This window comes from Palaemon carinicauda, chromosome 44 (assembly GCF_036898095.1).
Source record: "Palaemon carinicauda isolate YSFRI2023 chromosome 44, ASM3689809v2, whole genome shotgun sequence".
In the NCBI taxonomy this organism is placed as follows: Eukaryota; Metazoa; Arthropoda; class Malacostraca; order Decapoda; family Palaemonidae; genus Palaemon; species Palaemon carinicauda.
The window spans coordinates 54070278-54142366 of NC_090768.1; the positions used below are offsets into that span (position 1 = coordinate 54070278).

The 72089-nt window shown below is 39.7% G+C and overlaps 1 long non-coding RNA gene across 1 annotated transcript; it reads right to left on the minus strand.

The window, feature by feature from the left end:
- Positions 1-949: 949 nt before the first annotated feature.
- LOC137634241 (uncharacterized) lies at positions 950-38765 on the minus strand. The gene is made up of 8 exons (XR_011042490.1): positions 38617-38765; positions 32462-32627; positions 31147-31276; positions 18528-18686; positions 16651-16816; positions 15333-15462; positions 2911-3000; positions 950-1109 (listed from the first exon to the last, which is right to left on the minus strand). It is a non-coding gene; the product is annotated as an uncharacterized lncRNA (long non-coding RNA).
- Between the last annotated feature and the right edge of the window lie 33324 nt (positions 38766-72089).

A 72089-nucleotide genomic window follows, 5' to 3' on the forward strand; every position in this document is an offset into this window, starting at 1 on the left:
GCTAGGAGATTGGTATTTTCATGAACACAATGTAACTTGTGAGGAATAGTAATACTGTGGAAAACTGTTCATTTGGACATTCCATCTAATCAGGAATACTCCTAGCTTCTAAAAAAAGGACTAATTATGCTACTGTAGTTCATTTATAATACCCCAGACTGGAGCACAGAAAAATGCGATACCTTCATGGAACCTAGTGAGGGGTACTACCCCATATACTCACCCATTTGCAAAAACGTTAAAACTGTGCCATCGGAAACTGACCTCTCAGAACATTCATCCAATCTCAGAAGGTGTAGAACCACTAGATATAAACGATAGTCACAATGGCTGGAAATAAATGGAAATAAAAGATCTGGGCCCCCTAATTTAAACACATGAGATTGAATTTATTAATTTGGGCCCTAAATCTGGCACCAAAACATGGGAAACTATTAACCATCCAGCATGCAAGGAAGGATGAAAACCCTGTAGTAGCAGTTTTACCAATGTTAAGGGAATTGAGGTATAGTACAGTAATAGTAGAAGACTAAAAACGATCCTGCCAAGGGCTAAAAGGAAACAGCAAAGGACCACCGATACTATGAACCCCCAAAAGCGTTATTCAAATATATACAAGGTCTGTCCTTTAATTAATTATACAGCTACAAGACATATATTTTAGATTTAAGAATATATGTCTATAAACCAGAGTTTTTTGAGAGAAGCCACATGAACTTGGAAGTTGCATAAAACACTTCAATGACATACCATAATCGAGTTTTCCATCAAGTAACAATAAAATGATAGCAAATAGGCAAGTAACAATGAAATTATAGCAAATAAGCTTTTCTACCATTAATCTATCACGCATTGTTGGAATTTCATAAAATAATCCAAGACCTATGATGCATAATAATTTTCACTAATTCTAATACTGTTCAGTAATAAAACTTAAACTCACCAGGGGTTAGTCAAGTTTCCTCTTCGAAGGTTGTTGATGTAGATGTCTATCAAATTTTTATTTATTAAACTTGCCATTCACCCTCACTCCACTGTCTTATCCCCCTTGCTACGGTAATGCATGACATCTCTACATTCTATGGTAATTGCCGTTTTACCCATCTAACCTAGGGGGATGTAAATTAGCTCAATAATAAGACGACAACATTACAGGCTCCTAATTAACTTTCTTAATAATAATTCTATTTAATAACAAAAAAGCGTAATCACCATCTTGAAATGGATTTAATTTATATTTCTCCATACTCGAGAAATTGTTTTGAATAAACTGGACTAAAATTTTTCTTATCCCAATCAACTTCATCCCCTTGAACTAAAGTGGGACTAGTCAAGGGGAAACTAGGATTTATGGGTAGTAGGTTAGCCTGGGCACCAGCCACCCGTTGAGATACTACTGCTAGCGAGTTATGAGGTTATATGACTGGCCAAACAGTTCTACATTGATCCTTCTCTCCGGTTACAGTTCACTTTCCCTCTGCCTACACTTACACCAAATAGTTTGGAATATTCTTTATGGACTCTCGTCTGTCCTCATACACCAGACAACACCGAGATCACCAGACAACACCGAAATTACCAAACAATTCTTCTTCACTACACTAATTGTTCAATGGCTACTTTCCTCTTGGTAAGGGTAGAAGAAATTCTTTAGCTATGGTAAGCAGCTCTTCTAAGAGGACACACCAAAATCAAACTATTGTTCTCTAGTCTTAGGTAGTGCCATAGCCTCTGTACCATGGTCTTCCACTGTCTTGGGTTAGAGATCTTGCTTGAAGGTACACTTGGGTACACTATTCCATCTAATTTCTCGTCCTCTTGTTTTGTTAAAAGTTTTTAAAGTTTATACAGGAATTATTTATTTAAACGTTACTGTTCTTGAAACATGTTTTTTCCTTGTTTCCTCTCCTCACTGGGCTATTTTCTATGTGAGGACCCCGCCTTATAGCATGCTGCTTTTCCAACAAGGGTTGTAGTTTAGCAAGTAATAATAATAACAATAATAGTTTTTTCATGAACACTAAGTAACTTACGAGGAATCTAACAGTAGTGAAAAACTCTGGTCATTTAGACATTCAATCTTATCAGGAATACTCTCAACTTCTGAGAGAAGATGAATTGAACCAGTTCCTTTATAATACACAAGACTTAAGAACTAAAAAAGCAGAGATACCTTCATGTGAGTTCGTAAAAAGGTACAACACCACACGTTCATCCCCTTGCAAACAAGTCAACAGTCCTATCGGAAACTCTGAACTTTCAGAACATTCACCCAAGATCCCAAGTTACAGAACTACTAGATTTTAGATGCTAGTTTCCATAGCAGGAAATAAATGGCAGTAGAAGCTCTGGCCCCCAAATTCAAACACATGGGATTGAATTTATGAATTTTGGCCACAAGAAATGGCACAGAGTTATGGGAGATCATTCAGCCTCCAACATGCTAGTACAGATGAAAACCCTGCACCCAAGGGATGAAAAGACATTACAAAGGAGCAGTAACAGCATGAACCCCTATCGGGTTATTCAAATATATAAGATAGGGTCTGTACTATAGTCAATTATAGAGACAAGGCCTTTATTTATCTATTTTTTTTTTCTTTTAATAATAAATGCCAATAAGAGTTTTTGGTGAGAAGAAGTAATATGAAAATCAGGGAAGTTTCATAAAATACAACAATGACTACACCTAATTTTCCCATCAAGTAATAATAAAATGATAGCAAAGAATCTGTTCAAGCATTAACTTATTATGCATTATTGGAGTTTCATAAAATAATTCAAGACAATGCATAACTGATATTAATTTTAATACAAGTAACTAAACATATTTCAATGATCACCATGGTTTAATCTTTTTTCCCTCTCAGAAGGTTGTTCACACAGACTATTTTTTTCTTTCAAACTTACCAATCTCCATCACTCCACTGTTTCATTCGCCACAACAATAGTGCATGTCATCTCTGAATTCTATGGCAATTGCAGTTTTATCCATGCAACCTATGGAAATTAAATTATATCAATATTAAAATAACATTACAGGGTCCTCATTAACTTTCTTCGTAATAATTTATTTAATCCCATAACAAAACGGTAATCCTTACCTTGAAATAGGTTTAATTTCCCATCTTCCATACTCGACAAACTGCTTTTAAATAACTGAACAAAAGTCTTTTACCCCAATCAACTTCATCCTCTTGAACTAAATTGAGACTAGTCAATGGGTAACTAGGATACTAGTATTTTCATGAACACAAGGTAACTTATGAGGAATCTTAAAGGTACCTTCATGTGAATTTGTTAAGAGGTACTACACCACATATTCACTCCCCTTGTAGATAAGTTAAACAGTCCCATTGGAAACTCAACTTTCAGATCATTCACCCAAGATCTTAAGTTACAAAACCACTTGTAGGAGATGCTAGTCACCATAGCTGGGAATAAATGGCAATAGAAGCTGTGGCCCCTTAATTCAAACACACAGGATTGCATTTATCAATTTTTGTCACAATACCTGGCACTGTGGCGTGGGAGACCATTCAGCCTGTATGGTGCTAGTAGGAATGAAAACCCTGTTGTTGCAGTATTTTCAAGGAAGAGGGAATCAAAGCATAGTAGAACGCTAAAAAAAAATAAAAAAAAAAGAGAGAGAGAGAGAGAGAGAGAGAGAGAGAGAGAGAGAGAGAGAGAGAGAGAGAGAGAGAGAGCACCCAAAGGATGAAAGGATACTAGTTGAATCGATAGCATGAACCCCCCCAGCGTTACTCAAATTTATATGACAGGTTCTGTCCTAGACCATAGTAAAAAAGACAAAAGTCCTTTTGTTCACACCAAAGAATAGAACCCTTAGGAAATTCATCAGTTGGTTTGACCAGAGCTTCAAAAACTTTCTTATCACATTTTAATAAAAATTTGTATTTTTTTCTAACTATACAGACCAAAGTTCTTTCATATGAGAATTGATTTGAGCACAATTGTAATTCACAGTTAAAATGTACGAAAAGTTGGCAATAGATGGTAGTTAGCGGCTAGCAAGGGCAGGCTCTGCCTCCTTTACCAGTAGACTAAACAGTCACATTGATTGCATCTGGGACTTTAGGGGTAAGGTAAAGGTGGGAAGTTCAAAGGACTCGGGTTTGTAGTAAGGGAAAATACAAATAATTTTAAATTTTTCATTTGTTCTTATACAAATACAAACCACCTTCTTTCAACAAGACTCAAAGGTAGGTAGAAGTCCATATTAAACTAGCTGGTTATAATACTGGGATAGCTATGCTTAGACCGGATAAGGTGCGGAGCGTAGCCTCCTAGACATCTCAAGGATAAAGCAATTAAAGCTGTTATACTGTACAAGAAAATCTTGAAAACAAACAGTGAATCTTTTGGGGCAAAATCAAATTAACAAATGGGTTTTATCTGGACGTATTTCATCCTCCCCCTCGTAAAAGGATCATGGAATGAACACTTCATTTTAACAGGAATAGAAATGCTGCTAGCTATCAGTCAAGTTTTAACTATTGTCTATTCAGCAACAGTAAACATGGGGTTCCAACTGCTATACCTAAAAGGAAGGGAAAAAGAGGAAAGGGGTCAGGCCCATTCACTCATCTTAGGCTTACACTTTAAGTTTCATTTTAAAACGAGATACTTTTAGGTCCTGTAAAGAAGCCGAAGTCAGTACACTACTTGATGAGCAGCAATCCCTGATTCTAGTGAAAATTCATTCAGAGGATTGCGTGTGCATTCCCGCAATTAATGCACAGTAAAGGTTTTTAAAGGAAGTCTGACGAATCCATACTCTGTCTAAATTTTAAGCACTAGGTTTTTCTTGAAGGCTCGAGTAGCACCACCTATGATCTCGGTACTCATTGGTGTGCACCCTAGCTTGGTCTTATGCATTTGGGATTTAGGGCGTAAAGCTCAAATGTTAAAGAACAGGTTCTGTAACCTAGAGCCTTAGTCCCCTTATGGGTCACCAAACTAATACTCCAGGTCATTAGTTATATCACTAATCAAAGAAACTGTAAATTATGAAAATCTGAAATCAGTGATTAACACACTGAGTTTTGCTACAAAGTCGGGAACCAATGCTAGAAGGACCAGTCTCCAGTACTCAGAGTGAAAGAACAAATACTAAAAATTTTAAAACAAATTTTTATTTTTCCAAACTATACAAAACAGGTCATTTACAGTATATGGGTTACTCGTAGTCTTGTTTTCTCTACGACCAGACGATAAAAGAAAAAGGGTTTAATTGCATTCTTTAAGTTGCAAAGCCATCACTGTGTATGGTGTAAGACACCTGTACATGATGCTATCCACTCTCTCCTGGTCAAAGACTTGTGGGACAGAAGTATAGACTCCCAACTCAGACTGGGGTTCCATTATTGAAGTAGGGTAGAAGGTTTCTTACCCTCCTTTACCTCTAAAGGCTTGTGAAGGGACATCACCTGAACAGATCATCATTCTATGCTCTAATGACTGCAATTCATTCGAGATAAGATATCTTGTGCCTATTATTCATTCCCATTGAACCACTCTCTGGACCACCCATGGGACTTTTCCGGGAGGATATCTCTACCTGGTTGGATTGTGGACATATGATTTATCGTCATTGCAAGGGGGGGGGGTAGGGGGTATAATCTGAGATTTGTTGTAAACTCTATAATAGCAGCGCCTAGAGCTTTCTCTGGCTGAACGATAATCCTGACCGAATCATGGCCGGTTTCTGTTTTTGTCCTACTCTAATAGGCATGGAAGGAGAGTACAAATTAAAAAAAATGCATAGTTTTGGATAGCTTTGGGGGGACCCCTTTAGTTAAAAGGAAACCATGCTCGTGAAAATTTGTTGAGGATTGAAAACTCTCATCTTCCAACAAGGTTGCTTCATGACCAAGGAGAAAAGCTGTCTCAACTCAAGGGTCCCTCCACAATGTCTCTTTGAAAAAGCATGTTTATTCTTTACTATCATGGTTATTGTCCCAAGACCTTGCTCACGGCAAGAATCTTTATCAAGTACCAGCTCAAGATCTCCCACTGTATAGTCGACACTAATCTGAATACTATGGGCAACGTCTATTGTAAATAAAGTTTCAGGGAATTTACAACATGAAAAACTAAAGGGAGGCTCTTGCAAAATAGCAGGAGATTAGTCTCCAACTCCTGTTGGGATTAGACAGTAAAAATCTTGTTTCCTGTGACAAGAAAAAAAACTATCCCATGGGAGGAAATCTACTCCCTACAGAACTTGCATGGTAACTCTCTTAAACATCTTTCGTCTAGGCAAGTAGGACAAACAGGATTTGTATTTATGTCTGTCCAGCTCATAAGGATGCCATAAAGATTGCTATCCCCTTCTGGATAAAAATGTAAATACAGAGATTTCCTGGACATAAAGCACTCGGCTGTAACTCACAGATAATACAAGTCATGAGCCCTAAACACTAAATGGGTAAGATTTTAATGCAAGAGGCTCGATTGTAGAGCATAAACTCATCACTTCACAAACAGCAGAGTTGTGGGGCAGGTAATGCACGCAAGAGTCCTCTTGCTACATGAATATGGTTGCCTAGTAACCAAGCATGGTGCAATCAAACCAATTTTCTTTGACTGGCCGGTCATATAAAACACAACTAGGAGTAACCCTATGTAAAGGACTCTTTAGTTTGTAAAGTATCTGCATAGGAATAAAAACAAATTCTTTGCATGGCCTACACTAATACAAGCAGCATTAGCTTTCTAGGTGGCAGATTGATTTGGAGTTTTCAGGCATCAGGACATCCAAGGTCATTGATGCAAATATAATTTATTATAAATGGAGAACAGGTAATTAAATTCTCCATAACTGATAATAAAATATTGGGCCTCGCATTTGCTAAAATGTCAGCCCATAAAGGATGTCTACCATTCAAATCTCCTAGTAAGATAAAAGGTTGAGGGAGTTGTTAATTCACCTCTACTAAATTATCATACAACATGTCATCATTTGGAGGTACGTAAATAAAGCACTTTGTGTATTTTCTCCCTATATCTTTATGTATAATCACTGCCTGCAGAGGTGTATAGGAGACTTCCACTATGGCTCACTGCTTGTTGATCATATGGTGTCCTATAGCTAACATACTCTCAAGGACAAGGGGTATTAGCATCAAGCTTGCTCTCATATAGACATACAGTTATAGGGGTGTCCTCATGAATGAGGCATAAAAGTTCTTCATATTTTCCCCTTAAACCCTGACAATTCTATTGCAAAAATCAAGAAAAAACTTAAGGTTTATTTCTGGAAGACATCTTGGATGAGGTCTTCCCACTGGCAGTTTTTTATTTAACATTATTTCCTCCAGGCTTCTTTAAAGGGGTTCAAGATGCAAGCTTCCTCTTTTCTGTCCACACTACAATTTGTAACATTTGATTTATGACATTTACAGTTTACACAAATGGTCACTGCAAGGGAGCACTAACATTACAAACCCCCACAATGTTAACCATCAAATACATTGGTCCAAGGGAATTATTATTATTATTACCTGCTAAGCTACAACCCTAGTAGGAAAAGGAGGGTGCTCTAAGCCTAGGGGGCCCAACAGGGAAAATAGCCTAGTCAGGAAAGGACACAAGGAAAAAAATGTTTCAAGAAAAGTAACAGCATTGAAATAAATATTTCCTTTATAAACAATTGAAACTATTAACAAAACAAGGAGAGAAATTAGATAGAATAGTGCCCAAGCGTACCCTGAAGCAGGAGAACTCAAACCCAAGACAGTAGAAGACCATGGTACAGATGCTATGGCACAAACCAAGACTAGAGAACAATGGTTTGATTTTAGTGTCCTCCTAGAAGAGCTCATTAGATATGAAATGGTATCCACACACTTAAAGTTGCTCTTAGAGTGCTTAACATTCAAGCTACAACCACCACTTTCCTCTCAATCAAGTTGTCTAAATGAGTGGGTTAAGGTTACAGGAAAGAGGATTTTGCAGCAGAAGGGTCTAAAGTACAGTAAATAAAGAAATGCGAGGCTCTACCGGAGTATCTCTTAATCTGTAATTCACTGTTCACCATCAAGAACCCTTACTGAATATAATACTAGAAACACTATAGACAAAACTTTAACAAGTCTTAAGTTTGGGTTTGAAATAGACAGGTTACCTAAAAAGCTAAAGAAATAGAGAGCTTATGGAGCTCACCAGTATCAAATCAAGATTCATTAAGTGCTGGATTGGAGTTCCAGGCTGGGGTTTATCATCGTCATCATCCATGCTATTATGAACTAGCCTTTCCTATGGATTTCCCTCTTAAGTAAATAAAAGTTGACTTGTTGTGCTTTGAACTTTAATTTGGTTGGTAAGCATAGAATATTACTTGTCCATAAAAGGAACAGGGGTGCCTTCGCACTCCTCATATCAGTTATGCAAATCACAATAACGTACCCTACACTAGAGAGAGAATGTGGATCACAATTGCCTAGAAAAAACCCAAGAACATCTAAATGGCAGTTATTAACAAATTAAGAAGACATTTTTAAATGTTTAGCACTTTAAAAAACCTGAATTTTAACAATCTGAAGTTGACAGTCTGAAAAGAAAGTAAGTGTCACTTGAAAAGGCAGACCTGTTTCAATGTTTAGCACTAAGAAAAATGTTATTTTTATAATAAAATAAATTTTTGAATATACTTCCACGGTGATTATATAAGCTGCAACTCTGTTGCTCGACAGAAAACTCTACGTTAAAAATCCGCCAGCGATCGCAATGCAGGTAGGGGGTGTACTTCAACAGCGCCATCTGTCGTGCAGGTACTCGGTACTCAATGTAAACACAGAACTCAATTTTCTCCTCGGTCCACTGGGTCTCTATTGGGGAGGAAGGGAGGGTCCTTTAATATATAATCACCGGGTAAGTATATTCAAAAATTTATTTTATTATAAAAATAAAATTTTTCAATATTAAACTTAGGCGGTGATTATATAAGCTGATTCACACCCAGGGGGGTGGGTAGAGACCAGCAATAATTGTTTACAATATTATGAGCTAAGGATTTTTTATTTCATTTTAGCAGTTATTCAAAATAACAAACATAAAATAAATAAGTACCTGGTAAGGAAGTCGACTTGAACAATTACTCTGCCTTTTTAAGTACGTCTTCCTTACGGAGCCTCGCGATCCTCTTAGGATGCTGAGCGACCCCTAGGATCTGAAGTATCAAGGGTTGCAACCCATACAACAGGACCTCATCAAAACCTCTAATCTAGGCGCTTCTCAAGAAATGACTTTGACCACCCGCCAAATCAAGTAGGATGCGAAAGGCTTCTTAGCCTTCCGAACAACCCAAAAACAATATTAAAACATTTCAAGAGAAAGATTAAAAAGGTTAAGGAATTAGGGAATTGTAGTGGTTGAGCCCTCACCCACTACTGCACTCGTTGCTACGAATGGTCCCAGAGTGTAGCAGTTCTCGTAATGCTTTTCCAATAGGTTGCGTCCATTATACTTTGCAGAGATCTATTTTGTTTAAAGGCCACGGAAGTTGCGACAGCTCTAACTTCGTGTGTCCTTACCTTCAGCAAAGCTTGGACTTCCTCATTCAGCTGGGAATGAGCTTCTCGTATTAACAGTCTGATAAAATAGGATAAAGCATTCTTTGACATAGGCAAAGATGGTTTCTTAACATAACACCATAAAGCTTCAGACGGGCCTCGTAAAGGTTTAGTTCGTTTTAAATAGAACTTAAGAGCTCTTACAGGACATAAGACTCTTTCTAGTTCATTTCCAACCATACAATAAGTTTGGAATATCGAACGATATTGGCCAAGGCCGAGAAGGCAGCTCGTTTTTGGCTAGAAAACCAAGTTGTAGAACATGTAGCCGTTTCGGATGAGAATCCGATGTTCTTGCTGAAGGCATGAATCTCACTGACTCTTTTAGCTGTGGCTAAGCATACCAGGAAAAGAGTCTTTAAGGTGAGATCTTTCAGGGAGGCTGATTGTAGCGGTTCGAACCTGTCTGACATAAGGAATCTTAGTACCACGTCTAAATTCCAACCAGGTGTAACCCAACGACGCTCCTTCGCCGTCTCAAAAGACTTAAGGAGGTCCTGTAGATCTTTATTGTTGGAAAGATCTAAGCCTCTGTGACGGAAGACTGATGCCAACATGCTTCTGTAACCCTTGATAGTGGGAGCTGAAAGAGATCGTTCTTTCCTCAGATATAAGAGGAAGTCAGCTATTTGAGTTACAGAGGTACTGGTCGAGGATACGGATACTGACTTGCACCAGTTTCGGAAGATTTCCCACTTCGATTGGTAGACTCTAAGGGTGGATGTTCTCCTTGCTCTAGCAATCGCTCTGGCTGCCTCCTTCGAAAAGCCTCTAGCTCTCGAGAGTCTTTCGATAGTCTGAAGGCAGTCAGACGAAGAGCGTGGAGGCCTTGGTGTACCTTCTTTACGCGTGGCTGACGTAGAAGGTCCACCCTTAGGGGAAGTGTTCTGGGAACGTCTACTAGCCATCGAAGTACCTCGGTGAACCATTCTCTCGCGGGCCAGAGGGAAGCAACTAGAGTCAACCTTGTCCCTTCGTGAGAGGCGAACTTCTGCAGTACCTTGTTGACAATCTTGAACGGAGGGAATGCATATAGATCTAGATGTGACCAATCTAGTAGAAAGGCATTTATATGAACTGCTGCTGGGTCCGGGATTGGTGAGCAAAATATTGGGAGCCTCTTGGTCATCGAGGTTGCGAAGAGATCTATGGTTGGCTGGCCCCAGGTGGCCCAAAGTCTCTTGCATACATCCTTGTGGAGGGTCCATTCTGTTGGAATTATTTGTCACTTCCGACTGAGACAATCTGCCATGACATTCAAGTTGCCTTGGATGAACCTCGTTACTAGTGATATGTCTAGACCTTTTGACCAGGTGAGGAGGTCCCTTGCGATCTCGTACAACGTCAGAGAGTAGGTCCCTCCTTGCTTGGAGATGTACGCCAAAGCCGTGGTGTTGTCCGAGTTCACCTCCACCACTTTGCCTTGAAGGAGAGACCTAAAGCTTTTCCAGGTCAGACGTACTGCCAGTAGCTCCTTGCAGTTGAAATGCATTGTCCTTTGACTCGAGTTCCATAATCCCGAGCATTCCCGACCGTCTAAATGTCGCACCCCAGCCTACGTCCGATGCGTCCGAGAAGAGAACGTGGTTGGGAGTCTGAACAGTCAGGGGAAGACCCTCTCTAAGGTTGATATAGTCCTTTCACCAAGTCAGACAAGACTTCATCTCTCCGGAAACCGGGATCGAGACCGCTTCTAGCGTCTTGTCCTTTTTCCAGTGAAAAGCTAGATGGTATAGAGGAGGACGGAGGTGTAGTCTACCTAGTGACACAAATTGATCCACGGATGACAGTGTCCCTACCAGACTCATCCACAGCCTGACTGAGCAGCGTTCCTTCTTCAGCATCTTCTGGATGGATAGCAGGGCTGGGGGCTGATCGTCTTGTTCAGCAACGTCCTCATCAGAGGGTTCCTCATCCGAAACTGATGAGGAAACGGCAACGGAGTGGGCAACGTCTGACTCGCTGAATCCGGTCGCACTGGTGGATGCGTGACGGAGCCGGACGCAATATCATGGAACTGCTGCACAGTCTGTGAACTGTCAACAACTATGGGTGCGCGAGGAAGTACAGCGTCAACCCGAAACTGTCTAGACCGTCTGGGTTGTGCAGTCAACACCCTACCGGGTTGCTGAGGTTGACGCACTGCGTCACAACAAGTCACCTCTGCTGGTTGTTGAACGTCCTGAACGTCAACAACCACCTCCGAGCGTCGCTTAACGTCAACGTGCGACTGGCAACCCACACTGGGTCGCATCGGTGGAGGAACCACCTCAAATGGCAGACGCGAGAAGGTTACCTCAGCGTCAACAGGGCGCTCAACCGACCGGTTGGAAGGTTGTTGGCCAGAAGGAGGAACCACCTCAACTGGCAGACGCGAGTAGGTTACCTCAGCGTCAACAGGGCGCACAACCGACCGGTTGGAAGGTTGTTGGCCAGAGGGTTCTTCTCCGCATTTAAGTCCTCTATCAAGGACGCAAGCTTGGACTGCATGGCTTGCAGCAAAGCCCATTTAGGGTCTACTGGAGCAGGTGTGGCAACAGACGGGGTTAGCGACTGAGGCGGAACCGTTTACCATCCCTGAAAGCCTTGTTATGTGTGACATAATAGTACAGCAAAACTTCAAAGGCTTGACAAAAGCTGAGAAGTTGACCTGTAAACAACTGGAGCGTCTCCTGGCTAGGCGCCAGGGCGAGTCTACCAGAATTGAGAAGTCTATCTGGGCAGAGGCATGAACTCCCAAGCCGAGAACTTCTCTCGTGTCATATCAGACTCTCGCTCTATAAGCCAGTTTAAAAGAAGGGAAATCAAAGGCTGTATCCCTAAAAACTCCTCCTGGTGCAAAAACCAGTCGCCTAGCCAACGTAACGCTCTCTAGGAGAGCGAGAGAGCACTAGTTTAAAAAACAACGGCTTCGAAGTAGCTAGGCCTAGTGAAAGTTCTGACATTTAGGCGAACGAGGAGCAGCAGTTACAAGATCCGGATGAAGATCCTTAAAAAAAATCATCATGATTTAAATAAAGTCCATAGGAGGCTAAGCAGCTTAAGGCTCCTCTCCATCTGACAGAGTCCTCAAGGGAATATCAGTAGGAGGGAGAACAGCAACTTCCTCATCTACAGGAACCTTGTCCGATAAAAGCTAGGTTACCTCAGTGAGTCTCTCACTGGAGCATTAGTAGCAGACCAGAAGGCAACGTCATGTAACTGCTTGACAGTCTGTGAACTGTCAACAACTGAACTGTCAACCACAACAGGTGCGTGAGGACGTACAGTGTCCACTTGAGACTGCTTTGACTGTCTAGACTGAGTAGTCAAAACAACTCTAGAATGCGGAGGTTGACACACCGCGTCAAAACAAAACAACTTACACTGTTGTTGTACCTCGCGAACGTCAACGGAAGGTTCCGTGCGTTGCTGAACGTTAACATGCGGCTGGCAGGGTACACTGGAACGCATGGGTGGCGGGACTCTCTCAGCTGGAGTGCGGCAGAAGGTCGCCTCAGCGTCCACAGGACGCACAACCGTGGTTGGTTGTAGGCTAGAGGTTGGTGTCAACCTTCTCCGCACGAAAGTCCTGCATCAATGACGTTAACTGAGACTGCATGGTCTGCAGCAAAGACCCCTTAGGGTCTACAAGAGCAGGTGCGGCAACAGACGGTGTGACTGCCTGATGCGGTACCGCTTTGCCTCTCTTAGGAGGTGAGCAGTCGTCGGAAGACTGCAGCGAGTCCGAACTGACCCAGTGGCTACAACTGGGCCGTTGGACTAGCGCGGAAGGGACCGACTTGCGCCTAATAAGCCGCGAGACCTTGGTCCATGGTTTCTTACGAGAAACCTCTTCCGCAGACAAGAAATAAATGGGCTCTCTCGTCTTTGTGTGGGTGGGGCGATCTTGGGTAGATACGCCCGAAACCACGGAGGGAAAAAACGTCTGTTCGTTGATCAAGGCCTCTCGAACCCATAAGTCGTTCGACATTACTTCTCCCCTGGGCTTGGGAGCTTGCAAGAGGTCCCGGACTAGGTGAACGACAGGCACGAACAGACGAACCCTCGGACGCAACACTGTAACACTTTGCGCATATCACTTTATCGATTTTCTGTTTTGCACTTATTTCACTGAAATCGAAACTTTTACTGATTTCTACCTGAAACACGCAAATCTACCCTTCATTAAAAGGTAGTAATTGTGAAATCAGTCGTATAATGCAGCTCATTAATACTAGCAAAAAACAGAAAACATATATAAAGATAAAAAATTTAGTGGCTGGGAAAGAGACTAAACACTAGTTCAAATAAACTACGTTTACAATCTCTCACCGCACATAGCCTGGGGACAAGAATAAAACCCTAGAAACGTTTTACCTTCCTCCCCGTACAGAGACTAGGGACGAGAGTAACACGAGAACAACGTTACCCGCTTGAACGGAACGTTTTCTCTCCTCTCTCTCCCTCCGTCTCTATCTCTCTCTCTCTCTCTTTCTCTCTTGATTTCGCACCTGAGAGAAGAGCCCAATTATATATCGTCAAAAAAACATGTTATTTGACTAAAGGAAAAAAACTGAAAGGTTTTCCAAATAAAAAGTTCCTTTAATTCAGAATTTAAAACATTTAAGCTAAGAAAGAATGAACAAAACGTCAGAATCGATTTACTCTTACTGCAAAGTGAAACCGTGATACACTCTCTCTCTATCGTAACGATAGAGCGCATGTTGAACGTCCTGACCGTCAACAACTGCGTAGTCTAAAAAACTAAACGTTAGTTCATCTTTGAAAACAGTACGAAGACTATCAAAGAAATTCTTTCATAAAACATTAAATTTAAAAAGTTTTAAATTCTTTAAAGGCTAAATACGATATAACGGGCTCAACGTTGATTAACTTCGGTTCCAAGTTAGGACCGCCTACTATCAGGAAAGGTCGCATATAAACAAAACATAAAAATTTATTTTTATATGTTTATAATAAATGGAAAGTTAATCGAAGAGGCCTAATAAAGGCGGAGAGATATAAAATATATAGATTTATAACGTGTTAAGCAAAATTACTAAAAACCTAAACACACTTCCGTCTAAGGGAAGGGTCGGCCATTTAAAAGTGAAAGAGAGTCCATACTCTCTTTGTCACCATAATTACATCTATCCAAAACGAGTTCAAGTTTTGAGATGAAGATAAAACACCTGCACAGCGAAAGCTCAAAACTAGAATAGTGTACTTCACCAAGTAGTTGTGAAAACAAATCCAGTTAGTAACAGCGAATTAGTAGGTCTTGCCGGTAGCCCGACAGAGAGAAAATTGAGTTCTGTGTTTACATTGAGTACTGAGTACCTGCACGACAGATGGCACTGTTGAAGTACACCCCCTACCTGCATTGCGATCGCTGGCGGATTTTTAACGTAGAGTTTTCTGTCGAGCAACAGAGTTGCAGCTTATATAATCAGCGGCTAAGTTTAATATTGAAAAACCTGAATTTTAACAATCTAAAGTTGACAGAATGAAAAGAAAGTAAGTGTCGCTTGAAAAGGCCACCAGTGGTTGCTATTATCAGCTAGATTTCCACAACACTTTAAAGGAATAAAAGTGAGAAATTTTTTAGTTTCAAGGATAAATGTCAATAAAACCAGAGTTTTTGGAGAGAAGCAATATGAACATTGAGGAAGTTTCATAAAACACCGTAATGATCTACCAAATTTAATTTTTCCCATAAGAAATAAAATGATAAATAAGTATAGACCAACTCACCTGGGGTTAATCTTGCTTCCTCTTCAAAGGTTGATCATATTGGCATCTTCCTTGCTCGGACGCTCCACTATGGTAATGCATGTCATCTCTGTTCTGGTATATCAAGCCATTGCAGTTTTATACAAGTAACCTAGGGGGATGTTAATTAAGTTAGCAATATAACAACAACAATGATTCTTCACTAACTTTCTTCATAATTCTATTTAATCTGATAACAAAACTTGAGAGTAACCATCATAAAGTAGGTTTAATTTCTTACCCTCCATAATGAAAAATTTCTTTAAATAACAAGATATTTTTTTATAAGGACGGGACAAAAGTCTTTTACTCCCTATAAAATTCATCCTCTTCAACCAAATAATTAGTCAAGGGAAAGCTAGGATATTGGTATTTTCATGAACACAATTTAACTTGTGAAGAATAGTAATACTGTGGAAAACTATTCATTTGGACATTCCATCTAATCAGGAATACTCCTAGCTTCTAAAAAAAAAATGATTAATTATGCTACTGTAGTTCATTTATAATACCCCAGACTGGAGCACAGAAAAATGCGATACCTTCATGGAACCTAGTGAGGGGTACTACCCCATATACTCACCCATTTGCAAAAACGTTAAAACTGTCCCATCAGAAACTGACCTCTCAGAACATTCATCCAAACTCAAAAGGTGCAAAACCACTAGATGTAAACAATAGTCACAATGGCAATAGAAGATCTGGCCCCCTAATTCAAAAACATGAGATTGAATTTATTCATTTGGGCTCCTAAATCTGGCTGCAAGGAAGGGGAGACCATTTGCCATCCAGCATGCAAGGAAGCATGAAAACCTTGCAGGACCCTGCAGTTGCAGTTTTACAAATGAAAAAGGAATAGAGGTATAGAACAGTAATAGTAGAAGACTAAAAACGATCCTGACAAGGGCTAAAAGGAAACTGCAAAGGACCGCAGATACCATGAACCCCCAAAAGCGTTATTCAAATATATACAAGGTCTGTTCTTTAATCAATTATACAGATACAAGACATTTTAGATTTAAGAATATAAGTCTATAAAACCAGAGTTTTTTGAGAGAAGCCATATGAACTTCATGGAAGTTACATAAAACACAACAATGACATACCATACTTGAGTTTTCCATCAAGTAACAATAAAATGATAGCAAATAGGCAAGTAACAATGAAATTATAGCAAATAAGCTGTTCTACAATCAATCCATCATGCATTGTTGGAATTTCATAAAATAATGCAAGATTTATGATGCAAAATAATTCTTACTTATTCTAATAATGTACAGTGATAAAACTTGATGCTCACCTGGGATTAGTCGGGTTTCCTCTTCGAAGGTTGTTGATGTATATGTCTATCAAATTTTTATTTATTAAACTTGCCATTCACCCTCACTCCACTGTCTTATCCCCCTTGCTACGGTAATGCATGACATCTCTACATTCTATAGTAATTGCCGTTTTACCCATCTAACCTAAGGGGATGTAAATTACGTCAATAAGACGACAACATTACAAGCTCCTAATTAACTTTCTTAATAATAATTCTATTTAATCACAAAAAAGTGTAATCACCATCTTGAAATGGATTTAATTTCCATTTCTCCATACTCGAGAAATTGTTTTGAATAAACTGTACTAAAGTTTTTTTTATCCCGATCAACTTCATTCCCTTGAACTAAATTGGGACTAGTCAAGGGGAAACTAAGATTTATAGGTAGTAGGTTAGCCTGGGCACCAGCCACCCGATGAGATACTACCGCTAGCGAGTTATGAGGTTATATGACTGGCCAGACAGTTCTACATTGATCCTTCTCTCCGGTTACAGTTCACTTTCCCTCTGCCTACACTTACACCAAATAGTTTGGAATATTCTTTACGGACTCTCGTCTGTCCTCATACACCAAACAACACCGAGATTACCAAACAATTCTTCTTCACTACACTGTAATTGTTCAATGGCTACTTTCCTCTTGGTAAGGGTAGAAGAAATTCTTTAGCTATGGTAAGCAGCTCTTCTAAGAGGACACACCAAAATCAAACTGTTGTTCTCTAGTCTTAGGTAGTGCCATAGCCTCTGTACCATGGTCTTCCACTGTCTTTGGTTAGAGATCTTGCTTGAAGGTACACTTGGGTACACTATTCCATCTAATTTCTCGTCCTCTTGTCTTGTTAAAAGTTTTTAAAGTTTATACAGGAATTATTTATTTAAACGTTACTGTTCTTGAAACATGTTTTTTCCTTGTTTCCTTTCCTGACTGGGATATTTTCCATGTGAGGACCCTGCCTTATAGCATGCTGCTTTTCCAACAAGGGTTGTAGCTTAGCAAGTAATAATAATAACAATAATAGTTTTTTCATGAAAACTAAGAAACTTACGAGGAATCTAACAGTAGTGAAAAACTCTGGTCATTTAGACATTCAATCTTATCAGGAATACTCCCACCTTCTGAGAAAAAGTGAATTAAACCAGTTCCTTTATAATACACAGGACTTAAGAACTGAAAAAGCAGAGATACCTTCATGCGAGTTCGTAAAAAGGTACGACACCACACATTCATCCCCTTGCAAATAGGTTAACAGTCCTATCGGAAACTCTGAACTTTCAGAACATTCACCCAAGATCCAAAGTTACAGAACTACTAGATTTTAGATGCTAGTTTCCATAGCAGGAAATAAATGGAAATGGAAGCTCTGGTCCCCAAATTCAAACACAAGGGATTGAATTTATGAATTTTGGCCATAAGAAATGGCACAGAGATATGGGAGACCATTCAGCCTCCATCATGCTAGTATGGACGAAAACCCTGCACCCAAGGGATGAAAAGACATTACAAAGGAGCAGTGACAGCATGAACCCCTATCGGGTTATTCAAATATATAAGATAAGGTCTGTACTATAGCCAATTATAGAGACAAGGACTATTTATTATTTTTTTTTAATAATCAATGTCAATAAGAGTGTTTTTGGAGAGAAGAAGTAATATGAAAATCAGGGAAGTTTCAAAAAATACAACAATGACAACACCTAATTTTCCCATCAAGTAAAAATAAAATGATAGCAAAGAATCTGTTCATGTATTAAGATATTATGCATTATTGGAGTTTCATAAAATGATTCATGACAATGCATAATTTATATTAATTTTAATACTGTACAGTAACTAAACATATTTCAATAATCACCATGGTTTAATCTTGTTTCCTCTCTGAAGGTTGTTCACACAGACTATATTTTTTTTCTTTTAAACTTGCCAATCTCCATCACTCCACTGTTTCATCCGCCACTACAGTAGCGCATGTCATCTCCGAGTTCTATGGCAATTGCAGTTTTATCCATGCAACCTAGGGAAATTATGACAATATTAAAATAACATTACAGGGTCCTCATTAACTTTCTTCGTAATAATTTATTTAATCCCATCATAAAACAGTAATCCTTATCTTGAAATAGGTTTAATTTCCCATCTTCCATACTCGACAAACTGCTTTTAAATAACTGAACAAAAGTCTTTTACCCCAATCAACTTCATCCTCTTGAACTAAATTGAGACTAGTCAATGGGTAACTAGGATACTAGTATTTTCATGAACACAAGGTAACTTATGAGGAATCTTAAAGGTACCTTCATGTGAATTTGTTAAGAGGTACTACACCACATATTCACTCCCCTTGTAAATAAGTTAAACAGTCCCATTGGAAACTCAACTTACAGATCATTCACCCAAGATCTTAAGTTACAAAACCACTTGTAGGAGATGCTAGTCACCATAGCTGGGAATAAATGGCAATAGAAGCTGTGGCCCCTTAATTCAAACACACAGGATTGCATTTATCAATTTTGGTCAGAAGACCTGGCACTGTGGCGTGGGAGACCATTCAGCCCGTAAGGTGCTAGTAGGAATGAAAACCTTGTCGTTGCAGTATTTTCAGGGAAGAGGGAATCAAAGCATAGTAGAATGCTTAAAAAAAAAAAAAAAAAAAAAAAAAAAAAAAAAAATAAAATAAAATAAACCCAAAGGATGAAAGGATACTAGTTGAATTGATAGCATGAACCCCCACAGTGTTACTCAAATTTATATGACAGGTTCTGTCCTATACCATAGTAGAAAAATTAAAGTCCTATTGTTCAAACCAAAGAATTAAACCCTTAGGAAATTCATCCGTTGGTTTGACCAGAGCTTCAAAAACTTTCATATCACATTTTAATATCAATTTGTATTTTTTCCTAACTATACAGACCAAAGTTCTTTCATATGAGAATTGATTTGAGCACAATTGTAATTCACAGTTAAAATGTACGAAAAGTTGCCAATAGTTGGTAGTTAGCGGCCAGCAAGGGCAGGCTCTGCCTCCTTTACCAGTAGACTAAACAGTCCCATTGATTGCATCTGGGACTTTAGGGGTGAGGTAAAGGTGGGAAGTTCAAAGGACTCGGGTTTGTAGTTAGGGAAAATACAAATAATTTTAAATTTTTCATTTTTTCTTATACAAATACAAACCACCTTCTTTTAACAAGACTCAAAGGTAGGTAGAAGTCCATATTAAACTAGCTGGTTATAATACTGGGATAGCTATGCTTAGACCGGATAAGGTGCGGAGCGTAGCCTCCTAGACATCTCAAGGATAAAGCAATTAAAGCTGTTATACTGTACAAGAAAATCTTGAAAACAGTGAATCTGTTGGGGCAAAATCAAATTAACAAATGGGTTTTATCTGGACGTATTCATCCTCCCCCTCGTAAAAGGATCATGGAATGAACACTTCATTTTAACAGGAATAGAAATGCTGCTAGCTATCAGTCAAGTTTTAACTATCGTCTATTCAGCAACAGTAAACATGGGGTTCCAACTGCTATACCTAAAAGGAAGGGAAAAAGAGAGGAAAGGGGTCAGGCCATTCACTCATCTTAGGCTTACACTGTAAGCCTAAGACGTGATACTTTTAGGTCCTGTAAAGAAGCGGAACTCAGTACACTATTTGACGAGCAGCAATCCCAGATCCTAGTGAAAATTCATTCAGAGGATTGCGAGTGCATTCTTGCAAATAATCATAGTAAAGGTTGTTAAAGGAGACTATTCCATACTCCATCTAAAATTTGAGCCTCAGGTTTTTCTCAAAGGCTCGTGTAGCACCACCTATGATCTCGGTACTCATTGGTGTGCACCATAGCTTGGTCTTATGCGTTTGGGATTTAGGGCGTAAAGCTCAAATGTTAAAGAACAGCTTCTGTAGCCTAGAGCCTTAGTCCCCTTATGGGTCACCAAACTAATACTCCAGGTCATTAGTTATATCACTAATTAAAGAAACTGTAAATTATGAAAATCTGAAATCAGTGATTAACACACTGAGTTTTGCTACAAAGTCGGGAACCAATGCTAGAAGGACCAGTCTCCAGTACTCATTGGGAAAGAACAAATACTAAAAAATTTTTAAAAATTTTTATCTTTCCAAACTATACAAACCAGGTCATTTACAGTATATGGGTTACTCGTAGTCTTGTTTTCTCTACGACCAGACGATAAAAGAAAAACGGTTTAATTGCATTCTTGAAGTTGCAAAGCCATCACTGTGTATGGTGTAAGACACCTGCACATGATGCTATCCACTCTCTCCTGGTCAAAGACTTGTGGGACAGAAGTATAGACTCCCAACTCAGACTGGGGTTCCATATCGAAGTAGGGTAGAAGGTTTCTTACCCTCCTTTACCTCTAAAGGCTTGTGAAGGGATGTCACCTGAACAGATCATCATTCTATGCTCTAATGACTGCAATTCATTCGAGATAAGATATCTTGTGCCTATTATTCATTCCCATTGAACCACTCTCTGGACCACCCATGAGACTTTTCAGGGAGGATGTCTCTACCTGGTTGGATTGTGGACATATGATTTATCGTCATTGCAAGGGGGGGGGGAGGGTAGGGGGGTATAATCTGATATTTGTTGTAAACTCCATAATGGCAGCGCGTAGAGCTTTCTCTGGCTGAACGATAATCCTGACCGAATCATGGCCGGTTTCTGTTTTTGTCCTACTCTAATAGGCATGGAAGGAGAGTATAAATTAAAAAAAATGCATAGTTTTGGATAGCTTTGGGGGGACCCCTTTAGTTAAAAATTTGTTGAGGATTGCAAACTCTCATCTTCCAACAAGGTTGCTTCATGACCAAGGAGAAAAGCTGTCTCAACTCAAGGGTCCCTCCACAATGTCTCTTTGAAAAAGCATGTTTATTCTTCACTATCATGGTTATTGTCCCGAGACCTTGCTCAAGGCAAGAATCTTTATCAAGTACCAGCTCAAGATCTCCCACTGTATAGTCGACACTAATCTGAATATTATGGGCAACGTCTATTGTAAATAAAGTTTTAGGGATTTTACAACATGAAAAACTAAAGGGAGGCTCTTGCAAAATAGCAGGAGATTAGTCTCCAATTCCTGCTGGTTGAATTGAATATAGGATTTAGGCATTAAGCCAAGCACTGGGGCATCAAAGGCCATTCAGCGCTATATAATGAAAATCATTCAATCATATCTGTACACTCACACCATTTAGTATCATTTTAACCTTTAATACAAATCTTAACACTTTCATACAATAAAATCTAGATGTGAAATAAATAGGGATTAAAAGGGTAAAATAAATAAATAAATTAATAAAATCAATTATAGCTCATAATATAACCCAATACTTTGTACAAATTTTCTCAAGTTCAGGGTATTACAGTTTTCCCCCAGTATATCTCTTAAATGTTTGTCCTGGAGTAAATGTGTCCTCCTCTGAAGATTAAAAACAGGACAATCGACTAAAATGTGTTTAACATCCATTGTCACTTGACAGGTATTACAAAGAGGGGCCTGTCTCCCTTCCCCACTCTTCATTAAATAATTGTGCGTTGCATGTGTATGGCCAATACGCAGCCTAGTTAAAATAATGGTATCCCTTCTACTTGTAGAATTACAAGATGACCATTTATCCACCAATGGGTGGATTTGTTTCAATTTTGTATTGGTGGTCAGTTCAGACCATCGGGCTTGCCACTTATTTTTACAGTAAAGATGAATCTCACTTTTAAGATCTTTGTAAGGAATACTCAAGGGGGATGGATTACTTAGCCCTGAAGCTTCCTTTGCTGCCTTATCTACTTGTTCATTCCCATCCACCCCAACATGGGCAGGGACCCAACAGAAGTGAACACTGATACTCTTCCTAGACTGCAGAAGTACTAACCAGTCCTGCACCTCTTGTACTAGATGATGGCCTGGCATAATTTGTTTTAATGAGAGTAAAACACTATTGCAATCCGTAAAAATTGTATAAAAACTATTTTGGTTGCCATTTTTAAAAATATGTTGGACTGCGAGAATTATTGCGTACAGCTCAGCAGTAAAAATTGAACAAGAGGATGGGAGTTTCCTTCTAATAACAATATCCCCCACCACAGCTGCACTTCCAACTCCTGCAGCCGATTTGGAGCCATCTGTAAAAACATGTTTCCCATGATGTTGAGCAGCATGATTTAAAAACTCACTTTTCATTACCCTACTAGGTAAGGTATTTTTCCCTCCTGCCGTAAAACATACTTTAACAGGTGGATTACACCAAGGAGGAGACTTGGGATATCCTACCTCTGCTATCTGTGCTGTTAACAAGCCTACTTCTCTAGCATCGTTTTTCAGCTGTACTTCCAAAGGCTTAGGCACTCTAGATCTATTAGGAGCCCGATCTAAAGGCGCCCTAACATATTTACAGTTAGGATTGTTTCTCACAGCAAGGGACCTAGCTAAAAACCTCAAACTCAACTCCTCTCTGCGAATGGAAAGGGGAGGTATGCCAGAATCAACATAGAGACTGTCAATGGGAGATGTTCTGTAAGCACCTGTGCAGATGCGAAGCCCAGCATTGTGAACAATATCAAGTTTTCCAAGTAAAGTCTTTGTAGCTGACCCATATATTTGGCATGCATAGTCTAACTTGCTCAGACACAAAGATGTATAAATTCTAAGCAAAGTTGTTCTATCAGCACCCCAATCAAAATGCGATATCACTCTCAGAATGTTCAGTGACTTCTTAACCCTGATAGATAGGTCATTTATATGGGGACCAAATGTCATTTTCTTGTCGAAAATGACTCCAAGAAACTTGACACTATCCTCATATGGCAAAATACAATCATTTAAGAAAAGGGTGGGGATCTCTTCCCTTTTACGAGTACGAGTAAAGCGAATGGCTTTGGTCTTCTGAGGAGAAAACATGAATCCACGAGAATTTGCCCATGCGGAAGCAGCATTTATTGCAATTTGAAGATTTTGGCATGCTTGAAGTGCAGATGATCCACTACAATAAATTGCAAAGTCATCGACAAATAGTGATCCTTGTATGCCAGGAGGTATGTGACTAATGAGACTATTAATAGCTACAGCAAACAAGGTCACACTCAATACGCTGCCTTGGGGGACACCTTCTTCTTGCATGTAGGATGAAGATAGTTCTGACCCTACTCTCACTTTAATTGAGCGGTTTGATAAAAATTCTTCAATAAAAGAGAACATATGTCCTCCTATACCCCACGAGGCCAATTGCTTTAAAATACCACCCCTCCAGGTGGTGTCATATGCCTTTTCGAGGTCAAAAAAGACACCCACCACCTGGTTTTGGTTAGAAAAAGCATTTGAAATTTCCCTTGATAACATCAGCAAAGGGTCTAGAGTACTTCGGTTCTTCCTAAAACCAAACTGTCTGTTAGATAAAAGATTTTTTGATTCTAGATACCACACAAGTCTGTTGTTGATCATTCTCTCAAATAGTTTGCATATGCAACTGGTCAAGGATATGGGCCTATAACTAGATGGCAGTTCTGGGTCTTTACCAGACTTGTGGCCTGGAATTACAATTGAAGTATGCCAGGAATCAGATGTATGGGAAGCCCATAGACCATTAAAGGTTTCTAATAAAAATTCCTTGGTATCCACTGGAAGATGTGATATCATTTCATACCGGATGCCATCCTCACCTGGGGCAGTTAAAGAAGAGCTGGAGATAGCATTTTGCATCTCCTCCATACTAAAAGGCAGGTTAAAAGCTTCAGTATTTGAAGAAGCAGGAGGAACAACAGATGTTGATGCTCTAATTTGTTGAAATGCTGGGGAATAGTTGTCAGCACTTGATACATGAGCAAAGTGCTTAGCAAGAACCTCTGCTACATCTTTGGGGTCAGATATATATCTATTATTTTCCCTTAATATTGGTAGAGGCTTAGGGACGAATTTACCTTGAAGTTTTCTAATCTTGTCCCATATTTCCTTTGAAGGAGTTTTGGTATTAATATTAGATATATATTTCTTCCAAGATGCTCTCTTTGCTTTTTTCAAAATTCTTTTTTGTTTGGCACAGGCTCTGAGATATGCTATTCTATCTGCTAAATAGTTGGTCCTCAAGTATCTTCTGAAGCAAGTTCGGGTCACTTTTCTTGCGTTGGCACATTCTTTACTCCACCAAGGAACTACAGAGCGATGAGGTAAACCGCATGTTTTAGGTATAAACTTGCTAGCATTATCATCAATAATATTTTCAAGATGTTGATAGGCATGCACTGGAGATGTAAATTCATCATATTCTTTATCAGTGTGTGAACAGTTTTCATAAGCTGCCCAGTCTGCCTCATCTATCTTCCATTTTGATGGACACTGAGAAGGAAGATTATGGACATAATTTAACATTATTGGCCAATGGTCACTGCCATGTAGGTGTTCATTTACTGACCAAAGGTAGTCCAATCGAATGGATGAGGAACAGATTGACAAATCAATGGCTGATGTAGAGTTGTGGACTACATCATACCTAGTTGGAGAACCATCATTCATTAGTATGACATCATTGTTGTCGATTAATTCTTCAACAAGATTACCCCATCTATCGCACACATTTCCACCCCATAAAGTATGCTTTGCATTAAAATCACCCATTAAAATAAAAGGGGCAGGAAGCTGATTGATCAAGTCTTGAAGGTCAGAAAGTCTAAGCCTTCTTGGATTACCAGCATGATCTAAGAGGAAAAGTTCTAAGGATGGTTCAATATATAGCGAGCATAAAGTAATTTTTTTCCCGATATGAGTTCTAACTGCACATGCCTGTAGTGGTGTATTGAGTGGGATTGTTTCAAATTTTACAGATTTGTGAATAATAAAACCTGTACCACCTTGAGCTCTTGCAGCTTGCAAAGGAGGGGATCTACAAAAATGATAATTGAGTCCAGGATTAAATGGTTTGTCACTGATCTTGGTTTCCTGTAGACAAATTACCTTCGTGTCTGTGTCCCTGGTTAAAGTTTTTATTTGCTCAATGCTAGTACTTAGACCTCTGCAATTCCACTGGATGATAGACATTATCTTTTGTTATTATTTTTCTTTGTCTCATTTGTCTTTTGGGACTTTTCAGATGAAGCCATATAAGGCCTGGAGATGGAAGGCTTTACTAGGCCACCACTCTTCTTTTCTTTCTTTCTAGGATCTTTATAAGAGTCAACCTTAGGATCATGAGCAGTAGGGCACTTACCTGACTTAGATGAAGGTGAGGATGATGGGGACCTTTTCCTCTTTGGAAGATCTTGTTTTCCAATATCCATCAAATCAGGTAGAGATTCTGCCTGAGACAATACATTTAAGGTGGTGGAAGCCACATTGGTTTCCTTGGAGGATTGCGCTAGAACTTCAACAGTTCGAGCACTTAACCCAGAAGGCTGGGCTACTACCTCTAGGGGAGATGCTCCTATCAGTGACAATACTTTTGGTGTATTGGAAACCATATTGACCTCTTTGGAGGTTTGTGCTCTGGCTTTTATAGGCGGAGCACTTGACCCAGATGGCTGGGCTACTACCACTAAGGGAGATGCACCTGACGGGCCAGGTGCTGCCACTGGTCCCCCTGTGGTAGTAAGGGGTAGTGGATTATAATCTTTTGTTGGCATCTTGACTGCGTGAGCAAAATTAAGTTGCCGATTGAGTAGATGCTTTGCATAACCTACACTTATATGTTCAGCATTTGCTTTCAAGATTGCAGCTTCTTCTTTCTTGTATTCTCTACATCTTTTATCATTTGATTTATGATGATCTTTACAGTTTGCACAGGTTGTATCTCTGTTGCATTGGCCATGTTCTAACAAAGAACAGTTAATACAGATCTTCGTATTATTGCAGTACCGGGAAGGGTGACCGTACTTGAAACAATTAAAGCATTGTAAAGGCCTAGGTTTATATTCTCGAACACGTACTCTTTCATTCTCAATAATTATATGATCTGGTATAACAGGGGTTTCAAATGTTAAAACTACCATGCTTGTTTGAGGGATCTTACTTACTTTCCAAACATTAGCAGGGCACATGTCCAGAATTTCCGGTTCTGAGAATTCATATAGATCTCTATCAAAAACTACTCCTTTACCATAGCTGAAGCTCATGTGTGGTTTAATATCCTTAATAGGATCAATTTCTGCAATCTTCATGCCACAAAGCATGTGAGCTTGAGTATCTGATTTTGCATTAATCAAAACAGATTGCTTACCGTATCTACTAATATCCTTACTTTTAATTAAACCAACTTTTTTTTGTATAAATTTACTAATCTTATAATAGTTATAATTATCCATCTTCCCAGATGCAATTATCCATGTTGGGGGCTTGGGGGTTCTTACTTCTGGAAGTCTATGCTCTATTTCTTTTTCCATCCATTCTTCTGGTTTATATACCTCTAGGTGTCTTGGTGCTTTATCACATAGAGCCCCAGAAATCAAACAATTGTCAATTTTTATGCTCTCTAAATTTTTATTTGCTTCTAAAGCAATCTCAAAACTTGAAAATGATACCCAAGCTTCCCAAAAGCCTTTACTACCATTAAGCTCCATTAAAATTTCTTTGATTGCCCCAAATCTACAGAAGGCTTCATGAATTATGTCATAGCTACAACCAATTGGTATGTTTTTTAAGTGGAGAATTTTCAGATTTTTTGTTGGATCTGGTAATGAGCCAGAACCAGAGAGTAAAGTATCACTGTTAATACAAGCATCATTTTCCACCAGTGCCGATAAATTGTCTTTAACAACACTGGTCAGAGAAGTATTGTTGGAGGAATCCTTTTTATTGCAGAGGTTGTCAACAGAGCTTTCCCTATTTAAACAAGCAGAAGTCGTCAACGGTGTCTGGGGTTCGCCATTTGATCCAGGGGTACGGGGAATATTAAGTTTACTCATTAATTATTTTTTCAGGGGGAGGGAAGGGGTCATAATAACAATGAAAAAAAAACAATGGAAAAAAATAAAGTTCAAGGGAGAGAAAAAATTAAGACTGTCTGAAATTCCAAAGAAGACACCGTTAGCCTTTCCTGGAATTAATTTCTCCACCAATGACACCTGTGAAAGCTGCTTACCAAATGTCCACTCCCTACCCTACCACAAAGGGATGGTACCACTATGATTAGAGTGGCTCAAGTGTATGCCAAACCCGCTTGATGGGACTGAGAGCATTTCAAGAATACAATCATCCCCACTCTAATCATAGTGGCAGGCAAACCGGACAGAATGCCGAGAGTCCTATCTCTATAAAATCGCCAACCCCTGGAATCCGAAGGCCAAATTTCCTAAGAGATAGTTCCGCGTGCCAGTATGGGAATACTGACACTCCTAGGTGTCCAAACATTTTCGGGCAGTTGGCAAGACCACCACAGCTCCCACAATTGATTTTGAAATAAAAACCGATCATGGATACAATGTCCCCTCTAAAAAACCTGGACAGTGAAATGGGTAAGAGAGTTTTGACAGAAAGGTTGGAGACAGCTGATAATTATGAAGGAGGAATAAGCAATAAGAGGTAATAGAAAAAGAATGAGAGAAATTTAGAGTCAAACTGAGGAAAAGAAATTCCCCAGTTCGAGAGCCCTCTTGCCCGTCACAAGCCTTCAGCACGGGAATGATATGCCGTGCTGAAGCCCAATGACTTCATCAAGGCATTCTCTCGTTAAGAGGGTCCAATTCCTGCTGGGATTAGCCAGAAAAAATCCTGTTGGTATTAGACACAGTAAAAATCTTGTTTCCTGTGACAAGAAAAAAACTATCCCATGGGAGGAAATCTACTCCCTACAGAACTTGCACGGTAACTCTCTTAAACATCTTTCGTCTAGGCAAGTAGGACAAACAGGATTTGTATTTATGTCTGTCCAGCTCATAAGGATGCCATAAAGATTGCTATCCCCTTCTGGATAAGAACGTAAATACAGAGATTTCCTAGACATAAAGCACTCGCCTGTAACTCACAGATAATACAAGTCATGAGCCCTAAACACTAAATGGGTAAGATTTTAATGCAAGAGGCTCGATTGTAGAGCATAAACTCATCACTTCACGAACAGCAGTGTTGTGGGGCAGGTAATGCACGCAAGAGTCCTCTTGCTACATGAATATGGTTGCCTAGCAACCAAGCATGGTGCAATCAAACCAATTTTCTTTGACTGGCCGGTCGTATATAACACAACTAGGAGTAACCCTATATAAAGGACTCTAGTTTGTAAAGTATCTGCATAGGAATAAAAACAAATTCTTTGCATGGCCTACACTAATACAAGCAGCATTAGCTTTCTAGGTGGCAGATTGATTTGGAATTTTCAGGCATCGGGACATCCAAGGTCATTGATGCAAATATAATTTATCATAAATGGAGAACAGGTAATTAAATTCTCCACAACTGATAATAAAATATTGGGCCTTGCATTTGCTAAAATGTCAGCCCATAAAGGATGTCTACCATTCAAATCTCCTAGTAAGATAAAAGGTTGAGGGAGTTAATTCACCTCTACTAAATTATCATACAAAATGTCATCATTTGGAGTTACGTAAATAAAGCACATTGTGTATTTTCTCCCTATATCTTTATGTATAATCACTGCCTGCAGATGTTTATAGGAGACTTCCACTATGGCTCACTGCTTGTTGATCATATGGTGTCCTATAGCTAACATACTCTCGAGGACAAGGGGTATTAGCATCAAGCTTGCTCTCATATAGACATACAGTTATAGGTGAGTTCTCATGAATGAGTCATATAAGTTCTTCATATTTTCCCCTTAAACCCTGACAATTCTATTGCAAAAATCAAGAAAAAACTAAGGTTTATTTCTGGAAGACATCTTGGATGAGGTCTTCCCATTGGCAGTTTTTTATTTAACATTATTTCCTACAGGCTTCTTTAAAGGGGTTCAAGATTCAAGCTTCTTCTTTTCTGTACACACTACAATTTGTAACATTTGATTTATGACATTTACAGTTTACACAAATGGTCACTGCAAGGGAGCACTAACATTACAAACCCCCACAATGTTAAACATCAAATACATTGGTCCAAGGGAATTATTATTATTATTATTATTATTACCTGCTAAGCTACAACCCTAGTTGGAAAAGAAGGATGCTTTAAGCCTAGGGGGCCCAACAGGGAAAATGGCCTAGTCGGGAAAGGACACAAGGAAAAAAATGTTTCAAGAAAAGTAACAGCATTGAAATAAATATTTCCTTTATAAACAATTGAAACTATTAACAAAACAAGGAGAGAAATTAGATAGAATAGTGCCCAAGCGTACCCTGAAGCAGGAGAACTCAAACCCAAGACAGTAGAAGACCATGGTACAGATGCTATGGCACAAACCAAGACTAGAGAACAATGGTTTGATTTTAGTGTCCTCCTAAAAGAGCTCATTAGATATGAAATGGTATCCACACACTTAAAGTTGCTCTTAGAGTGCTTAACATTCAAGCTACAACCACCACTTTCCTCTCAATCAAGTTGTCTAAATAAGTGGGTTAAGGTTACAGGAAAGAGGATTTTGCAGCAGAAGGGTCTTGAGTACAGTAAATAAGGAAATGAGAGGCTCTACAAGAGTATCTCTTAAATCTGTAATGCACTGTGCACCATCAAGAACCCTTACTGAATATAATACTAGAAACACTATAGACAAAACTTAACAAGTATTGAGTTTGGGTTTGAAATAGACAGGTTACCTAAAAAAAGCTAAAGAAGTAGAGAGCTTATGGAGCTCACCAGTATCAAAACAAGATTCATTAAGTGCTGGATTGGAGTTCCAGGCTGGGGTTTATCATCGTCACCATCCCTGCTATTATGAACTAGCCTTTCCTATGGATTTCCCTCTTAAGTAAATAAAAGTTGACTTCTTGTGCTTTGAACTTTAATTTGGTTGGTAAGCATAGAATATTACTTTACCATAAAAGGAACAGGGGTGCCTTAGCACTCCTCATATCAGTTATGCAAATAACAAAATTTTACCCAACATCAGAGAGAATGTGGATCACAATTGCCTATAAAAAACCTAAGAACGTCTAAATGCCAGTTATCAACAAATCAAGAAAACATGTTTAAATGATTAGCACTTTAAAAAACCTGAATTTTAACAATTTGAAGTTGACACTCTGAAAAGAAAGTAAGTGTCACTTGAAAAGGCAGACATGTTTGAATGTTTAGCACTAAGAAAAACCTGAATTTTAACAATCTGAAGTTGACAGAATGAAAAGAAAGTAAGTGTCACTTGAAAAGGCAACCAGTGGTTGCTATTATCAGCTAGATTTTCACAACACTTTAAAGGAATAAAAGTGGGAAATTTTTTAGTTTCAAGGATAAATGTCAATAAAACCCGAGTTTTTGGAGAGAAGCAATATGAACATTGAGTTAATTTCATAAAACACTGTAATGATCTACCAAATTTAATTTTTCCCATAAGAAATAAAATGATAAATAATTATAGACCAACTCACCTGGGGTTAGTCTTGCTTCCTCTTCAAAGGTTGATCATATTGGCATCTACCTCGCTAGGACGCTCCACTATGGTAATGCATGTCATCTCTGTTCTGGTATATCAAGCCATTGCTGTTTTATCCATGTGACCTAAGGGGATGTTCATTAAGTTACCAATATGACAACAATGATTCTTCATTAACTTTCTTCATAATTCTATTTAATCTGATAACAAAACTTGAGAGTAACCATTATAAAGTAGGTTTAATTTCTTACCCTCCATAATGAAAAATTTCTTTAAATAACGATATCTTTTTTTTCAAGGACAGGACAAAAGTCTTTTACTCCCTATAAAATTCATCCTCTTCAACCAAATTAAGAGTAACCGAGGGAAAGCTAGGAGATTGGTATTTTCATGAACACAATGTAACTTGTGAGGAATAGTAATACTGTGGAAAACTGTTCATTTGGACATTCCATCTAATCAGGAATACTCCTCCTAGCTTCTAAAAAAAACATTAATTATGCTACTGTAGTTCATTTATAATACCCCAGACTGGAGCACAGAAAAATGCGATACCTTCATGGAACCTAGTGAGGGGTACTACCCCATATACTCACCCATTTGCTAAAACGTTAAAACTGTCCCATCAGAAACTGACCTCTCAGAACATTCATCCAAACTCAAAAGGTGCAGAACCACTAGATGTATACAATAGTCACAATGGCAATAGAAGATCTGGCCCCCTAATTCAAACACATGAGATTGAATTTATTCATTTGGGCTCCTAAATCTGGCTGCAAGGAAGGGGAGACCATTTGCCATCCAGCATGCAAGGAAGGATGAAAACCTTGCAGGACCCTGCAGTTGCAGTTTTACAAAGGAAAAAGGAATAGAGGTATAGAACAGTAATAGAAGACTAAAAACGATCCTGACAAGGGCTAAAAGGAAACTGCAAAGGACCGCAGATACCATGAATCCCCAAAAGCGTTATTCAAATATATACAAGGTCTGTTCTTTAATCAATTATACAGATACAAGACATTTTAGATTTAAGAATATATGCCTATAAAACCAGAGTTTTTTGAGAGAAGCCATATGAACTTCATGGAAGTTACATAAAACACAACAATGACATACCATACTTGAGTTTTCCATCAAGTAACAATAAAATGATAGCAAACAGGCAAGTAACAATGAAATTATAGCAAATAAGCTGTGCTACAATCAATCCATCATGCATTGTTGGAATTTCATAAAATAATCCAAGATTTATGATGCAAAATAATTCTTACTTATTCTAATAATGTACAGTGATAAAACTTGATGCTCACCTGGGATTAGTCAGGTTTCCTCTTCGAAGGTTGTTGATGTAGATGTCTATCAAATTTTTATTTATTAAACTTGCCATTCACCCTCACTCCACTGTCTTATCCCCCTTGCTACGGTAATGCATGACATCTCTACATTCTATAGTAATTGCCGTTTTACCCATCTAAACTAGGGGGATGTAAATTAGGTCAATAATAAGACAACATTACAGGCTCCTAAGTAACTTTCTTAATAATAATTCTAATTAATCACAAAAAAGCGTAATCACCATCTTGAAATGGATTTAATTTCCATTTCTCCATACTCGAGAAATTGTTTTGAATAAATTGGACTATTAAGTTTTTTTTATCCCAATCAACTTCATTCCCTTGAACTAAATTGGGACTAGTCAAGGGGAAACTAGGATTTATAGGTAGTAGGTTAGCCTGGGCACCAGCCACCCGATGAGATACTACCTGTGGTAATAAATGTTCAATGTAGTTTTACATTTATGCTCCCATGTACGTTGTGTTTCTCTGCTTGCATTTACCAGCTTATTATGTTGCTATTTGTGTGTCTTCATGCATATTATTGCTTGTGGATGTCCCTGTGTTGTCTGGCCCTTACTTTGATGTATTTGTTTGTTATTGTGCATGTAAAATAGTACGTGTTGTAATAGTGGCTGTTTCTATTGTTTCAGGAGGTGACTCCAGTTTTTGTGTGCAATAAAACCTATAACCTATGACAGGTTTTTTTATTTTCACAACAATTTATTGCACACAACATAAAAATTTGAGAGGCCATGGAACGGTTCCTACGTCCAGAACGCTTCGAGGCTGACCCGGATTCTGCCACCGCTGCTAAGGAGTGGACGCACTGGCTAAGGACATTCAACAACTTCTACCAAGCAGTACAGAAGACATCTCCCAGTGCAGACAAACTAATCCTACTCACCAACTACGTTGCTCCTCGAGTGTACGACTACATAGCAGACTGTGACACTTATGTTAAGGCTGAGAAAGCACTGACATCACTGTATGTAAAACCTAGAAATGAGGTATTTGCTAGGCATGTCCTGGCCACACGTAGGCAGGGGTCAGGTGAGTCTCTAGACCAGTTTCTCCAAGCTCTGAAGCTCCTAGCAAAAGACTGTCAGTTCAAAGCAGTGTCAGCAGAGCAGGCGTGTGATAACTATGTTAGAGATGCATTCATCAATGGACTTTCTTCTGGTGCCATTCGTCAAAGACTACTCGAAAATATAACTCTTAACTTGCAAACTGCTTATGAACAGGCACGCACTTTAGAGATGGCTCAGAAACATTCTGCTTCTTATACTACTGTTGAGCCAATTACTGCTGCTGTACCTCAGCCACAAAGTCAGTCAGGTGATTCAGAGTTTTTAGAAAGTAGTGATGAAACTGCTCATCTTGCCGCCACTACTGGCGCCAATCAGTGTTTTTTCTGTGGATTGAAACGGCACCCTCGGTTCAAATGTCCTGCTAGGGAAGCTTTATGTCTAAAGTGTAAGAAACAAGGACATTATGCAAAAGTGTGTAGGTCAGGGAAACCGGTAGGGGATACCTCTGCTGGTAAAACTAAATATTCGGCAGCAACACTGGCTACTGTGTCTGGGGCTGTGCCTAGTAGTCTTAGTAAATCTTTGAGTTGTTTGAAAGTTAATGGTCTCCCTGTTAATGCACTTATTGATACAGGAAGCTCGGAAAATTTTGTGAGTCAGAAGATTGCTAAAGAAAACAACCTAATCATACTTCCTGACGACGGGCACGTCTCTATGGCTGATGCGTCTCTCTCGTCCAAAGTCTTAGGTCTTTGTTGTGTTGATGTGGAGCTGCAAGGACAAATTTATCCTAGTGTAAAACTCAAAGTACTGCCAGCCCTGTGTAGTGATGTAATTTTGGGGCATGAATTCTTGAAGAATCATTCTGCTCTAGAAATGGCTTTTGGAGGAGCACGCCCACCACTCAAGATATGTGGGCTGGCAGCAGTGAAGTTGGTTGCGCCCGCACTCTTCAGCAATCTGACATCAGACTGCAGACCCATTGCGGCAAAGTCTAGACATTACTCTCAGGCTGATAGGGAATTTGTCAAAACTGAAATTGGTAGAATGCTACAAGAAGGAATAATAAGACCCAGCCAGTCTCCATGGAGGGCCCAGGTGCTAATCACTGCAGGGCACAATCGCAGGAAGAGAATGGTGATTGATTATTCACAAACTATAAACAGGTTTACTGAGCTGGATGCTTACCCTTTGCCTCGGATCGATGAAACAGTGAATAATGTCTCAAGATATAAAGTGTTTAGCACCTTGGACCTGAAGAGCGCCTACCACCAAGTGCCAATAAGAGAAGACGAAAAGTTGTACACTGCTTTTGAGGCGAGTGGAAAGCTGTACGAGTTCAATCGAATCCCATTTGGTGTGAAGAACGGAGTGGCCGCTTTCCAACGAGTTGTGGATCAGATCCTTGCAAAAGAAAAGGTGGAAGGGGCATTTGCTTATGTGGACAATGTGACTGTATGTGGAGAGACGGAAGAGGAGCATGACAAAAACCTAAATCATTTCTTGAAAGTGGCGAGGGATTACAACCTCACATTTAATCATGACAAGTGTGATTTCAGGACACAGTCTATAAACCTTCTGGGATACTCTATAAAGGACGGAGAGATTAGACCTGATCCAGAACGACTGCAGCCTCTCTTGAGTCTACCCCTTCCCAAGGATACTGCCTCTCTTCGGAGAATGTTGGGGTTGCTTGCTCATTACTCACGATGGATACCCAACTTCTCTGAGAAGGTCCGGCCTCTTTCACACTCCACGAGATTCCCATTGTCTTTTGAAGCTTCTCTGACTTTTGAGAAATTGAAGAATGAAATTGCGAAGTCCGTGGTGCAAGCCATTGATCCTACATCCCCTTTCACAGTCGAAACAGATGCCTCAGACCATGCCATTGCCGCTACTCTCACTCAGAATGGACGTCCTGTAGCGTTCTTCTCTCGCAGTCTCTCTGACAGTGAACAAAGGCATTCTTCAGTAGAGAAAGAAGCTTATGCCATAGTTGAGGCCCTCAGAAAGTGGAAGCATTACCTAATTGGTCATCACTTTAAGCTGATTACTGACCAGCGAAGTGTAACATTCATGTTCGACACAAGATCTTCAAGCAAAATCAAGAACGACAAGATAGCCAGGTGGCGCATTGAACTGTCATGCTACCACTACGATATAGTGTATCGTCCAGGTACGGAAAATATTCCTGCAGATGCTCTCTCGCGTGTCTGTGGTGCTGTAGCTACAGACAAACTCAAACAACTGCATGAAAGTCTCTGTCATCCTGGAGTGTCAAGGATGGTGCATTTCATCCGAGTTCGGAACCTGGCTTATTCTGTTGAGGATGTAAAGAAGGTTACTGCTTCTTGTCCAATCTGCTCTACTGTCAAACCTCAGTTCTATAAGCCTGATGATGGCCATCTGGTGAAAGCTACTCAGCCATACGAGAGATTGAACTTGGATTTTAAGGGGCCCCTTCCGTCACAGTCGAAAAACAGATACTTGCTTACAGTCATTGACGAATTCTCACGGTTCCCTTTTGCGTTCCCTTGTTCAGACATGACTGCTGGTGCTATCATCGGGTGTTTGGTACAACTGTTTGCACTATTCGGAATGCCAGCATACATACACTCAGACAGGGGAGCCTCTTTCATGTCAGAAGAACTGAAGAGATTCTTACTAGAGAAAGGAGTGGCTACCAGTCGCACTACGCCCTACAACCCAAGGGGCAATGGCCAGGTGGAGAGGTACAATGGAATCATATGGAAAACCATTCAGTTAGCTCTCAGAACAAGGAATCTTGATGTCTCAAAATGGGAAGTTGTCCTCCCAGATGCACTTCACTCTATCCGTTCCCTGCTATGTACGTCAACTAATTGTACACCACACGAGCGTTTCCTAAAGCATCCTCGGAAGTCCACGTCAGGTCGTACGTTGCCTACCTGGCTCATCACCAAAGGTCCCGCTCTATTAAGACGACAAGTACGGCACAGCAAGAATGACCCTCTAGTAGATGAAGTAGAAATAGTAGAAGCTAATCCTGAATATGCTCATGTCAAGTTTCCTGATGGTAGAGAGTCCACTGTGTCTTTGAGGCATCTAGCACCTTTAAGTGGTGATGGTAGTAGCTGCGTGGAGGCCCCCAGATCTTCACTGCCGCAATCTCTAGAGTCTCTAGGTATATCAGAGTCTGAGGTGCGCCGTCCAGATGCTAGAGCAAGCTCGGAACCTGCTCTTCAAGAAGTCACTCATGACGTTACATCCGGGAAAAGTGCTGTTCAAGAGCTTCCTGCTGCGTCTGGTCAAGGCACTACACCTGTACCACTCCGGAGGTCCGAAAGGACCCGGCGGGCTCCTAAGTATTTTGATGATTATGCTGCTTGAATTTCATAGGTGGGGAGAATGTGGTAATAAATGTTCAATGTAGTTTTACATTTATGCTCCCATGTACGTTGTGTTTCTCTGCTTGCATTTACCAGCTTATTATGTTGCTATTTGTGTGTCTTCATGCATATTATTGCTTGTGGATGTCCCTGTGTTGTCTGGCCCTTACTTTGATGTATTTGTTTGTTATTGTGCATGTAAAATAGTACGTGTTGTAATAGTGGCTGTTTCTATTGTTTCAGGAGGTGACTCCAGTTTTTGTGTGCAATAAAACCTATAACCTATGACAGGTTTTTTATTTTCACAACACTACCGCTAGCGAGTTATGAGGTTATATGACTGGCCAAACAGTTCTACATTGATCCTTCTCTCCGGTTACAGTTCACTTTCCCTCTGCCTACACTTACACCAAATAGTTTGGAATATTCTTTACGGACTCTCGTCTGTCCTCATACACCAGACAACACCGAGATTACCAAACCATCCTTCTTCACTACACTGTAATTGTTCAATGGCTGCTTTCCTCTTGGTAAGGGTAGAAGAAATTCTTTAGCTATGGTAAGCAGCTCTTCTAAGAGGACACACCAAAATCAAACCATTGTTCTCTAGTCTTAGGTAGTGCCATAGCCTCTGTACCATGGTCTTCCACTGTCTTGGGTTAGAGATCTTGCTTGAAGGTACACTTGGGTACACTATTCCATCTAATTTCTCGTCCTCTTGTTTTGTTAAAAGTTTTTAAAGTTTATACAGGAATTATTTATTTTAACGTTACTGTTCTTGAAACATGTTTTTTCCTTGTTTCCTTTCCTCACTGGGATATTTTCCATGTGAGGACCCTGCCTTATAGCATGCTGCTTTTCCAACAAGGGTTGTAGCTTAGCAAGTAATAATAATAACAATAATAGTTTTTTCATGAACACTAAGTAACTTACGAGGAATCTAACAGTAGTGAAAAACTCTGGTCATTTAGACATTCAATCTTATCAGAAATACTCCCACCTTCTGAGAAAAAGTGAATTAAACCAGTTCCTTTATAATACACAGGACTTAAGAACTGAAAAAGCAGAGATACCTTCATGCGAGTTAGTGAAAAGGTACTACACCACACATTCATCCCCTTGCAAATAGGTTAACAGTCCTATCGGAAACTCTGAACTTTCAGAACATTCACCCAAGATCCAAAGTTACAGAACTACTAGATTTTAGATGCTAGTTTCCATAGCAGGAAATAAATGGAAATAGAAGCTCTGGTCCCCAAATTCAAACACAAGGGATTGAATTTATGAATTTTGGCCATAAGAAATGGCACAGATATGGGAGACCATTCAGCCTCCAACATGCTAGTACAGATGAAAACCCTGCACCCAAGGGATGAAAAGACATTACAAAGGAGCAGTGACAGCATGAACCCCTATAGGGTTATTCATATATATAAGATAAGGTCTGTACTATAGTCAATTATAGAGACAAGGACTATTTATTATTTTCTTTTAATAATCAATGTCAATAAGAGTATTTTTGGAGAGAAGAAGTAATATGAAAATCAGGGAAGTTTCATAAAATACAACAATGACAACACCTAATTTTCCAATCAAGTAAAAATAAAATGATAGCAAAGAATCTGTTCATGTATTAAGTTATTATGCATTATTGGAGTTTCATAAAATAATTCATAACAATGCACAATTGATATTAATTTTAATACTGTACTAAACATATTTCAATAATCACCATGGTTTAATCTTGTTTCCTCTCTGAAGGTTGTTCACACAGACTATATTTTTTTTCTTTTAAACTTGCCAATCTCCATCACTCCACTGTTTCATCCGCCACTACAGCAGCGCAGGTCATCTCTGAGTTCTATGGCAATTGCAGTTTTATCCATGCAACCTAGGGAAATTATGACAATATTAAAATAACATTACAGGGTCCTCATTAACTTTCTTCGTAATAATTTATTTAATCCCATCATAAAACAGTAATCCTTATCTTGAAATAGGTTTAATTTCCCATCTTCCATACTCGACAAACTGCTTTTAAATAACTGAACAAATGTCTTTTACCCCCAATCAACTTCATCCTCTTGAACTAAATTGAGACTAGTTACAGAACCACTTGTAGGAGATGCTAGTCACCATAGCTGGGAATAAATGGCAATAGAAGCTGTGGCCCCTTAATTCAAACACACAGGATTGCATTTATCAATTTTGGTCACAATACCTGGCACTGTGGCGTGGGAGACCAATCAGCCTGTAAGGTGCTAGTAGGAATGAAAACCCTGTCGTTGCAGTATTTTCAAGGAAGAGGGAATCAAAGCATAGTAGAACTCTTAAAAAAAAAAGAGCACCCAAAGGATGAAAGGATACTAGTTGAATCGATAGCATGAACCCCCACAGTGTTACTCAAATTTATATGACAGGTTCTGTCCTATACCATAGTAAAAAAGATTAAAGTCCTTTTGTTCACACCAAAGAATAAAACCCTTAGGAAATTCATCAGTTGGTTTGACCAGAGCTTCAAAAACTTTCATATCACATTTTAATACTAATTTGTACTTTTTCCTAACTATACAGACCAAAGTTCTTTCATATGAGAATTGATTTGAGCACAATTGTAATTCACAGTTAAAATGTACGAAAAGTTGGCAATAGTTGGTAGTCAGCGGCCAGCAAGGGCAGGCTCTGCCTCCTTTACCAGTAGACTAAACAGTCACACTGATTGCATCTGGGACTTTAGGGGTAAGGTAAAGGTGGGAAGTTCAAAGGACTCGGGTTTGTAGTTAGGGAAAATACAAATAATTTTAAATTTTTCATTTGTTCTTATACAAATACAAACCACCTTCTTTTAACAAGACTCAAAGGTAGGTAGAAGTCCATATTAAACTAGCTGGTTATAATACTGGGATAGCTATGCTTAGACCGGATAAGGTGCGGAGCGTAGCCTCCTAGACATCTCAAGGATAAAGCAATTAAAGCTGTTATACTGTACAAGAAAATCTTGAAAACAGTGAATCTGTTGGGGCAAAATCAAATTAACAAAAGGGTTTTATCTGGACGTATTCATCCTCCCCCTCGTAAAAGGATCATGGAATGAACACTTCATTTTAACAGGAATAGAAATGCTGCTAGCTATCAGTCAAGTTTTAACTATCGTCTATTCAGCAACAGTAAACATGGGGTTCCAACTGCTATACCTAAAAGGAAGGGAAAAATAGGAAAGGGGTCAGGCCATTCTCTCATCTTAGGCTTACACTGTAAGCCTAAAACATGATACTTTTAGGTCCTGTAAAGAAGCGGAACTCAGTACACTACTTGACGAGCAGCAATCCCAGATCCTAGTGAAAATTCATTCAGAGGATTGCGAGTGCATTCTTGCAAATAATCACAGTAAAGGTTGTTAGAGGAAGTCTGACGATTCCATACTCCATCTAAAATTTGAGCCTCAGGTTTTTCTCAAAGGCTCGAGTAGCAACACCTATGATCTCGGTACTCATTGGTGTGCACCCTAGCTTGGTCTCATGCGTTTGGGATTTAGGCGTAAAGCTCAAATGTTAAAGAACAGCTTCCGTAGCCTAGAGCCTTAGTCCCCTTATGGGTCACCAAACTAATACTCCAGGTCATTAGTTATATCACTAATTAAAGAAACTGTAAATTATGAAAATCTGAAATCAGTGATTAACACACTGAATTTTGCTACAAAGTCGGGAACCAAAGCTAAAAGGACCAATTTTTCCAAGCTATACAAACCAGAGTCATTTACAGAATATGGGTTACTCGTAGTCTTGTTTTCTCTACGACCAGACAATAAAAGAAAAAGGGTTTAATTGCATTCTTGAAGTTGCAAAGCTACCACTGTGTATGGTGTAAGACACCTGCACATGATGCTATCCACTCTCTCCTGGTCAAAGAGTTGTGGGACAGAAGTATAGACTCCCAACTCAGACTGGGGTTCCATTATTGAAGTAGGGTAGAAGGTTTCTTACCCTCCTTTACCTCTAAAGGCTTGTGAAGGGACGTCACCTGAACAGATCATCATTCTATGCTCTAATGACTGCAATTCATTCGAGATAAGATATCTTGTGCCTATTATTCATTCCCATTGAACCACTCTCTGGACCACCCATGGGACTTTTCCGGGAGGATATCTCTACCTGGTTGGATTGCGGACATATAATTTATTGTCATTAGAAGGGGGGGCTATAATTGGAGATTTGTTGTAAACTCCATAATGGCAGCGCATAGAGCTTTCTCTGGCTGAACAATAATCCTGACCGAATCATGGCCGGTTTCTGTTTTTGTCCTACTCTAATAGGCATGGAAGGAGAGTACAAATTAAAAAGAATACAGAGTTTTGGATAGCTTTGGGAAGACCCCTATAGTTAATAGGAAACCAAGTTCGTGAAAATTTGTAGAGGATTGCAAACATTCATCTTCCAACAAGGTTGCCTCATGACCAAAGAGAAAAGCTGTCTCAACTCAGGGGTCCCTCCACAATGTCTCTTTAAAAATGCATATTTATTCTTTACTATCATGGTTATTGTCCTGAGACCTTGCTCAAGGCAAGAATCTTTAACAAGTACCAGCTCAAGATCTCCCACTGTATAGTCGACACTAATCTGAATATTATGGGCAACGTCTATTGTAAATAAAGTTTCAGGGAATTTACAACATGAAAAACTAAAGGGAGGCTCTTGCAAAATAGCAGGAGATTAGTCTCCAACTCCTGCTGGGATTAGCCGGACAAAATCCTGTTGGGATTAGACACAGTAAAAATCTTGTTTCCTGTGACAAGAAAAAAAACTATCCCATGGGAGGAAATCTACTCCCTACAGAAACTTGCATGGTAACTCACTCAAACATCTTTCGTCTAGGCAAGTAGGACAAACAGGATTTGTATTTATGTCTGTCCAGCTCATAATGATTGCTATCCCCTTCTGGATAAGAATGTAAATACAGAGATTTCCTAGACACAAAGCACTCGGCTGTAACTCACAGATAATACAAGTCATGAGCCCTAAACACTAAATGGGTAAGATTTTAATGCAAGAGGCTCGATTGTAGAGCGGAAGCGAGAGCATAAACTCATCATTTCACAAACAGCAGTGTTGTGGGGCAGGTAATGCACGCAAGAGTCCTCTTGCTACATGAATATGGTTGCCTAGCAACCAAGCATGGTGCAATCAAACCAATTTTCTTTGACTGGCCGGTCGTATAAAGCACAACTAGGAGTAACCCTATGAAAAGGACTCTTTAGTTTGTAAAGTATCTGCATAGGAATAAAAACAAATTCTTTGCATGGCCTACACTAATACAAGCAGCATTAGCTTTCTAGGTGGCAGATTGATTTGGAGTTTTTAGGCATCAGGACATCCAGGGTCATTGATGCAAATATAATTTATTATAAATGAAGAACAGGTAATCAAATTCTCCACAACTGATAATAAAATATTGGGCCTCGCATTTGCTAAAATGTCAGCCCATAAAGGATGTCTACCATTCAAATCTCCTAGTAAGATAAAAGGTTGAGGGAGTTGTTAATTCACCTCTACTAAATTATCATACAAAATGTCATCATTTGGAGTTACGTAAATAAAGCACATTGTGTATTTTCTCCCTATATCTTTATGTATAATCACTGCCTGCAGATGTGTATAGGAGACTTCCACTATGGCTCACTGCTTGTTGATCATATGGTGTCCTATAGCTAACATACTCTCGAGGACAAGGGGTATTAGCATCAAGCTTGCTCTCATATAGAAATACAGTTATAGGGGAGTTCTCATGAATGAGGCATAAAAGTTCTTCATATTTTCCCCTTAAACCCTGACAATTCTATTGCAAAAATCAAGAAAAAACTAAGGTTTATTTCTGGAAGACATCTTGGATGAGGTCTTCCCATTGGCAGTTTTTTATTTAACATTATTTCCTACAGGCTTCTTTAAAGGGGTTCAAGATTCAAGCTTCCTCTTTTCTGTACACACTACAATTTGTAACATTTGATTTATGACATTTACAGTTTACACAAATGGTCACTGCAAGGGAGCACTAACATTACAAACCCCCACAATGTTAAACATCAAATACATTGGTCCAAGGGAATTATTATTATTATTATTATTACCTGCTAAGCTACAACCCTAGTTGGAAAAGAAGGAAGCTTTAAGCCTAGGGGGCCCAACAAGGAAAATGGCCTAGTCGGGAAAGGACACAAGGAAAAAAATGTTTCAAGAAAAGTAACAGCATTGAAATAAATATTTCCTTTATAAACAATTGAAACTATTAACAAAACAAGGAGAGAAATTAGATAGAATAGTGCCCAAGCGTACCCTGAAGCAGGAGAACTCAAACCCAAGACAGTAGAAGACCATGGTACAGATGCTATGGCACAAACCAAGACTAGAGAACAATGGTTTGATTTTAGTGTCCTCCTAAAAGAGCTCATTAGATATGAAATGGTATCCACACACTTAAAGTTGCTCTTAGAGTGCTTAACATTCAAGCTACAACCACCACTTTCCTCTCTATCAAGTTGTCTAAATAAGTGGGTTAAGGTTACAGGAAAGAGGATTTTGCAGCAGAAGGGTCTTGAGTACAGTAAATAAGGAAATGAGAGGCTCTACAAGAGTATCTCTTAAATCTGTAATGCACTGTGCACCATCAAGAACCCTTACTGAATATAACACTAGAAACACTATAGACAAAACTTTAACAAGTCTTAAGTTTGGGTTTGAAATAGACAGGTTACCTAAAAAAAAGCTAAAAAAAATAGAGAGCTTATGGAGCTCACCAGTATCAAAACAAGATTCATCAAGTGCTGGATTGGAGTTCCGGGATGGGGTTTATCATCATCATCATCCCCGCTATTATGAACTAGCCTTGCCTATGGATTTCCCTCTTAAGTAAACAAAAGTTGACTTGTTGTGCTTTGAACTTTAATTTGGTTGGTAAGCATAGAATATTACTTTTCCATTAAAGGAACAAGGGTGCCTTCACCCTCCTCATATCAGTTATGCAAATAACAAAATTGTACCCTACACCAGAGAGAATGTGGATCACAATTGTCGCTTGAAAAGGCCACCAGTGGTTGCTATTATCAGCTAGATTTCCACAACACTTTAAAGAAATAAAAGTGGGAAATTTTTTAGTTTCAAGGATAAATGTCAATAAAACCCGAGTTTTTGGAGAGAAGCAATAAGAACATTGAGGAAGTTTCATAAAACACCGTAATGATCTACCAAATTTAATTTTTCCCATAAGAAATAAAATGATAAATAAGTATAGACCAACTCACCTGGGGTTAGTCTTGCTTCCTCTTCAAAGGTTGATCATATTGGCATCTACCTCGCTCGGACGCTCCACTAGGATAATGCATGTCATCTCTGTTCTGGTATATCAAGCCATTGCTGTTTTATACAAGTAACCTAGGGGGATGTTCATAAGGTTAGCAATATAACAACAACAATGATTCTTCATTAACTTTCTTCATAATTCTATTTAATCTGATAACAAAACTTAAGAGTAACCATCATAAAGTAGGTTTAATTTCTTACTCTCCATAATGAAAAATTTCTTTAAATAACAAGATAATTTTTTTAAAGAACAGAACAAGTCTTTTACTCCCTATAAAATTCATCCTCTTCAGCCAAATTAAGAGTAACCAAGGGAGAGCTAAGAGATTGGTATTTTCATGAACACAATGTAACTTGAGAGGAATAGTAATACTGTGGAAAACTGATCATTTGGACATAACATCTAATCAGAAATACTCCTAGCTTCTAAAAAAAAGGACGAATTATGCTACTGTAGTTCATTTATAATAACCCAGACTAGAGCACAGAAAAATGCGATACCTTCATGGAACCTAGTGAGGGGTACTACCCCATATACTCACCCATTTGCAAAAAACGTCAAAACTGTCCCATCAGAAACTGACCTCTCAGAACATTCATCCAAACTCAAAAGGTGCAAAACCACTAGATGTAAACAATAGTCACAATGGCAATAGAAGATCTGGCCCCCTAATTCAAAACCATGAGATTGAATTTATTCATTTGGGCTCCTAAATCTGGCTGCAAGGAAGGGGAGACCATTTGCCATCCAGCATGCAAGGAAGGATGAAAACCTTGCAGGACCCTGTAGTTGCAGTTTTACAAATGAAAAAGGAATAGAGGTTTAGAACAGTAATAGTAGAAGACTAAAAACGATCCTGACAAGGGCTAAAAGGAAACTGCAAAGGACCGCAGATACCATGAACCCCCAAAAGCGTTATTCAAATACATACAAGGTCTGTTCTTTAATCAATTATACAGATACAAGACATTTTAGATTTAAGAATATAAGTCTATAAAACCAGAGTTTTTTGAGAGAAGCCATATGAACTTCATGGAAGTTACATAAAACACAACAATGACATACCATACTTGAGTTTTCCATCAAGTAACAATAAAATGATAGCAAATAGGCAAGTAACAATGAAATTATAGCAAATAAGCTGTGCTACAATCAATCCATCATGCATTGTTGGAATTTCATAAAATAATCCAAGATTTATGATGCAAAATAATTCTTACTTATTCTAATAATGTACAGTAATAAAACTTGATGCTCACCTGGGATTAGTCAGGTTTCCTCTCCGAAGGTTGTTGATGTAGATGTCTATCAAATTTTTATTTATTAAACTTGCCATTCACCCTCACTCCACTGTCTTATCCCCCTTGCTACGATAATGCATGACATCTCTACATTCTACAGTAATTGCCGTTTTACCCATCTAACCTAGGGGGATGTAAATTAGGTCAATAATAAGACGACAACATTACAGGCTCCTAATTAACTTTCTTAATAATAATTCTATTTAATCACAAAAAAGCGTAATCACCATCTTGAAATGGATTTAATTTCAATTTCTCCATACTCGAGAAATTGTTTTGAATAAACTGGACTAAAGTTTTTTTTATCCCAATCAACTTCATTCCCTTGAACTAAATTGGGACTAGTCAAGGGGAAACTAGGATTTATAGGTAGTAGGTTAGCCTGGGCACCAGCCACCCGATGAGATACTACCGCTAGCGAGTTATGAGGTTATATGACTGGCCAGACAGTTCTACATTGATCCTTCTCTCCGGTTACAGTTCACTTTCCCTCTGCCTACACTTACACCAAATAGTTTGGAATATTCTTTACGGACTCTCGTCTGTCCTCATACACCAGACAACACCGAGATTACCAAACAATTCTTCTTCGCTACACTGTAATTGTTCAATGGCTGCTTTCCTCTTGGTAAGGGTAGAAGAAATTGTTTAGCTATGGTAAGCAGCTCTTCTAAGAGGACACACCAAAATCAAACCATTGTTCTCTAGTCTTAGGTAGTGCCATAGCCTCTGTACCATGGTCTTCCACTGTCTTGGGTTAGAGATCTTGCTTGAAGGTACACTTGGGTACACTATTCCATCTAATTTCTCGTCCTCTTGTTTTGTTAAAAGTTTTTAAAGTTTATACAGGAATTATTTATTTTAACATTACTGTTCTTGAAACATGTTTTTACCTTGTTTCCTTTCCTCACTGGGATATTTTCCATGTGAGGACCCTGCCTTATAGCATGCTGCTTTTCCAATAAGGGTTGTAGCTTAGCAAGTAATAATAATAACAATAATAGTTTTTTCATGAACACTAAGTAACTTAAGAGGAATCTAACAGTAGTGAAAAACTCGGGTCATTTAGACATTCAATCTTATCAGGAATACTCCCAACTTCTGAGAGAAGATGAATTGAACCAGTTCCTTTATAATACACAAGACTTAAGAACTGAAAAAGCAGATACACCTTCATGTGAGTTCGTAAAAAGGTACTACACCACACATTCATCCCCTTGCAACTAGGTCAACAGTCCTATCGGAAACTACGAACTTTCAGAACATTCACCCAAGATTCCAAGTTACAGAACTACTAGATTTTAGATGCTAGTTTCCATAGCAGGAAATAAATGGCAGTAGAAGCTCTGGCCCCCAAATTCAAACACATGGGATTGAATTTATGAATTTTGGCCACAAGAAATGGCACAGAGTTATGGGAGACCATTCAGCCTCCAACATGCTAGTACAAATGAAAACCCTGCACCCAAGGGATGAAAAGACATTACAAAGGAGCAGTGACAGCGTGAACCCCTATAGGGTTATTCAAATATATAAGATAAGGTCTGTACTATAGTCAATTATAGAGACAAAGGCCTTTATTTATCTATTATTTTCTTTTAATAATAAATGTCAATAAGAGTTTTTGGAGAGAAGAACTAATATGAAAATCAGGGAAGTTTCATAAAATACAACAATGACAAAACCTAATTTTCCCATCAAGTAATAATAAAATGATAGCAAAGAATCTGTTCAAGCATTAACTTAATATGCATTATTGGAGTTTCATAAAATAATTCAAGACAATGCATAACTGATATTAATTTTAATACATACATACATACATATACCAAGGCACTTCCCCCAATTTTGGGGGGTAGCCGACACCAACAATGAAACTAAACAAAAAGGGGACCTCTATTCTATGTTCCTTCAGCCTAATCAGGGACTCAACCGAGTTCAGCTGGTACTGCTAGGGTGCCACAGCCCAACCTCCCACATTTCCACCACAGATGAAGCTTCATAATGCTGACTCCCCTACTGCTGCTACCTCCGCGGTCATCTAAGGCACCGGAGGAAGCAGCAGGGCCTACTGGAACTGCGTCACAATCGCTCGCCATTCATTCCTATTTCTAGCACGCTCTCTTGCCTCTCTCACATCTATCCTCTTATCACCCAGAGCTTTCTTCACACCATCCATCCACCCAAACCTTGGCCTTCCTCTTGTACTTCTCCCATCAACTCTTGCATTCATCACCTTTTTTAGCAGGCAACCATTTTCCATTCTCTCAACATGGCCAAACCACCTCAACACATTCATATCCACTCTAGCCGCTAACTCATTCCCTACACCCGTTCTCTCCCTCACCACTTCGTTCCTAACCCTATCTACTCGAGATACACCAGCCATACTCCTTAGACACTTCATCTCAAACACATTCAATTTCTGTCTCTCCGTCACTTTCATTCCCCACAACTCCGATCCATACATCACAGTTGGTACAATCACTTTCTCATAAAAAACTCTCTTTACATTCCTGCCCAACCCTCTATTTTTTACTACTCCCTTAACTGCCCCCAACACTTTGCAACCTTCATTCACTCTGACGTACATCTGCTTCCACTCCACCATATGCTGCAACAATAGACCCCAAGTACTTGAACTGATCCACCTCCTCAAGTAACTCTCCATTCAACCTTGCACCACCTTCCCTTCTCGTACATCTCATAACCTTACTCTTACCCACATTAACTCTCAACTTCCTTCTCTCACACACCTCTCCAAATTCTGTCACTAGTCGGTCAAGCTTCTCTTCTGTGTCTGCTACCAGTACAGTATCATCCGCAAACAACAACTGATTTACCTCCCATTCATGGTCATTCTCGCCTACCAGTTTTAATCCTCGTCCAAGCACTCGAGCATTCACCTCTCTCACCACTCCATCAACATACAAGTTAAACAACCACGGCGACATCACACATCCCTGTCTCAGCCCCACTCTCACCGGAAACCAATCACTCACTTCATTTCCTATTCTAACACATGCTTTACTACCTTTGTAGAAACTTTTCACTGCTTGCAACAACCTTCCACCAACTCCATATAACCTCATCACATTCCACATTGCTTCCCTATCAACTCTATCATACACTTTCTCCAGATCCATAAACGCAACATACACCTCCTTCCCTTTTGCTAAATATTTCTCGCATATCTGCCTAACTGTAAAAATCTGATTCATACAACCCCTACCTCTTCTAAAACCACCCTGTACTTCTAAGATTGCATTCTCTGTTTTATCCTTAATCCTATTAATCAATACTCTACCATACACTTTTCCAACTACACTCAACAAACTAATACCTCTTGAATTACAACACTCATGCACATCTCCCTTACCCTTATATAGTGGTACAATACATGCACAAACCCAATCTACTGGTACCATTGACAACACAAAACACACATTAAACAATCTCACCAGCCATTCAAGTACAGTCACACCCCCTTCCTTCAACATCTCAGCTTTCACACCATCCATACCAGATGCTTTTCCTACTCTCGTTTCATCTAGTGCTCTCCTCACTTCATCTATTGTAATCTCTCTCTCATTCTCATCTCCCATCACTGGCACCTAAACACCTGGAACACCAATTATATCTGCCTCCCTATTATCCTCAACATTCAGCAAACTTTCAAAATATTCCGCCCACCTTTTCCTTGCCTCCTCTCCTTTTAACAACCTTCCATTTCCATCTTTCACTGTCTCTTCAATTCTTGCGCCAGCCTTCCTTACTCTCTTCACTTCTTTCCAAAACTTCTTCTTATTCTCTTCATTAATTTTAATACTAGTAACTAAACATATTTCAATGATCACCATTGTTTAACATAATTGATATTAATTTAAACACTGTGCAGTAACTAAATATATTTCAATGATCACCATGGTTTAACATAATTTATATTAATTTTAATACTCTACAGTAACTAAACATATTTCAATGATCACCATGGTTTAATCTTTTTTCCTTTCAGAAGGTTGTTCACACAGACTATTTTTTTCTTTCAAACTTACCAATCTCCATCACTCCACTGTTTCATTCGCCACAACAATAGTGCATGTCATCTCTGAGTTCTATGGCAATTGCAGTTTTATCCATGCAACCTAGGGAAATTAAATTAGATCAATATTAAAATAACATTACAGGGTCCTCATTAACTTTCTTCGCAATAATTTATTTAATCCCATAACAAAACAGTAATCCTTACCTTGAAATAGGTTTAATTTCCCATCTTCCATAACTGAGAAACTGCTTTAAATAACTGAATAAAAGTCTTTTACCCCCAATCAACTTCATCCTCTTGAACTAAATTGAGACTAGTCAATGGGTAACTAGGATACTAGTATTTTCATGAACACAAGGTAACTTATGAGGAATCTTAAAGGTACCTTCAGGTACCTTCATGTGAATTTGGGAAGAGTTACTACACCACATATTCACTCCTTATAAATAAGTTAAAACAGTCCCATTAGAAATTCAACTTTCAGATCATTCACCCAAGATCTTAAGTTACAGAACCACTTATAGGAGATACTAGTCACCATAGCTGGGAATAAATGGCGATAGAAGCTGTGGCCCCTTAATTCAAACACACAGGATTGCATTTATCAATTTTGGTCACAATACCTGGCACTGTGGCGTGGGAGACCAATCAGCCTAGTAGGAATGAAAACCCTGTTGTTGCAGTATTTTCAATGAAGAGGGAATCAAAGCATAGTAGAACGCTATAAAAAAAGGATACTAGTTGAATCGATAGCATGAACCCCCACAGTGTTACTCAAATTTATATGACAGGTTCTGTCCTATACCATAATAAAAAAGATTAAAGTCCTATTGTTCACACCAAAGAATTAAACCCTTAGGAAATTCATCCGTTGGTTTGACCAGAGCTTCAAAAACTTTCATATCACATTTTAATATAAATTTGTATTTTTTTCTAACTATACAGACCAAAGTTCTTTCATATGAGAATTGATTTGAGCACAATTGTAATTCACAGTTAAAATGTACGAAAAGTTGGCAATAGTTGGTAGTTAGCGGCTAGCAAGGGCAGGCTCTGCCTCCTTTACCAGTAGACTAAACAGTCACATTGATTGCATCTGGGACTTTAGGGGTAAGGTAAAGGTGGGAAGTTCAAAGGACTCGGGTTTGTAGTAAGGGAAAATACAAATAATTTTAAATTTTTCATTTGTTCTTATACAAATACAAACCACCTTCTTTCAACAAGACTCAAAAGTAGGTAGAAGTCCATATTAAACTAGCTGGTTATAATACTGGGATAGCTATGCTTAGACCGGATAAGGTGCGGAGCGTAGCCTCCTAGACATCAAGGATAAAGCAATTAAAGCTGTTATACTGTACAAGAAAATCTAGAAAACAAACAGTGAATCTGTTGGGGCAAAATCAAATTAACAAATGGGTTTTATCAGGACGTATTCATCCTCCCCCTCGTAAAAGGATCATGGAATGAACACTTCATTTTAACAGGAATAGAAATGCTGCTAGCTATCAGTCAAGTTTTAACTATTGTCTATTCAGCAACAGTAAACATGGGGTTCCAACTGCTATACCTATAAGGAAGGGAAAAAGAGGAAAGGGGTCAGGCCATTCACTCATCTTAGGCTTACACTGTAAGCCTAAGACGTGATACTTTTAGGTCCTGTAAAGAAGCGGAACTCAGTACACTACTTGACGAGCAACAATCCCAGATCCTAGTGAAAATTCATTCAGAGGATTGCGAGTGCATTCTTGCAAATAATCACAGTAAAGGTTGTTAGAGTAAGTCTGACGATTCCATACTCCATCTAAAATTTGATCCTCAGGTTTTTCTCAAAGGCTCGAGTAGCACCACCTATGATCTTGGTACTCATTGGTGTGCACCCTAGCTTGGTCTCATGCGTTTGGGATTTAGGGCGTAAAGCTCAAATGTTAAAGAACAGCTTCTGTAGCCTAGAGCCTTAGTCCCCTTATGGGTCACCAAACTAATACTCCAGGTCATTAGTTATATCACTAATCAAAGAAACTGTAAATTATGAAAATCTGAAATCAGTGATTAACACACTGAGTTTTGCAACAAAGTCGGGAACCAATGCTAGAAGGACCAGTCTCCAGTACTCTGAGTGAAAGAACAAATACTAAAAAATTTTAAAACAAATTTTTATTTTTCCAAACTATACAAACCAAGTCATTTACAGTATATGGGTTACTCGTAGTCTTGTTTTCTCTACGACCAGACGATAAAAGAAAAAGGGTTTAATTGCATTCTTTAAGTTGCAAAGCCATCACTGTGTATGGTGTAAGACACCTGTACATGATGCTATCCACTCTCTCCTGGTCAAAGACTTGTGGGACAGAAGTATAGACTCCCAACTCAGACTGGGGTTCCATTATTGAAGTAGGGTAGAAGGTTTCTTACCCTCCTTTACCTCTAAAGGCTTGTGAAGGGACATCACCTGAACAGATCATCATTCTATGCTCTAATGACTGCAATTAATTCGAGATAAGTTATCTTGTTCTATTATTCATTCCCATTGAAACACTCTCTGGACCACCCATGGGACTTTTCAGGGAGGATGTCTCTACCTGGTTGGATTGTGGACATATGATTTATCGTCATTGCAAGGGGGGGGGGTAGGGGGGGTATAATTTGAGATTTGTTGTACTCTATAATGGCAGCGCATAGAGCTTTCTCTGGCTGAACGATAATCCTGACCGAATCATGGCCGGTTTCTGTTTTTGTCCTACTCTAATAGGCATGGAAGGAGAGTACAAATTAAAAAAAATGCCTAGTTTTGGATAGCTTTGGGGGGACCCCTTTAGTTAAAAGGAAACCATGCTCGTGAAAATTTGTTGAGGATTGCAAACTCTCATCTTCCAACAAGGTTGCTTCATGACCAAGGAGAAAAGCTGTCTCAACTCAAGGGTCCCTCCACAATGTCTCTTTGAAAAAGCATGTTTATTCTTCACTATCATGGTTATTGTCCCGAGACCTTGCTCAAGGCAAGAATCTTTATCAAGTACCAGCTCAAGATCTCCCACTGTATAGTCGACACTAATCTGAATATTATGGGCAACGTCTATTGTAAATAAAGTTTCAGGGAATTTACAACATGAAAAACTAAAGGGAGGCTCTTGCAAAATAGCAGGAGATTAGTCTCCAACTCCTGTTGGGATTAGACACAGTAAAAATCTTGTTTCCTGTGACAAGAAAAAAAACTATCCCATGGGAGGAAATCTACTCCCTACAGAACTTGCATGGTAACTCTCTTAAACATCTTTCGTCTAGGCAAGTAGGAAAAACATGATTTGTATTTATGTCTGTCCAGCTCATAATGATTGCCATCCCCTTCTGGATAAGAACGTAAATACAGAGATTTCCTAGACATAAAACACTCGGCTGTAACTCACAGATAATACAAGTCATGAGCCCTAAACACTAAATGGGTAAGATTTTAATGCAAGAGGCTCGATTGTAGAGCATAAACTCATCACTTCACAAACAGCAGTGTTGTGGGGCAGGTAATGCACGCAAGAGTCCTCTTGCTACATGAATATGGTTGCCTAGCAACCAAGCATGGTGCAATCAAACCAATTTTCTTTGACTGGCCGGTCGTATAAAACACAACTAGGAGTAACCCTATGTAAAGGACTCTTTAGTTTGTAAAGTATCTGCATAGGAATAAGAACAAATTCTTTGCATGGCCTACACTAATACAAACAGCATTAGCTTTCTAGTTGGCAGATTGATTTGGAGTTTTCAAGCATCAGGACATCCAAGGTCATTGATGCAAATATAATTTATTATAAATGGAGAACAGGTAATTAAATTCTCCACAACTGATCATAAAATATTGGGCCTCGCATTTGCTAAAATGTCAGCCCATAAAGGATGTCTACCATCCAAATCTCCTAGTAAGATAAAAGGTTGAGGGAGTTGTTAATTCACCTCTACTAAATTATCATACAACATGTCATCATTTGGAGGTACGTAAATAAAGCACTTTGTGTATTTTCTCCCTATATCTTTATGTATAATCACTGCCTGCAGAGGTGTATAGGAGACTTCCACTATGACTCACTGCTTGTTGATCATATGGTGTCCTATAGCTAACATACTCTCGAGGACAAGGGGTATTAGCATCAAGCTTGCTCTCATATAGAAATACAGTTATAGGGGAGTTCTCATGAATGAGGCATAAAAGTTCTTCATATTTTCCCCTTAAACCCTGACAATTCTATTGCAAAAATCAAGAAAAAACTATAGTTTATTTCTGGAAGACATCTTGGATGAGGTCTTCCCTCTGGCAGTTTTTTATTTAACATTATTTCCTACAGGCTTCTTTAAAGGGGTTCAAGATGCAAGCTTCCTCTTTTCTGTACACACTACAATTTGTAACATTTGATTTATGACATTTACAGATTACACAAATGGTCACTGCAAGGGAGCACTAACATTACAAACCCCCACAATGTTAAACATCAAATACATTGGTCCAAGGGAATTATTATTATTATTATTACCTGCTAAGCTACAAACCTAGTTGGAAAAGAAGGATGCTTTAAGCCTAGGGGGCCCAACAGGGAAAATAGCCTAGTCAGGAAAGGACACAAGGAAAAAAATGTTTCAAGAAAAGTAACAGCATTGAAATAAATATTTCCTTTATAAACATTGAAACTATTAACAAAACAAGGAGAGAAATTAGATAGAATAGTGCCCAAGCGTACCCTGAAGCAAGAGAACTCAAACCCAAGACAGTAGAAGACCATGGTACAGATGCTATGGCACAAACCAAGACTAGAGAACAATGGTTTGATTTTAGTGTCCTCCTAGAAGAGCTCATTAGATATGAAATGGTATCCACACACTTAAAGTTGCTCTTAGAGTGCTTAACATTCAAGCTACAACCACCACTTTCCTCTCAATCAAGTTGTCTAAATGAGTGGGTTAAGGTTACAGGAAAGAGGTTTTTGCAGCAGAAGGGTCTAAAGTACAGTAAATAAAGAAATGCGAGGCTCTACCAGAGTATCTCTTAATCTGTAATTCACTGTGCACCATCAAGAACCCTTACTGAATATAATACTAGAGACACTATAGACAAAACTTTAACAAGTCTTAAGTTTGGGTTTGAAATAGACAGGTTACCTAAAAAAAGCTAATGAAGTAGAGAGCTTATGGAGCTCACCAGTATCAAAACAAGATTCATCAAGTGCTGGATTGGAGTTCCAGGCTGGGGTTTATCATCGTCATCATCCCTGCTATTATGAACCAGCCTTTCCTCTGGATTTCCCTCTTAAGTAAATAAAAGTTGACTTGTTGTGCTTTGAACTTTAATTTGGTTGGTAAGCATAGAATATTACTTTTCCATAAAAGGAACAAGGGCGCCTTCACCCTCCTCATATCAGTTATGCAAATAACAAAAAATTGTACCCAACATCAGAGAGAATGTGGATCACAATTGCCTATAAAAAACCTAAGAACGTCTAAATGGCAGTTATCAACAAATTAAGAAAACATGTTTAAATGATTAGCACTTTAAAAAACCTGAATTTTAACAATTTGAAGTTGACAGTCTGAAAAGAAAGTAAGTTTCACTTGAAAAGGCAGACCTGTTTCAATGTTTAGCACTAAGAAAAACCTGAATTTTAACAATCTGAAGTTGACAGAATGAAAAGAAATTAAGTGTCACTTGAAAAGGCCACCAGTGGTTGCTATTATCAGCTAGATTTCCACAACACTTTAAAGGAATAAAAGTGAGAAATTTTTTAGTTTCAAGGATAAATGTCAATAAAACCCGAGTTTTTGGAGAGAAGCAATACGAACATTGAGGAAGTTTCATAAAACACCCTAATGATCTACCAAATTTAATTTTTCTTACAAGAAATAAAATGATAAATAAGTATAGACCAACTCACCTAGGGTTAGAGTTGCTTCCTCTTCAAAGGTTGATCATATTGGCATTTCTTAATATAGTTATCACTCTACCTTACTCAGACGCTCCACTATGGTAGTGCATGTCACCTCTGTTCTGGTATACCAAGCCATTGCTGTTTTATACAAGTAACCTAGGGGGATGTTACTCAAGTTAGCAATATGATAAGAACAACAATGATTCTTCATTACCTTTCTTCATAATTCTATTTAATCTGATAACAAAACTCACTAATAACCATCATCTTGAAGTAGGTTTAATTTCTTACTCTCCATAATTGAGAAATTTCTTCAAATAACAGAACAAAGAAATTTTTTAAAGAACAGAAGTCTTTTATTCCCTATAAACTTCATCCTCTTCAACCAAATTAAGAGTAACCAAGGGAAAGCTGGGAGATTGGTATTTTCATGAACACAATGTAACTTGTGAGGATTAGTAATACTGTGGATTGATTGATTGATTGATTGAAAGTTTTTTGGCATCCTGACATCTAAGGTCATTGACGCCGATACCATTTACTGTATATGAAAATTAAAAGAGAATTCGATTAAAACCATAAAAAAAATTAAGAAGTCCTTACAATAGTTAAATAGTTTTCAGAAGACCTGCTTCTGAAATAAATCTAAAAATTCCGCTCGCATAGTAAGACACATCATGTCCAAGAATCTTGGCAAGGATAAACCTGCCATCCTCACCTCGAGCCTCAAACAGATATCTATTTCTTAAGTTAGTAAAATTAGGGCATTCGGTCAACAAATGCCTCACTGTTAAAGGTACTAAGCAGTCCTCGCAATACGGTTGGTGTTGGCCCTTCAGCAGAAACTCGTGTGTCAACCGTGTGTGACCAATACGGAGACGACAAAGAGTCGTCTCCCATTTTCGGGGAATCATGTTATACCTCCAAGGTGATATGATATTTGTTACTTCCCTCATTTTATTGCCATCTTGACTATCCCAGTGCTGTTGCCATTTATCACATACCAATTTCTTGATGTAAGGTAGGAGATCGTTACATGGAATGGGATACCTCCTTGGTAGCAACTCGGATGCCGCATTCCTCGCCAGTAAATCTGCCTTCTCATTCCCAGACACACCTACATGTGCTGGAACCCAACAAAATCGAACAGTTATACCTTTCCGTCCAATAATAAAAAGCCATTCTAAAATCTTTAAAACTAGAGGGTTACTAGAATTAAAAACTTCTAAAGCTTGAAGAACACTCCTTGCATCACTAAAAATTGTAAAATTACCCTCCTTTTCCAAAGCTATTTTCTCAATAGCGGTTAATATACCATACAGTTTGGCAGTAAATATGGAAGCTGTTAGAGGAAGTGCACCTTTACAATTAAAATCATTACTATGTACTCCAAATCCAACGCCAGCATCAGATTTGGAGCCATCAGTATATATAAAAGTCGATCCCCTATGTTCTTCGACATGTTCCATAAAAAGAGACCTGGATTCTAAGTCAGTCAAATTCTTCTTAACTCCAATAAAGTATCTACAAAAAGATATGTCAGGTAATTTCCATGGAGGCATTGATGATACCTTGAATGGAAGCACCTTATTTCTAATCATATCCAGATTGTTTAATAATTGGTTAACCCGAAACCCAAAGGGTTGAGGAGATTTTGGGTGCAACTCAAAGTAGGTTGAGTTCCTTACAAGGCTTGCAGTTTGAAAGGCTGAAGAATTGGGGAGTCTTTGCAATCTAAACCAATACCGAATAATAGAGGACATTCGGTAAAGGTCCAGAGGCAACTCCCCAGCATCAACAAGGAGACTTGTGATAGGGGAGGTTCTAAAGGCTCCTGTGGACAATCTAATGCTAGCATGATGTATTGAATCTAGTATTTTTAACCGGCTTGGGGTTGCTGAGGAGTATATTTCGCATCCATAACTAATTTTGGAAAATATCAAGGCCTTGTATATTTTTAAAATTGTATTGCGGTCTGCCCCCCATGATGTATGGGACAAGACTTTTAAAAGATTCATAGCTTCAACACATTTAGCTTTTAATGTTTTTAAGTGAGAAACCCATGTAAGCCTACAATCAAATATCAACCCTAAAAATTTGGCTTCACTTGCACATGGGATCCGTTGACCTTTGATGTATATATCCGGGTCTGGATGTACTCCCCGTATACGACAGAAATGGACAATTGTAGTTTTACTTGTTGAGAACTTAAATCCATTCATATCGGCCCAATGGATAATTTTATCAATAGAGAGTTGGATTTTTCTCTCAACCATTGCCATTCTGGCTCCAGCAAATGATATGGAGAGATCATCCACAAATAATGTTGCAAGAACATCCCGGGGAATGACTGAGGATATCCCATTAATTGCTAGTGCAAAAAGGGTTACACTCAGCACACTCCCCTGAGGAACTCCTCCTTCCTGGCATTTACTCTGTGATAGAGCTTCCCCAACTCTCACTTGGAAAACTCTATGTGAAAGAAATGACTGGATGAATAGTGGTAGCTCACCTCTCAATCCGCACTCATGGATTCTTTTAAGTATACCGTATCTCCATGTGGTATCATATGCCTTTTCAAGATCAAAAAAAACTGTAACATGGTGCTGTTTGGAAGCAAAGGCTTCACAAATGGAGGACTCAAGTTGTATCAGCACATCAGTCGTTGAGTGCATTTTCCTGAATCCACATTGAATGGGTGATAAAATATTCTTCTTTTCAAGGTACCAAATCAGTCTTGCATTGACCATCTTCTCCATGATTTTACATAAACAAGATGTCAATGCAATAGGTCGGTAGTTTGCTGCTAAAAACTTGTCCTTACCGGGTTTTAAAAAGGCTAAAATAATGGCTAGTTCCCAAACACTTGGATAACTATGATCATGTCATATTCTATTAAAAATGCTTAAAATAAATAACTTTGTATTATAAGGTACATGTTTAATCATTGCATATGGAATTCCATCGGGTCCAGGGGCTGTATCGTTACAAGTAGCAAGAGCAGAATCAAATTCTCTTTCAGTAAAAGGAGAATTGTATGACTCTTGCTTTCTTGTTGCGAAGTTTAAAACTTTCTTTTCTTCATTGCTCCTATACTGGTGACCAGGAGCTGCTTGACACTTGCATGATACATTTGAGAAATGGTCAGCCAGGGCATTGCTAACTTCGGTTGCTCCAGTCATATACTGGCCATTTATCTTTAACACTGGTGGTGGGTTTGGGGTGAATTTTCCTGCTATCTTTTTTACTTTCCTCCACACAGATGATGTTGGTGTTCTACTGTTAATGGAGGAAACAAAGGACATCCAAGACTGGCGCCTAGCTTCTTTCATGGCACGGCGGAACTGTGCTCTACATTTCTTGTAAATGACTAAATTCTCCTCATTACGGTGCATGCGCAATCGAGTTAAAGACTTTCTTGTGGCTCTGTGCAGGGCAGTTAGTTCTGACGACCACCAGGGGACTGGTCGTCGTCTGAATATCCCATTTGTTTTGGGAATGGAATTCACTCCTGCTGTGTGAAGAGTTCCATTAAGTAAGTCTATGGCATCATCAACACTTTCAAACTGTTCTGCATTTCCTTCAATTTCACTTAACTCCCGAAATCTATTCCAGTCCGCCTTATCAAGATTCCATCGAGGTGATCTTTGTAAAGGTGGACCATTGTTGGTGTTTATAATGATTGGTGCATGATCACTAGTATGCCAATCATCTAATGTTCTCCAATTAAAATCGAGAAGACAGTTAGAGCTTGCAACTGATAGGTCAATGCAGGACAAGGTACCTGTCTGTACATGAAAATGTGTGGGCTCTCCTGTATTAAGGAGTCCGACATCTTCATTCTCCAAAATTGACGATATAATATTACCCCTTGCATTTGCTAAAACATCACCCCATAAAGGATGTCTACTATTAAGGTCTCCTAGTAAGATAAAGGGTTGTGGGAGTTGTTTAATCACCTCTACTATATTATCATATGAGATGTTATCATTTGGAGGCAAGTAAAGAGAACAGATTGTGTATTTTCTCCCTATATCAATCTGTACAGCCACTGCCTGCAGAGGGGTACAGATAGACAAAGATATTTGGGGAACATCTCGACGAATGTATATAAGACTTCCCCCATGGCTCCCTGCTCGTTGATCATATGGTGTCCTATAGCTAACATACTCTCGAGGACAAGGAGTATTAGCATCGAGCTTGCTTTCTTGTAGACATACTGTTATAGGGGAGTGCTCACGTATGAGGAGCTTAAGTTGTTCATATTTCGCCCTTAAACCCTGGCAATTCCATTGCAGAATGGAGGAAAAAACTATGTTTTATTTTTTGGAAGACACCTTAGATGAAGTCTTCCCATTGGCAATATTTGATCTAACAATGTTTCCCGGAGGTAACTCTAGAGAGGATCTTGATATAGTGGGTTTTGTGTTTCTCTTTTTCTTTGTGTCCTTTTGATCTAATTGTTGAGGAGGATGGTGGACCTCAACTTGAATTTCTGATTGGTTCAATTTACCTTCTAGTTGTTCAGAAACATCAGCAGACAAGATATCATATTTATTGGAAGTCGTGACTTTAATGTTTCTTATGGTAGGAGAGAGGGAGGGAGGTCTCTCTCTTTTTCGATTAAAAGGTTGTGATCTGTCAGGTTTTTGCACCTTCCCCACTACGGGTTCACCAGGTAAATTGGTTTCGAGTGCAACCTCCATCAGATCAGGCAAGGAAACGGCCTGTGAGAGGTTTGTACTTTTGTTTAAAATCGGAGTAGTTGGCTTTTGAATAATTTTCAGATCTTTAAGAGTCCGTTTTGATTTTTCCACAATTTCTGGATATAGATTTTCGATGGGACTTTCAACCTCTTTAACTACTTTCATTTGTTTCTTTATCTTAGAAGTAGAGATATAATTTTCGTCTGTGTGGTTTGACAAGTTTTTCTTCAGAACCATTGAAAAAGGTTGCCCTGGTTTTATTTGCTTTTCAAGAGCTCTTTTACGAGCCTCTTTAAAAGTAACCCTTTCCATGGTCCTAATGGCCTGAATTTCTTTTTCAAAAATAAACTTTACACAGCTTTTAGATGTAGCTGGGTGTGCTTCCCCACAATGTATGCTATTAGGGTTTTCTATGCATACTCCATGACTACTTTTTCCACAGTTGGCACAAACAGCTGGCTTATTGTTTAGTTTTTCTTTACATTTCTGGCTTAAATGGCCATACATTTGGCAATGATAACATCGCAATGGTGACGGGATATATGGTTTTACCTTCAAAGATAGCCATCCAGCTTTTATAACATTTGGTAATCGGCATTGATCAAATGTTATAATCAGAGTAGCAAGAGGGATACGTTCTTCTCCAACTCTCTTTCTCATTCTGACTACTTTAACTACTCCTTGACTTTTCAGTTCATCCTCTATTTCTTTCTCCTCTATATCCAACAATTCTGGAGCATATATCACACCTCTACTCTGGTTGAAAGTAGGGTGTGAAACGCATTTTACGCTATGACCATTCAATGTTTTAAGTGTTTTTAACCTTTCACCTTGTAATGGGGAGAGTGTCTCTATCAAGAGACTTCCATTTCCCTGGGGTAAAATTTTTGGCTGCCCTCCACATAAATTAACTATTTCTCTATTAGCTTTAAAAACATTTATACGCTCATTTCTTCCGTTTTCAAATTCCAAGATAAAAAATTTTTCATAATTCACTACTTCATAGTGACCAGGTAATACTTCTACTTTTCTATATCTTTCTGTACTGTCATCATTTTTCACTCTCTCTCTCTTCTTCTCTAGCATTTTATTATTCACATGACGTGAATAAGGTTCTAATGTTACAATGTTAGAACCCGAGTTGGAGCTGTCTGTACCGAGGTCCATGTTTGTATTTTCCAGGTCGTCAACAGAGGTGTTGGGTTTTTTTGAAAAAGCAAGCCGGGTTATCCACCTCTTATCGGAGGATGTCAGTCCTCCTATCCCATGTGGCCCAACACGAGAAGAGGCTTCAGCGGGGACCAGTCCTCTATTAGAGAGGGGCTGCCTCTCTTAAGGTGGCCGTACACTGGTCAGTGGGGGTAGTTAGCCCCTCCCACCGTCGACTCCAATGCCTGGCGTCACCCATTACCCGCAAATATGGGTGACTTAAGACCGGATCACTGGAGCCCGACTCTTAACAGACTTGGTCTGCACCCAATGGGGTCTGCCAGAGGGTGATGGCATCTAAATTGGCATAGGTTGAGATGGAATGCAGTCCATCCCACACTGTGCCAAATCCAAAGCAGCATCCAAAGTAAAATCGAACATGCCAAAGTCGTCAACAATATCGAGCCCAAAAGGAAGAGATGGGAGAAAAAAAGAAATAATCAAAAGTAAAAGAGAAAGTGCTGACTGATTTAGTTGAATCGACAGCTGTGCACCGAGGTCCAATGGGAAATAGTTCCCACGGTTCATTAGAGCCCAGCTGCTAATCCCTAAGCCCCCCATCCTCGTCAAGGCTTCAGCATCTGGGGGGTAATACTGTGGAAAACTGTTCATTTGGACATTCCATCTAATGAGGAATACTCCTAGCTTCTAAAAAAAAAATGATTAATTATGCTACTGTAGTTCCGTCATAATACCCCAACACTTGAGCACAGAAAAATCCGAGATACCTTCATGGGACAGAGTGAGAGGTGCTACCCTATATATTCACCCCCTTTCAAAAATGTTAAACAGTTCCATCCGATACTGATCTCTCAGAACATTCATCAAATGTCAAAGGTGCAGAACTACTAGATGTAAATGATAGTCACAATGGCTGGAAATAAATGGCAATAGAAGATCTGGCCCCCTAATTTAAACACATGAGATTGAATGTATTAATTTGGGCCCTAAATCTGGCACCAAGGCATGGGAGACCATTTGCCATCCAACAAGTAAGGAAGGATGAAAACCCTGCAGTTGCCGTTTTACCAACGAAAAGGACCACCGATACCATGGACCCCGAAAGGCATTATTCAAATATATAAAAGGTCTGACCTTTAGTCAATTATATAGATACAAGTCCTATATTTTAGATTTAAGAATGTATGACAATAAAACCAAAGATTTTGAGGGAAGCAATATGAACATCAGGCAAGTTGCCTAAAATACTTGGACATACATACATACATACATATACCAAAGGCACTTCCCCCAATTTTGGGGGGTAGCCGACATCAACAAGAAACAAAAACAAAAAAGGGGACCTCTACTCTCTACGTTCCTCCAGCCTAACCAGGGACTCAGCCGAGTTCAGCTGGTACTGCTAGGGTGCCACAGCCCAACCTCCCACATTTCCACCACAGATGAAGCTTCATACTGCTGAGTCCCCTACTGCTGCTACCTCCGCGGTCATCTAAGGCACCGGAGGAAGCAGCAGGGCCTACCGGAACTGCGTCACAATCGCTCGCCATTCATTCCTATTTCTAGCACGCTCTCTTGCCTCTCTCACATCTATCCTCCTATCACCCAGAGCTTTCTTCACACCATCCATCCACCCAAACCTTGGCCTTCCTCTTGTACTTCTCCCATCAACTCTTGCATTCATCACCTTCTTTAGCAGACAGCCATTTTCCATTCTCTCAACATGGCCAAACCACCTCAACTTGGACATACAATACTTAATTTTTCCATCAAGTATCAATAAAATGATAGCAAATAAGCTGTTCTAGCATTAACCCTTAATGCATTATTGGAATCTCATAAAATAATCCAAGACTTATGATGTAAAATAATGGATACTAATTTTAATACTGTCTGGTAATAAAACTTACTTCAATGCTCACCTAGGGTTAGTCCGGTTTCTTCTTCGAAGGTTGTTCATATAGACAACTTTCAATTTTTTATCTACAGTATTAAACTTACCATTCACCCTCGCTCCACAGTCTTATACTCGCGCTATGGTAACGCTTGTTGTCTGTTCTATGGTAAGTGATTTTTTATCTATTTGACCTACGGGGATGTAAATATAGTCAACCATAAGATTACAGCAATACTGGTTCCTTATTAACTTTTTTATAATTCTATTTAATCTAATAACAAAACTTAAGAGTAATCATCATCTTTACAATAGATTTAATTTACCACCCTCCATACTTGAGAAGTTTTCTTCAAATACAGTGATACCTCTGGATACGAAAGTTTCTGCTTACAAAAAATTCAGGGTACGAAAAGCGATATGAAGATTTTTATGCCCCAGTATACGAAAAGCTTACGAGATCCCAACTCGTCGCTGAGAGTAATTTTAAAAAGCACGCACCGCCACACTTTGAACTTGGGTAAACTCACTTACAGCCTCCAGCTCACCCATTGGTTATCTCCCTACTCAGATGCTAGCCGACGCCATAAGATCCTGCTTTCCTATTGGTCGGCAACTATCCCACCTTGCTTACGCACGGGCGTTCATCTCCCTCTCTCTCTTTTCGTTCCGACTGCGATATCGTTAACATTGACTTTGTGTGCTTTCACTTGTTTGACGCAGTGTTAAATGCATTTGTACGCCACGTTATCGTTATTAAACATTCTTTACTGTGTACTGTACTGTATTAGTGTTTACTACATAGTATATAACGTACGTAGTGTATTATTGAGCTTAATATTGTAGCCATGGGTCCCAAAAATTTTGCCGAAGGAAAGAAGAAGATGATGCTCTCGATGGAGACGAAACTCGAAATCGTGAATAAGTAAGAGTCTGGCATGCGTTTAAGTGTGATTGCCAAGGAGTATGGCCAGAATCCGTCTACGATAGGCACCATCCAGAAGCATAAGGCAGTCATCAAAGCAGCGACACTTAAGGACGTCACTATTTTCTCCAACAAGAGAACCCACGTGTATGACGAGATGGAGAGGCTGCTTCTTGTGTGGATCAAAGACAAAGATCTCAAGAGAGACAATTACTGAGACTACAATTTGCCAGAAGGCCTCCGCCATTTTCGGTGATCTCGTGCGTTCTCAGGCCAAAGAAGGGGCAGGAGAGGAAACATCCCAGCAGGAACCCCAAGAGTTCAAGGCTTCTCAGGGGTGGATCGAGAAATTCAAGAGAAGGACTGGTATTTATTCAGTGGTACGGCATGGGGAGGCAGCCAGCTCGGACACGAAGGCCACCGAAGCCTTTGTTAAAACGTTTGAAGAGTTGACTCTGCAGGAAGGCTACAGTTCGCAGCAAGTTTTCAATTGCGACGAAACTGGACTTTTCTGGAAGAAAATGACTCGTCGGATGCTCATCACAGCGGAGGAGAAGAGACTACCCGGACATAAGCCTATGAAGGACAGGCTTACCCATGGGTTTTGCGCAAACGACAGTGGGGACTGCAAGATAAAGCCCCTGCTGGTGTACCATTCTGAAAATCCCCAACACTTCAAAGCCCACAAAGTCCTCAAGGAGAACCTTCCCGTGATGTGGAGGGCGAATGCTAAAGCCTGAGTAACGAGGCAATTTTCATTGATTGGGGGAATGTCTGCTTCGGTCCGACCATTTTAAGATGATCTGAAGTGCTGGCACGTTGTCACGGGAGTACTTCTAAGAGATGGGATAACGCCCGTGATGACGTCCTCTAAGAGACAGCAGATTCCCCAGTCATGAATAGGACAGTTCGGCAGCGACAGCAGACTCCTCAGTCATGAACAGGGCAGCTCTGCTTCGTTGGCACACTTTGGTCGAACGAAGAAAAACTGCATAGTTAACTGGGAAAATAAAATAAAATTATTATTTTAACAGAAATGCTCCAGGGAAGAACTCCGAAGAGGAACCCCGAGGGAATAACATAAAATAAGATTTAAGTATGCGCCCTCCTTCCCCAGATGGCATCCACGGGAGAGGGGGGGCGGAGTAATTGTAATAAAAACAGAATTACAATTATCTAAATCATCTAAGAATATACACTAATAGTGAGAACCATTGACCCCAAAGGGGAAGTGTTCTCCACGGAGAAGCTGAAAATTTAAAATACAATTAGGTTTCACTAAAAATAATTGAGACAAACAACGAAAAAGCAACCTAACCCACAACGAGAAAGGAGCTATCGTAATAGTATATAGTTAGAGTAAGGGTGAATGACCTCGAGTAGAGAGAGACCGTAGTCAATCTGAAAAAAGGCCACCTTCCCTTCGCTGCGAATCCAAGTTTCCCGTAGGAAAAGAGGCAAAGCGAAGATAATAGATGAATGAAGAGAGTTCAGGCGATGACGATTCCCCTGCGGCGGCCGAGTTACCAAATATAAGCCGACGGAAAGCCAGACTGACCAGAGAGGGAGAGGTCGTTCCCCACGAAGTGGAACTGTGGTGGCCTTGCACAACCAAGAGTCGTAGTCGTACGTCACAAACAAAGCACAAACACTGAAAAGAAAACTTACTATATTTCTATACACAAATATATACATAAATAAGAATGTTTACATTAATCTTTATATCATTATTATAAGTATAAGAAAAATTAAGTAAAAAGACAAAAAGCATTAATGGCTGTCAAAGAGGCCAGGGTGATAGCGGACACGTCCGACTACCACCCGAGCCGAGAGCAATTTGAGCTAAATCACAGGTGTGTGTTTGAGGGTGGGTGGGTAGCAAGCTACCCTCCCTACCCCCCGCTAACTAGCAGTGGGGTAGTAAACCCTCGGTAAAATTCTAATGGCTCGTCATTTAAGCTACGCCGAAAGAATTTACCCGTATTAAATAGCATGGTTTGTATTTCAGTTAAGGAACAAACCATATTCTAAATAGAGAGAGACCGTAGTCAATCTAAAAAAAAGGCCACCTTCCCTTCGCTGCGAATCCAAGTTCCCCCAAGGAAAATACGCAAAGTGAAGATAATAGATGAGTGAAGAGAGTCCAGGCGATGACTATTCCCCTGCGGCGGCCGAGTTAACGGATATAAGCCGACGGAAAGCCAAACCGACCATAGAGGGAGAGGTCGTTCCCCACAAAGTGGAACTGTGGTGGCCTTGCACAACCAAGAGTCGTAGTCGTACGTCACACACAGCACAAACACTGAAAAGAAAACTTACTACATTTCTATACACAAATATATACATAAATAAGAATGTTTACATCTGTTTATATCTATATTAGAAGTATAAGAAAAATTAAGTAAAAAGATAAATAGCATTAATGGCTGTCAAAGAGGCCAGGGTGATAGCGGACACGTCCGACAACCACCCGAGCCGAGAGCAATGCGAGGTAAATCACAGGTGTGTGTGTGAGGGGGGGGGTGGGTAGCAAGCTACCCTCCCTACCCCCCCTAACTAGCAGTGAGGTAGTAAACCTCGGTAAAATTCTAATGGCTCGTCATTTCAGCTACGCCGAAAGAATTTACCCATATTAAATAGCATGGTTTGTATTTCAATTACGGAACAAACCATATTATAAATAGAGAGAAACCGTAGTCAATCTAAAAAAAGGCCACCTTCCCTTCGCTGAGAATCCAAGTTTCCCGTAGGAAAAGAGGCAAAGCGAAGATAATAGATGAATGAAGAGAGTCCAGACGATGACTATTCCCCTGCGGCAGCCGAGTTAACGGATATAAGCCGACGGAAAGCCAGACTGACCAGAGAGGGAGAGGTCGTTCCCCACGAAGTGGAACTGTGGTGGCCTTGCACAACCAAGAGTCGTAGTCGTACGTCACACACAGCACAAACACTGAAAAGAAAACTTAAAACATTTCTATACACAATTATAAACATACAGTAAATAAGAATGTTTACATTTATGTTTATATCTATATTAGAAGTATAAGAAAAATTAAGTAAAAAGACAAAAAAGCATTAATGGCTGTCAAAGAGGCCAGGGTGATAGCAGACACGTCCAACTACCACCCGAGCCGAGAACAATGTGAGCTAAATCACAGGTGTGTGTGTGTGTGCGAGGGTGGGTGGGTAGCAAGCTACCCTCCCTACCCCCGCTAACTAGCAGTGGGGTAGTAAACCCTCGGTAAAATTCTAATGGCTCGTCATTTCAGCTACGCCGAAAGAATTTACCCGTATTAAATAGCATGGTTTGTATATCAGTTACGGAACAAACCATATTCTAAATAGAGAGAGACCGTAGTCAATCTAAAAAAAGGCCACCTTCCCTTCGCTGCGAATCCAAGTTCCCCCAAGGAAAATACGCAAAGTGAAGATAATAGATGAGTGAAGAGAGTCCAGGCGATGACTATTCCCCTGCGGCGGCCGAGTTAACGGATATAAGCCGACGGAAAGCCAAACCGACAATTGAGGGAGAGGTCGTTCCCCACAAAGTGGAACTGTGGTGGCCTTGCACAACCAAGAGTCGTAGTCGTACGTCACACACCGCACAAACACTGAAAAGAAAACTTACAACATTTCTATACACAATTATATACATACAGTAAATAAGAATGTTTACATTTATGTTTATATCTATATTAGAAGTATAAGAAAAATTAAGTAAAAAGACAAAAAGCATTAATGGCTGTCAAAGAGGCCAGGGTGATAGCGGACACGTCCGACTACCACCCGAGCCGAAAGCAATGTGAGCTAAATCACAGGTGTGTGTGTGAGGGGGGGGGTAGCAAGCTACCCTCCCTACCCTCCGCTAACTAGCAGTGGGGTAGTAAACCCTCGTTAAAATTCTAAAGGCTCGTCATTTCAGCTACGCCGAAAGAATTTACCCGTATTAAATAGCGTGGTTTGTATTTCAGTTACGGAACAAACCATATTTTAAATATGTAACTTCCCTGATAGTTACATATATATAGCTGATTGAGACTATTGGTGGTGGGTCGAAAACCTCATCCCATTGGGAAATTCTTATAATCATTAATATCTACAATTAGTAGTACTAACAATCTGGTTCTTACTTGATAAGGAAGCTGGCTTCATAATTACTCTGCCTCATTTCGCCTGCATTCCTTGAGAGACTCGGCGATCCACTCAGGGGTCTGTAAAACTCTCTTGGGGCTGCCACAAGGTCCTCGACCTCTAGTGTGGCTAGACCACCACCCTTGCAAACCTGGCATAGCCAAGGATACTGAACCTGACCACCTACTCCAAAGTTTCTTTTTTTTAAATAATAAAAAAAAGGAACTTCGGCTTGCATCCCAGTACGTGTAAGGTTGCGATAACCTTCACAGACAACCTGTGAACACAAATACAAGAAAAAAGGCAAGGGTATAACAATAGATTATAGGGTAGAGGCAGTAGACCCTTCTCCAACTACGATGCCAGAGGTAACGTAAGGACCCAAGGAACAGCAATCCTCATATTGGGTTTGTACATCTTTGAGATAAAAGTCTGCGAAGATTGATTTACTTCGCCAAATCGTGGCATCTGAAATAGACTTCATAGATTTATTATGCTTGTATGCTATAGAGGTTGCAACAGCTCTAAACTCATGCGGTTTCACCTAAAATATTGGGAAAATCCTTTCTTCACAATTCTGGTGAGCTTCACAATTCTGGTGAGCTTCTCTTACTAAGTCCTTGATGAAGAAAGCTACAGCATTCTTAGTTACTGTCGAAGAGGGTTTTTTAACAGAACACCAGAGGTTGTCTGTTTGTCCTCTTAGACTTTTGGACACGTGCAGATAGAATTTAAGAGCTCTTACTGGACAAAGGCCTCTCTTTTTCTCTAGACAAACTAAGTGGGAAATCCCTGGGATGTTAAAAGATCTAGGCCAAGGTCGAGAAGGGCTCACATTTTTAGTATGAAAGCCAACCTGGAGGGGGGCAAATAGCATTGTCTCTATTAAAGCCAACCCTCTTGCTAATGGCTTGTAACTCCCCTACCCTTTTGCTGTAGCCAAAGCAACCAGGAACAGAGTCTTTTTGGTAAGATCCTTCCAGGATGCCTTGTCCAAGGGTTCAAAACCTACTCGAGGATAAAAAGGCCAGAACTACATCCAAGTTCCAAGAGGGGGTTGGATTGTCCTTCCTCTTAGTAGTTTCGAAAGATCTAATGAGATCAGAAAGATCCTTATCACCTGGCACGTCAATGTTACGGTGACGGAAGACGGAAGCTAGCATGCTGCGGTAACCCTTGATGGTAAGCCCAGCTAGCTTCTCTTTAGTATGCAGATAATAAAAAATCTGCTATATTGGCTATAGAGGTACTGGTGGAGGAAAGCTTGTTATTCCTGCACCATCCTCTAAATATGTCCCACTTGGATTGGTAAACCCTGGTAGTGGGTGTCCTTCTAGCTCTGGCGATAGCTCGTGCAGCCTCCCTTGAAAAACCTTTCGCTCTTGCCAGCTTTTCGATAGTCGAAAGTCAGTCACATTGAGAGTGAGGAGATTTTGGAGGTATCTCTCCAAATAAGGCTGTTTGAGTAGATCTCTCCGGTTGGGTAATATTCTGGGAATATCTACAAGTCACTCCGTTATTTCTGCAAACCAAGGTCTCGTGGGCTAAAATGGAGCTATCAGAGTCATGCGGACGTTGGGCGACTCCCTGAATTTCTTCAGGACTCTGTCCAGGGTCTTGAATGGAGGTAAAGCGTACACATCTAGGCTCTCCCAATTCAGAAGAAAAGCGTCCACTGCGGCTGCTTCCTGGTCTGCGACTGGAGAGCAAAATACCGGCAATCTCTTTGTCCTTTGTGTGGCAAAGAGGTCTATCAAGGGTTGACCCAACATCTAAAGATTGGTGCACACCTTGTGATGCAGGGTCCATTATGTGGTTACAACTTGTCTCTTTCTGCTGAGCAGGTTCGCCCTGACGTTCTTCTCCCCTTCTATGAAGCGAGTAATCAGGGTTATGTCTCTCGCTTCTGCCCAGAGGAGTAGGTCTCCCGCAACCTCATAAAGTGAGGTCGAATGAGTGCCTCCTTGCTTTTTGATATAAGCCAATGCAGTGGTGTTCACTGCGTTGATCTGAATCACTCTTCCCCAGACTTCCTTCTGGAAATGAATGAGGGACAGGTGAATGGCCACTAGCTCTTTGAGATTTACGTGCCACTACTCCTGTGACTGACCTCAGACCCGGTATTTCGGCCTTCCCGAGTGTTGCACCCCACCCAATGTCTGAGGCGTCTGAGTACAACACTAGGTAGGGGTTCTTTTGATACAGATAGAGCCCTTCCTGGAACCTGTTGATATTGTCTCACCATTCCAAGTGATTCCTGATCATTAGAGGGATCGGCATCCACTTTTCCAAATTTTTATTTCTTGTCCAAACCTTTGTCAGATAAAACTGCAGAGGACGTAGATGAAGTCTTCCCAGTGATACAAACTGTTCGATTGAAGATAGGGTGCCTAGGAGAGACTTCCAATCTCTCACCGAGCATGACCGAAAGTCTAGGAAGAGACGTACCTTTGTTAGGCAGTCTAGAATACGTTTCGGAGCTGGAAAAGCCCAAAAAACTGCTGAGTGAATCCTCATCCCCAAATAAATAATATTCTGTGAGGCTATTAGCTGAGATTTGGGAAGATTTAACATCAGACCCAACTGTTGATTTAAGGCGATTTTCATTCGGAGAGACTCCAGACACTTTACTTGCGATTCTGCTCCGAGTAGCCAGTCGTCCAGATATAAAGAAATCCTTATTCCCTTTAGGTGAAGCCAGCGAGCCACGTTGGACATTACTCGGGTAAAAACGTAGGGAGCCGTGCTTAGTCCAAAACAGAGTGCTCTGAACTGATACGTAGTCTTGAGGAACACGAACCTTAGAAACTTCCTGTGGTCCGGGTGTATCGGGATATGGAAATAGACGTCCTGCAGATCCAATGACACCATCCAGTCTCCCTGTCTGGTGCCTGCAAGGACTGACGCTGAAGTTTCCATGGCAAACTTTTCTTTGCTGATGAACTTGTTCAAAGGACTGACGTCCAAAACAGGTCTCCAATACCCCAAACTTTCGGAACTAGGAAAAGCCTGTTATAAAACCCCTCCGAGGAGATGTCCTCTACCACTTCTATGGCTGATTTTAACAGCATAAGGTTCACTCGCTCTTGAAGAGCTGCTGCGTCGTTCCCTGAGTGGGTTTTTGATAACTCTAAGGGTATCAATGACATGGGAGAAATATTCAGGAAGGGGATCTTGTATCCATCCTTGAGGACCTTGATCGTCCATGAGTCCTCCCCCCTTGGGCTCCACTTCTGCCAAAAGTGTGAGAGCCTGGCTCCCACTAGTGACTGGAGACAGCTTGTCTCACTTTCTTGATTTGTTCTGCTGTCTTGGGAACCTGCGAGCTTGACCTCCGGCAGCAATTCTTAGAGGTCCCCTCGAAAGGGCTCCCCCACAAAAGGGCTGACGAGAGGGAGGAACCTCCTTTTGTTTCCTTGATGAAAAACTAACTGGAAGAACTTTTCTAGCAGTTCTAGAGATCAGGTTCTGAGTAACTTGTTGTGACAAAGCTGCAGATAGATCCTTCACTAATTCCGGAGGGAAAAGATGATCTCCCAACGGAACAAATATCAGTTAAGATTTCTGAACAGAGGACAAACTTGCAGGTAAGAAGGAACAAAGTGTGTCCCTCTTTTAAGAATTCCTGCGGTGAAAAGGGCGGAAAGTTCGATGGAACCATCCCTCACAGCCTTATCCAGACAGGCTATCAAGATGCATTTGAGACTCATTCTTAGGGTCTGTGGACTCTGTGAGAGCTCCGAGAATCCAGTCCAAAAGGCATAAGACCTCTATTGTTCT